At 34.5% G+C, this 72,089-nt stretch overlaps 5 protein-coding genes, 1 non-coding gene and 3 pseudogenes across 8 annotated transcripts; 6 read left to right on the top strand and 3 right to left on the bottom strand.

The window, feature by feature from the left end:
* The first annotated feature begins 14,101 nt into the window (after positions 1-14,101).
* On the top strand, positions 14,102-28,673 carry LOC143537935 (disease resistance protein RPV1-like; annotated as a pseudogene). Its single transcript, XR_013136166.1, has 7 exons — positions 14,102-14,608; positions 25,025-26,126; positions 26,205-26,555; positions 27,069-27,781; positions 27,874-28,423; positions 28,511-28,577; positions 28,655-28,673. The product of XR_013136166.1 is annotated as a disease resistance protein RPV1-like (transcript).
* Positions 28,674-31,802: 3,129 nt separating this feature from the next.
* On the top strand, positions 31,803-36,338 carry LOC143537934 (disease resistance protein RPV1-like; annotated as a pseudogene). Its single transcript, XR_013136165.1, has 6 exons — positions 31,803-32,409; positions 32,718-33,095; positions 34,059-34,774; positions 34,853-35,203; positions 35,329-36,042; positions 36,142-36,338. The product of XR_013136165.1 is annotated as a disease resistance protein RPV1-like (transcript).
* A 2,432-nt stretch (positions 36,339-38,770) lies between these two features.
* LOC143537915 (uncharacterized) lies at positions 38,771-46,795 on the bottom strand. The gene is made up of 5 exons (XM_077031579.1): positions 46,539-46,795; positions 40,203-41,139; positions 40,026-40,121; positions 39,749-39,885; positions 38,771-39,137 (listed from the first exon to the last, which is right to left on the bottom strand). The coding sequence occupies exons 1-5, from the start codon at positions 46,793-46,795 to the stop codon at positions 38,990-38,992; spliced, it is 1,575 nt and encodes a 524-aa protein (XP_076887694.1). The 3' UTR covers positions 38,771-38,989.
* A 1,651-nt stretch (positions 46,796-48,446) lies between these two features.
* On the bottom strand, positions 48,447-49,404 carry LOC143537916 (fatty acid elongase 3-like; annotated as a pseudogene).
* A 985-nt stretch (positions 49,405-50,389) lies between these two features.
* On the top strand, positions 50,390-54,007 carry LOC143537883 (RHOMBOID-like protein 10, chloroplastic). The gene is made up of 9 exons (XM_077031551.1): positions 50,390-50,697; positions 52,267-52,517; positions 52,595-52,649; positions 52,750-52,830; positions 52,917-53,013; positions 53,105-53,172; positions 53,304-53,402; positions 53,502-53,543; positions 53,630-54,007. The coding sequence occupies exons 1-9, from the start codon at positions 50,533-50,535 to the stop codon at positions 53,774-53,776; spliced, it is 1,005 nt and encodes a 334-aa protein (XP_076887666.1). The 5' UTR covers positions 50,390-50,532; the 3' UTR covers positions 53,777-54,007.
* Positions 54,008-54,172: 165 nt separating this feature from the next.
* Positions 54,173-56,608, bottom strand: LOC143537882 (transmembrane emp24 domain-containing protein p24delta3-like). The gene is made up of 4 exons (XM_077031550.1): positions 56,396-56,608; positions 54,962-55,171; positions 54,802-54,878; positions 54,173-54,724 (listed from the first exon to the last, which is right to left on the bottom strand). The coding sequence occupies exons 1-4, from the start codon at positions 56,606-56,608 to the stop codon at positions 54,580-54,582; spliced, it is 645 nt and encodes a 214-aa protein (XP_076887665.1). The 3' UTR covers positions 54,173-54,579.
* A 2,143-nt stretch (positions 56,609-58,751) lies between these two features.
* Positions 58,752-59,201, top strand: LOC143537933 (uncharacterized). The gene has a single exon (XM_077031599.1). The coding sequence runs from the start codon at positions 58,752-58,754 to the stop codon at positions 59,199-59,201; it is 450 nt and encodes a 149-aa protein (XP_076887714.1).
* Positions 59,202-63,325: 4,124 nt separating this feature from the next.
* LOC143537881 (ankyrin repeat domain-containing protein 2B-like) lies at positions 63,326-66,942 on the top strand. Its single transcript, XM_077031549.1, has 8 exons — positions 63,326-63,403; positions 63,495-63,534; positions 64,070-64,215; positions 64,331-64,537; positions 65,256-65,573; positions 65,675-65,767; positions 66,427-66,566; positions 66,643-66,942. The coding sequence occupies exons 1-8, from the start codon at positions 63,392-63,394 to the stop codon at positions 66,740-66,742; spliced, it is 1,056 nt and encodes a 351-aa protein (XP_076887664.1). The 5' UTR covers positions 63,326-63,391; the 3' UTR covers positions 66,743-66,942.
* Positions 66,943-67,334: 392 nt separating this feature from the next.
* Positions 67,335-67,408, top strand: TRNAI-AAU (transfer RNA isoleucine (anticodon AAU)). Its single transcript has one exon. It is a non-coding gene; the product is annotated as a tRNA-Ile (tRNA).
* The last annotated feature ends 4,681 nt before the right edge of the window (positions 67,409-72,089 follow it).

Below are 72,089 nucleotides of genomic sequence, written 5' to 3'. Positions count from 1 at the left end.
CAGTTTGCAATACTCCATCTTAATTATTGAATTAGTTGAACTAATTGAGTAATCTACAAACCAATGAGAACGTAAATTGAAAAACAAAATTTTGATTTTGATTTGAAACAAAATCAATTTTGATTGCAACGTAATTTCACACGCAACGAAATCAAGGAAGAATGTAATCAATGAATTAGATTGGGAATTAAGTTTTGGTTAATTACAAAATTGTCACCGCGTTAAATTGAAATCGACGTCTAATTTTCTCGCACACATAATGTATGATAAGCTATTATTGTACAATAACTCACTCATATATATATATATATATAGAAAATGGTTAAAATAAAAAGACATAGTTTATAGGAAGAGTATGAATAACATAAAATTTAGAGTTAGGAAACTATTTAGCCAAAATCCTAGATCCTAGGAAACTATTTGATAGTTTAAAAACTACCAATCTCAACCACTAGATCATAGATTAAAGGGCTTAGATTTATTTTTACTCTTTATAGAAAACTATTTCTTTTTATTATAACTCACCCCTATATATATATATATATATATATATATAGGGTTAGTATCATTTGAGAACTCCAAAAAAATTAAGAACTTCTAGGAACTCATAAGAAACAAACATTTTTTTAATTTTTTTCATATATTAACATTGTTTGAGATTAGTTTTACCATATTTTATATATAAATTTGTTATTACATATATAAATCACAAGTTTACAAATGTGTAAAATTTATATAATAACAAATTTACATATATGCAAAAAAAAGTTTAGATATGTGTAAAAACTAATTTTCATAAATATAATCGTAAATATAGATATAAAAAGTGATAAAACTACACTCAAAAAATACTAACATACAAAAAAAAGTATAAAAGACGTTAATTTTAAAGGTTCCTTCAAGTTCTTAAATAATTTAAAAGTTCTGTAGTGATATTCATCATATATATAAGGAGAGGATCATGAGAGAACTCCATTTTATGGAGAGAACTAATAATGAAGTATTTTTAATTTTATTAAAAAAAATTAAAATTTTTTTCTTTTATCCTTCTTATATGTTGTTATTCTTCACCACAAAAAAATATAAAAATAAAAAAAAATTAACGAGTAATGCATATATGCAATGCAATACACCAACTTTTTTTATAATGCATATGTGCAATAGTGTGCATTTTGATATTTGAAATAGTTTTGAATAGCATATACATAGTTGTTTGTATTGTATATTTGCAATAGTGTTATATTATATACAAAAAATAAAAAAAAAATCGATATAGTGCATATGTGCATTAGTGTTGTATTACATATATGCGATAATGTGTTATGCATACAATTATTAGTATCGTATTTGCATATATTCAATAGTGTGTATTGGATAATGCAATTGTGTTGTATTATATGCAATAAAACACTATTGTATATATGAAATAGGCATTAGTGCACATATGCACTACAGTACTACACCGACAAGGTTTTTTTTTAGTATCAATATCATATTATTAGAAGGAGTAAAGAAAAAAAATCACAAAATATTTTTTTAAAATAATTAAAAATAATTTTTTAGTAGTTCTCTAGTTCTCTCTTTAAGAGGATTTCTCTCTAGATCTCACCCATATATATATATATATATATATATGGGATCAGGATCATGATAGAACCTTTTTGAAATTGAGAACTATGAGAACCATTTTAGACCCAAAAATAAAAAAAATCATAAAATAAAATAAAACACAAAGATCAAAAAAGTAAAAAAACCAAAATTCTTATTTTATCATCCCGGTTTCATAAAAAAAACTCGGTTTAGCTCAATTATATACACATATGTATAATATATACATATATGTACATTTACATGTTTTTTTTGTACACATGTGTATGATTTAAGATAAATGATGTTGTACTTATGTGTATATTACGTAACTAAAGATCAAATAAAATTATACATGTGTGTATAATACAACGTTTTTTTTAATAAAACCGGAATGAAATATAAGAATTTTGGTTTTTTTACTTTTTTTAAATTTTTATTATTTTTTGTTTTATGATTTTTTTAAATACTTTTTTTAAAGGTGTTTTTAGTGGTCCAAAATGGTTTTCAAAGTTCTCAATTTGTAAAGGGTTCTCTTAGGATCCTTACCCTATATATATATATATATATATATATATATATATATATATATATATATATGTATATATATATATATATGGTATGGTTATTTTGAAATCAAGTAGTTTTTTAGGAAGACTGGGAATAAATCATAGTCATTTGATCATGTTAATCAACATTTGAGATTTAAAATTACCAAAAGCCGTCATAGTTTCCTAAAATTACTCTTTCATCATTATAACCGACATAGTTTTCTAAAATTGTTCTTTCACCATAGGTTTTAATACCACATGTCAAAAATATATTGGTTCTTCTCATTATTATAAAACTCTTTATTTTTATTTGAACCATTTTTCTATGTGTGTGTGTTATACATTTTAATGATTGTAAACGTTAGATAATCAAACATTATTATTATAAGGTATAAAATCACATTGTTGTTTTAATTAACAGAGAAAAAATAACAATTTAAAAAAATATTTTTAACTTATATCATGAAACAAGATGACATATTAATTAAAACTTTATCATCTACTAAAGCCATACGCTGTAAATTATGAAGCGTAAACATGTAAATACTATAACATAAGTTGTTTGTTATAAAACTATTTTTATTGAACTTATAAAACATTTAAGTATACAACATAAAGAATGCTACAAACATGGATATAATAATTATAACTTTAGAGTTAAAACGTTTAATAAAGCAACAATAAAAATCCAAAAATCGTGATTTAAACCACCATTTCAATCCAAACATTCGGTCCAAACGTTCATAAATAATTTCCCAAAATTCAAAATAAAATATAACAAAGTCTCAAATTTTAAAAAAATAACAATGAAGACAATTAATTTCCTTTATTACTCAATAAATGGTGATTATAACGATTTATTTAGAAACCTTCTCCAACTTGAGTTAATGTTCAAAATTAAATTGTTTATTAGGTGGATAATTTATTTATTGAAATTTTATACTTTGCATCATATGTGGATAACCTAGTTAAATGACATGTGAAAAAAATGTTTTGTTTTAATAGTATAGGTAGATAACTTCTTTGGATTATGGTATAAGTCTCTAAAGTTTCCGGTTTGGATTATGTGGTTCTCATTATGTAAAAAGTTTAGTGTCAAACACAAACTCGCGTACCAAACATTATGATAAGTTTGTAAAAATGACCAAAAGATCATTTATTAAAATAATTAAAAGAAGGGAAAAGTAGGCATAAGTGTTTTTAATCCCGGACCGGACCGGCCGGTTCGACCGGTCTGTCCGGGGCCTGGTATATAAGCCGGTCTGGTTCGTGGCATAAACCCGTTTTCTAATAAACCGGCGGGGTTCGTCGGTTTGCGGTCCAACCGGAGCCGGTGAACCCCCCGTTGAGCCGGCAAAACCTTGTTTTTTGTTAAATTAAAATAGTATATGCGCTGAGAATCGAGCATGGGTACAAAACCGAGATGCCAAATTAGTAAATACAATAAATAGCCCAACTAACCAAGGCTGGTAATCTGTTTTATATATGAAACATATATCATACATATTAAAAACCACTGTAAATGGTCATTATTAGAGATTGATTCAAACAATAAACATGAAATATCTACAATAGAAAACAATCATTTCTATAATTCAGTGTCTTGTGTCTAGATTGTTGAACTAGAAACAAACAAAATCAATTACATTAATTACAAAATGCTATATATATATATATGGGATGGTTTAAAAGAGAAATGATTTTACTGTAACATATGCGAGAAATAAATATGAGCAACTAGTTTTGTTTTAAATTTTAAATGTTTAAAGTTAAATAAAGAAAATATCAATAATTCTCTTTCTTCAATTAATATAACTAATAAACCATAGTACTTATCTACTTACTTAATATAACTAATTAAATTATTATAATTGAAAAATATTAACAACTCATTTTTTTATAACTTATTTTTTGTGTCTTGAATTTTTATTCTACACAAGTATAATTTATTCATACATTAAAATTTTTTATATCCAAAACTAATTTCTTCCAACTCAATATATTAATATTGTCACACCCCGACTTAGGGCCTAGGCGTGTGACCACAAGTTGGTACATGTTTTGTAAATATATCAAAGTTTATGGGTTAATTTTAGCGGAATACTTTAGGTTTGAATATAATAATAATTTACATTGAAAATTTACTCGGGAATTAAATACCCGAGTATTGGTTTACAAAATATAGATTTCATAATACAAGGATTTGTTTAACAAAAACGGAGCCATCTTTAACGCGCTTCTATCTTCATAAGACTCCAATCCTTGCTAATGCTACTAATGCTTAATTACCTGCAATGGGTTGAAAAAATACGTCAGCTATATGCTGGTGAACACGTATGACTCCATAAAACATTTTGAATGACATTATAATACAAATATAGTTTTCTCTACAAGCTCAGCAGAAGCATATCTACTTATGGTCTATGTACCACTGCCCTACACACACAATTGTTCCCGAGCCACGTAGTCCTTACCGGGAGACTAGTTATGACCATTAGCCCACGGCCATGTAGCCTTAGAATGATTAGGCTGAACGGTTATGTTTGGATCCAGACACATGTGTATTTGGTCTGAGTTGACTTTATTTTCTACTTTGTATTATAAAGTTTTAGAGATTACTCGATCTCATGTAGACAATTGATTGACTCGTTAAGACAAACACCCGTTCGTCTTATTGAGTATAAATATGTTTTGACTAATATAAAGGTTAACGTATTCACCTGTACCGTCGGTGTTGAAAACCTTGACTGATTGATTGATTGTGAATGATACTTAACCTATACACGAATAGGTTCGTATGAATGATTTGAATGATGTTAAGCTATGATTGAAAGCCTAACCTTGAAATCGTTTACTTTTGATTGGGAATGAAAACACTTGGTTTTATGTGACGTTTGATATAGCATGCTTTGGCCTAATAGGTTCTAACACGTTGGTTAGTTTCTCCAGGTAAGTAAACGGGTCCCTCGGTTGATTGGGATTTGTACGAATTACTTTTCCTTAGGCAAGAAACTTACTACTAGTGCTATCCCCCTTCCAGTTACTACATGCCCGTCAAAATATAATTTTTTTGTTTAACTTTACTTCATCATGAAGTAACGTTTATGAAAACATGATTGTGAATGAATGTTTGTAAAATACGATCAAGGTGGCCATAGCCTCGATTGATAGTCTAAGCTATAATTCAAATAACTTAAACTTAACTCCTACCTTAGATTGAATGCTTAGATTGATAATAATAAAAATGCAGGATCTTGATCTACTCGCTTATATAATTGCTACTCGATTATGACTTCTTTTCTTGCACGAACTTCGAGAAAACAACACACCGGCTTGCTTCGGCAACGGGGCACGCCTTACGAGGTTATGTGTGTGAAAGTGGAGGTGAAATGGGATGAGGAGAGCTCAATACCCGTCACCCCCTTTTATAGGCTGATTCTGGACCCCGTCGCGTACCGCGCCCGGTCCTTTAGGGCTGGTCGCGTACTGCGACGCCGCCTTTTTACACCGCCTTATGCGGTTGTGACACGTGGCCTGTCATATTACGCCACGTGTCGACACGGTGTTCAACACGTGTCCACTGACTCAGCAACCCCATCGCATACCGCGATGGGTTGATGGATACTCCGTCGCGTACCGCGGCGGAACAAGATTTTCAAAATTTGCAGTTTAGCCCCTATACTTATAAAAGTTAGTATTTTAAGCTAAAACCTATAGGGTTTGAGACGTGGTGTTACAAATATCCATCAAAACATACTTACATTATAATGAATAATACCAAAAAACTATTTTACATGTGTTTGCATTAAAAATCAACAAAAAACATACAACCAACACAAAAACGTATAATCTACACTTGTTATAAGAATAAGACAACATATAACCTACACATGAAAAACATATAACCTACACACAAAATTTATCATCAATGGAATGCACACGCACACGAAAACATATAACCTACACACGAAAATTTTATCTTACACAAATACAATTTATTCATACATTAATTTTTTTATTCAAAACCAATTTCTTCAAACTCTGCATATCAATATCCATCAACACGTAGTTACATTGTGATGAATAATACAAAAAACTATCTTACACGTGTTTGCATTAAATGTCAATAAAAAATATACAATCTACACAAAAACATATAGCTTACACTTGTTATAAGAATAAAAAAACATATAGCCTACATACGAAAAACATATAACCTATGCATGTGTAGGATATGTGTATCTTTGTGTAGTTTATATAATTGTTGATGTCGAATTACATATGTAAGTTGTATGCTTTTTATATGTTGTACGCTTTTATCGCTCAAAACAAGTGTATGTTGTATAACTTTGTGTAGGTTGTATATTTATTGTTTACATTTAATGGACATATTTGTATGATATTTTTTATTATTATTTATGACAATAATTTTTATAGGCATACCAATTGAAAAAAAAGTATATATTATGTCTTGATATTTAGTGTTAAAAAACATGCTAATAAATTGAGTGGAAATTATTTTTTTAATATAAAGAATAGTATTATATGAACAACTTGTATTTACGTTGAATAAAATGAAGAATGTGTAAATAAAAAATAAAACTAAAGTAGTGTTTTTATCTTTTTAATTATTATAGTTAAATTAGTTAGATATATTAATTAGAGCAAGATTTATTATGGTTATATTAGTTGTTTTAATTGGAGAGAGAGAGAGAGAGTGTATATTTATTGTTGCATTTACATCTTATTTATTTATTTATAAATATTTAAAACCTAAAATAAAACTAGCGGCTCATATTCATTTCTTTAATTTCTTGCAATAATTTGATTTCTTTCTTGAACTTAAACACACACACACACACAGACACATATATATAAGATAAATATCAAATTCAAATAAATATTCTATGCTAAACATACGACCTAATAATCTCCCATTATTCTCCAATAACACTAATCACCAACACATCTCCATCTTCTTCATCATCCACCACCGAACTTCGATCACTCTACCGCCAACCTTCTCCACCTCTCCTTAAACCAAGGCTCTACTGCTTCGCCATTAGCACTAAGCGATGTTCCATATCTACAACAACAACAAAAAATTTCGGCGAGACTTTAACTCTGATAGTGGCATCGCCGTCGTTTTCCGCTGCAACATACTTGCTCTAGTCGGCGGCGGACGACCACTAGAGCCGATATATCGTTCCGATCGAAAGAAATCCGTACGTCTCCGGCGAGACCGGATTATTGTGATAGTATTAGAGAATACATATGTTTACAAATTCTATATGTTTACAAATTCGCCGATTTGAAGCTTGTTACAACGTAAAACAAGAAATTGTGCGATTTGTCAATCAATTTGTAGTTACAAAGGTGCTTTTAAAGTAAGCTATTTGAGAAAGAAGAAGAAGAAGCAGATTCAATAATTAATCTACTAACAAAATAATTACTCTAGTTGAAATAATTACACTATATAATTTACAAATAAAGTAATTTTATTACTCTATTTGTAAGTTTACAAATAGAGTAATAAAATTACTTTATTTGTAAATTATATAGTGTAATTAAATTGCAATACAAACATGATTTTTACTTATTTATAAAAATATCACGGCCTCCAATTTTATTTTAGTTCACATGCTTCACATGTTTTTTCTATTTGTATGTTAACTACATATATATATATATATATATATATAGGGAAGAGTTATCATAAAAACAAGTAGTTTTTTAGGAAGACTAATAATAAATCATAACTATTGAATTATATCAATCAATAGTTGAGATTTAAAATTATCAAAAACCGTCATAGTTTCTAGAATTACTCGTTCACCATTATAACCGACATAGTTTCCTAAAATTATTCTTTCATCATAGGTTGTAATGTCACATGCCAAAAATCTATTGGTTCTTACCATTCTTATAAAACTCTTTATTTTTATTTGAACCTTTTTCTATATATCATGATCTAACTTAGTACTCCCTCCGTCCCGTTATAAATGTTTAGGTTTGAAAAACACAAAGTTTAAGGTTGAGAATTCTGAAAATAGTCATTTTTAAGAGAGAAATTTTGAAAATAGTCCAAAAAGTTTTGAATTCCCAAAAGAGTCCTCCGAAATCTATCTCCTACGAGAGATTGGGATTCGTGACGTGAGTTTTGGTTGTCCTATCACACACTGATACGTGTCAATTCAAAGACAAAGTTTCAGAGAAATTTGACTTGGTCGATAGTTTTCAAGTCAAAATAGTTTTATGAAAAACCAATGTTTTGGAATGAACTTGTCCGTCACGTGAGGTTTCAAAGTCATCGTTATCCGCGTTTTTTTGAAATTCATCTCCTCATACGTATTTCAAATTAATTTCTTCTACTACGTGAAATTTCAAAAAAGATGGAAAAAAAACAATACTTTTTCAGTTAACATAGTTTTGTTAGATGATTTTCAAAAAAATTTTAAAAAACGATAATTTCCCAACGAATTTAATTTCCTTAGATGATTTTTATAAAAATTTTAAAAATATGGCAAGTGTTAAGAATGTGGTGGGTGGTGGTGGATGATGGCGGTGGGTGTTGGTGGTTGATGATGGCGGTGGGCGGTGGTGGTTGATGATGGCGGTGGGTGGTGGTGATGGCGGTGGATGATGGCGGTGGGTGGTGGTGGTTGATGATGGCGGTGGGTGGTGGTGGATGATGATGGCGGTGGGTGGTGGTGGTTATGATGGCGGTGGGTGGATAAATTTACTTTTTCTAATATCTATTATTTTTATGCAAAAATAGATAAGTTTTATCAAAAAACCATCGAATTAAAATACTTTGTAACAAAATCTATCTTTTATGACAACACGTCTTTTTATGCAAAAATAGACGAAATTCATTTGAAATGCATCCGAGGAGATGCATTTAAAAAAAAACGCGAAAATAATCTTTTTTGAAACCTCACGTGACGGATAACTTTCATTCCAAACCTATGGTTTTCCAGAAGACTATTTTGACTACAAAACTATCGGCCGAGACAGATTTCGCTTAAAGTTTATCTTCAACTTTACACGTGTCCTTTTGTGATTCGTCAACCAAAACTCACGTCACGAATCCCAATCTCACGTGAGAGATAGATTTCAGAGGACTATTTTGGGAATTCAAAACTTTTTGGACTATTTTCAAAATATCTCTCTTAAAAAAAGACTAATTTCAGAATTCTCCCTTATTTTTTTTTCTTATAAAATGACAATAATGCACTTAAAAAGTGGGTCCATTAATATTATTTGTTAATGTTAATTGCGTGTGTTTAAGGGTAAACTTGAAAACTAGCTAATAAATTTTGAAAATGAACACTTATAATGAGACAAATAAAAAAGAAAATATAGACATTTATAAGTTATAATGGAACGAATTAAGTATTATTTAAAACACATGGCCCATTTTGATATTAAGTCTAAAGTGATTTAAAAGGGTTTCCTGACATTTCGGTCAATTCTTGTTTACTTATTATATCGACTTTTCGGTCAATGCTTGTACTTTTATTTGTTGACTTTTCAGTCAATGCCGGTCACACTTTCATACGGTGAGACTTTATTTCCTTGCAGAGTTGCAGCCTTTTATTGAAGTTGAAATAGTTTGTAGGAAACAAAGGGGTTTAGAAGTTTCCAAGGAAAGTTCAAATGTATAAAAATCTAAATATACAAAACAGTAGAGAGTAAAGTGTCAAAGTGATCATTGAGATTTGTTTAATTATGTGATTTTCATTAAAATATTTATTTTTGTGCAAATTCACCATCAAAGTTCCGTACTTCTTGTCAGTTACGTCTAAATTGTTAACTCTGTTTACTTTTATCATTAAGTAAAGGATAAATATGTAATTTCCAATTTGTTTAATATTTTGTTAGTTATTTCAAATAATTATACCCAACCCCACATCATCTTCATAATATCATCGCCTACCCAAACCAGTCACCACACATCCACACCACCACCACTCTGGCCACCCAAAAAATCAGGCCACACCACCACCACACTCCGGCACCCACCACAAATTCAAACTCAGATCAAGCAAGAAAACGAAACCCAATAGAGATACCCTAAACAGTGAATCGCGACCCAAACATGAATTGAGCAACAAATCGATTCTTAAATTTTAGCAAATGAAACTTGGCGACAGTGGTGCTAGAGAAACGAACACGACGGTGTTGTTAGGGGTTGGCCAACGATGATTTGCTCGTTGTAGGGTAAAGAAGAGAGAGGAGGTCACGACGAAGCCCTTTGATGAGAAACCTAGATGGTCCACTGGTAAAAAAAAATAAACCATACGGACGAAAGTCGTAAAAAATGACCAAACCTCAAGAACGATTTTGTCATTTTACTCTATACAAAAAGTTGGGTAAATTACCAAAATAGATAAGTTTGACCCAATATTTTTCTAATAGCCAACATCTCTTTTATTATTGAGTTTTTTTACTAATAAACAAGTGACACGTCAGCGAAGCCGGCTAAGCTTAGCCGCCACTTTATGGACACATAATTTTGTGAAAAGTAAACGGGATCCACCTTTATCGTATAAAAATTCGACACGTGTGTAACATCCTACTTTCGGTTATTATAATAAAAATAAATTTCGTTATTTCATAGTGGGTCGTTATCGGTTTAGATAAATAGAATACGAGTTGGGCCAGTGCTGGGTAAATGAATATGGGTTATGGACTTGGGTTAGGAAATAAAGAAGGAAAGACCATGGGCTTAAGCCCATGATCCATAAATATATAAACCCTTAATATCCATTTAATCCTCATTCACACATATTCCATACACCACCCAAAACACACACTTAAGATTTCTCTCTAATTCTTCCTTATCTCTAGCCGAAATCAAGAAGGAAACCGAGCACCGACCCGAGGTAACGATAGTTTAATATTGTATGAGCTTAACCCGTTAGATAAAGTTGCGAAACGACGAGCCGACACCGTTAAACCGTTTAAATCACGAGATCCGGGTGGAATCGGGTATAAACCCAACCTATGATGAGCTTAGGGATCACCCTAGCTCAGATCTGGATCGAACGGGGCAAAAAACGAGTTAAGAATCGTTTTTCCGGTGACTTTGCGTTTTTCCGGCGGCTTTCCGGCAATGACGGCGCTGGAAAGGCGCCGCCGGAAAAGTAATACGAGGTTAAGGGTATGTCAGGGAATGTTCTGACATTCCCTGACCTAACCCTAGTTCGCTAACGGGAATTTAGCGAATTAAGGGTGATTCGTTAAGTAGATTCGCTGAGGAAAGATAACGAACTAGCCTTAGTTCGTGTCCTGATCCGTTAAGGAAAAGATAACGAATTAACCCCCCCCATTTCGTTATAGCCATTCGTTAAAGGAGATAACGAATTAGAAGGTCCAATTCGTTACTTGAACTGATTCGCTATGTGGACTGGTTCGTACAAGGACGGATTCGTCAGAGGTCCAGTTCGTTAGAGGGTTCAGTTCGTTACAAATGACCAGTTCGCTAAGATACGTCAATTCGTTAAAGACTGAATAACGAACTAGGAAGTTTAATAAAATGACAGAACAGTCCCTGGACGTAGAAAAAGAATGAATTAATTACAATTCATCCCTTGAACTTTTGAGTTAGCAAATTAATTAATGATTCGAAATTATAATGAAAAATGTGTTACGACAGTTAATGGAAATAAAATTTTTCCAAGCTGACCTGGCAGCTCGACCCCAGCCAGGGGCTCTGCCCCTTGGACCCTGCTAGGGGCTGCCGCCCCTAGACCCCGCTGCCAGGGCCGCTGCCCCCGAACCCCCGTTCGTTGTGGGTAGTAGCTAAGAGTAGAAAGATGATATGAGTAGTGATAGTTAATTGATACATGTAAATATTATACAGTTAGCCGTGCACAGCTCAAGAAGGAAATAACGATTAACGGAGAGCGTAACAGGATCCAGGTGAGTTTCTAGCCCCATTTATGTGTTATGTTTTCGGGTCTGTGTGCATACTCAATATGTTTGTTAATACGCTTATCCTAAGAGATAAGTGTATGCCTTATGTGAATAATATGATATGTATGAATGATGGCTTGATGGTACGTGAACGATCTTCGGATATTGCACGTACCGTCAGGTTGTAACGCTATGTATAAGGTAAGTATGATATGTATGCTTATGTGTATGAACGTGATAAAGTTACTAAAAGAAGGAAAGGATGGTTGTATGGTTGTATGGTTACGAAAAGGGTACCGAGCCCTAATAATACTCGAGGTATGATGTATGGTTGTATGGTAACGAAGAGGGAATCGAACCCTACTAATATTCGAGAACTAGGGAACTGAACCCTACTAATATTCGAGGAAAGAGGGTACCGAGCCCTAATAATACTCGAGGAAAGAGGGTACCGAGCCCTAATAATACTCGAGGAAGGAGGGTACCGAGCCCTAATAATACTCGAGGAATGTAGGGTGTAATGCTCTTTATAACGTAAGATATGAAAGCAAGTTAGTACAAAAGAAAGTATGAAAGTATGAAAGTATGATTGAAAGAATATAAGTTTATGTGTATTGTATAATGTATGATTAACTAGAACTCACTCAGCGTAGCTGACTTTTAGTATGCACGCAGGTGAGTAGGATGAGGCAGCTCGCTTGAGGGGACACGTGGCGTTGAATAAGAGACTGGCATCGGAAGACTCAAGACGTTTAAGTTTAATGTTTTGTTTATTTTGAAAGACAAGATGTTGTTTTAAGACAAGAGGTGTTTTGTTATGAAATGTTTTATGAAAGTTTTTATATTCCGCGAATGTTTTAATTAACTCTGATATTTAGAACTGCGTTTGTGAGTAAATCCAACACGAAAGTAGGGCTACCGGTAACGGGGCCTTACAACGTGTCAAAGACGACTAAACTTAGCTTACATCTCTGGTTATTTAGCCGACATCCTTGTTCTTTCTTAGCCGGCTTCAACTCTGCTGGTAGGCTAAAGTTTCACTAAGCCAATTTTTATTTATTTTTTCATTTAGGCGTCTAATTTTAGCCACCAAAATTTAAAATATTCACCAAACCAATTAACTAATTAGCTGGGTTTCTTATTTTTCTCTCTTAGTCATCATGATTTAGCCGACATATTAAATACTTTAACTACCAAATTAAATATTTAGTTGGCTCACATTTTGTTTCACTCTTAGCTGTCTTGATTTTCTCTCTTAGCCGGCTAAGAGGAAAAAAATTGACGGCTAAGAGAAAAAAATAGAAACTGGCTAAATATTTAATTGAGTAGGTAAAAGTATTTAATTTCATGGGCTAAAGTTACACTGGCTAAGAAGACGGCTAAGTGAATAAAAGATAGAAGCCGCTAAGATTTTAATACGGTTGGTAAGTTTGGTAAATATTTTTTTAAATTCTGGCGGCTAAAAGAAAAAAAAAAGACGGCTAAGTGAAGCTTTAACCTACAAGTCGAATTGGAGCCGACTAAGAAGGAAGTTATGAAGCCGGCTAAGTGAATAGACACATATCCCAAAGCCGGCTAAGAGTCAAGGATGCCGGCTAAATAACTAGAGATGTATGCAAAGTTTAGCCGCCTTTGACATGTGTCAAATTTTTATTGGCTAAAGGTGGATCCATTTACTTTTCACATAATTTCGTGTCCATAAAGTGACGGCTAAGCTTAGCAGGCTTCGCTGATGTGTCATTTGTTTATTGGTAAAAAACTTGATGATCAGAGACATATAGGATAAATTAGACACGTTTATTTTAAAAAAAATTGGGTCAAATTGTCTATTTAGGTAATTAGCACAAAGTTAAAACTTTTGTTGGAATATTCGTAGGATCTAAATATATATAGGAAGTTAATCATCCCCTACGTATATTCAACCGTCTGTCATCTGAGCATAGGCTTTCTATATATAAGACCAGCTATTCATTCCCCTTAAGTACCAATAATATTGCCTAATAGCTATGGTACTCTTATATCAAGAGATATCAGCCTCTTCATCCATGGCTACTGGTTTCAGTTATGATGTATTTTTAAGTTTTCGAGGTGAGGACACCCGTACCACTTTTACCGATCACCTCTATGCAGCCCTTACGCAAGCAGGACTCCGCACTTTCAGGGATGACGATGCCATGGACCGGACATCAGATGACGATGCTAGGCTCAGAGCTCAAAAAGGCTATACAGGAGTCTGCAATTTCGATCATCGTCTTCTCAAGAAACTATGCATCTTCCAAGTGGTGTTTGGACGAGGTCTTAACCATCATTCAAGAACAGGAGAGGGTGTCCTCTAAACATGAAGTTGTTCCCGTGTTCTACCACGTAGATCCATCTGATGTCCGGAATCAAACCGGAAGCTTTAAAGAAGCATTTGGTGGGTATGATAAGATAATTGACGCAGAAACAGATCACCAGAAGAAGATTGAATGGGAGGAAAAGGTGAAGGCGTGGAGGGATGCACTTAACAAAGCTGGAAGCTTGACAGGAATGGTGTTAACTGCTAACGGGTATGTGTTTTTCCTCTTATTAAGTCTCTCAAATGAACATGAGTCTGATTGGGTCAGGTTTAATGCCCCAACCCATAATAGGCTGACGTGTCACATTTATAGTAATAAAAAACTAACATATTACAAACTATTAAATATACACTACAAATTCTAATCAATAACTTCGTCTTCAAAGTAATGGTGTAATAATGAAACTAGATAACCACATAACCATTTAACCAAGTAAATAGATAGCATGTCCATGATTTAACAATAGCATGACATCGCAAGATACGAACATATCCATGTTGTAGTATAACAAGACGACAATCAAGATATCAAGACGACGAACTAAACATAGCAAAGACTTGAAACAATTAAATCATATAATAAGAGTGTACTACTCATGAGCAAACTGAGCTAGCTGATAACACATGATGATATACAGGTAGCTACTCCCAGGGCCGTCCCTGAGAATGCATGTGTTTTCATAGGCCTCGTGCGAGAAAAAAAAATGGGCCCTAGTATAAATTCACACACATATATAGAACATACAAAATTGTGAAGTTAAAATCTCAAATACTATCAAATACTTGGATAGCGGCGCAACTTGTTGCTCGCTTACCCATTATCCAGATGTAGTTTGGTTTGTGTTATATATAAAAGGATCAATATTTTCTCATTATGGATTTGCAGTTGTGACCTGTTTATCTTTATCAACATTTCAATTTAAATTTTTTTGGTGGAAGGATAAACCTAATCAAATAATTATAAATTTCAAGACAATTTGAAAACAATACCGATCATAAGTATGAGAAAACGCTCTAGTTTTAATATCAAATAATATACATATTTACTTTAACTATATAAAATAATATACATATTTACTTTAAACTGAACTTTTTTTTGCAACTGAATTGAAACAATTCCAAGTTAAATTATTAAATAAAGAGTATATATATATATATATATATATATATATATAAACAAGTTTTTATCCCCCGTATTACGGGGTTTGTTTAACGATAACATAATGTTGATTTATGAAAAATAAAAAAATAGAGAGGATAAACAAAAAAGAGTCAGTGATGCATTTAATCGAACCCTAAAATAGTTGATATATGTTCGTTCATTGTCATATACTCTTATTTGTTTGGGCCTACAATTTTATATTTGTTTGGGCCTAAACCAATGTTGGTTAGATGCTGGACTGTTGGACCTCATGGCTGGCTGGGCTGCTACTGATTAAAATAATTATAGGCCCTTTCTGGCTTTGGGCCCTGTGTGGCTGCACAGCCTGCACAGGCCCAAAACCGGCCCTGGATACTCATGTATATCAATCAAACGAAATGACGTGACTTGGCACACCAACAATTAGGCATGTTCAAAACGGTTTGGGACTAGGAACCGGAACCGGTTCTTAACCGGTTCCTATATTCAAAACCCCCTTTTAAACCGGTTCCAGGCTCGAACCGGTTAGGGAACCGAACCGGTTCTCCCACCCTCGGACCCCTAACATATCTAACCGGTTCTTACCGGTTCCTAACCCGGTTCCTGTACCGTAACCGGTTCCAACAGGTTACAGTGTAAATTTTTTTTTTTTCGTTTTTCGTTTGCGATTTTGATTCTAAACTACGATTCGTATTTGTATAACATGAAAAATAAAAAAAACAATTAACATAAAAATAAACAATTAACTGATGAAGAAAAGACAACTACTGAAGATGTTTGCCACTGAAGACAACTACTGAAGGTTGCCACTGAAAGTTGCGACTTCTTCCTCGGAATTACTTGTAGAAATGCCTTCTTGTTCGTCGTGCACTCGAACATCAAGTGGTGTTTCATCTTCGAGAGTGGTTACGTGTTGAATACGATCGATTGAGTCCAAGTGATCCTTTAAGCAAATGCACATCTCCACCGACTCCGAATTTAGTCTTGTTCTTCTCACCGATATTACCCTGCCACTAAGAGAAAAAGTGGATTCCGAAGCTACCGTAGAAGCTTGGATGGTTAGTAAATCACGGGCCATGGTGGCAAGAATCGGAAACTCGGTTTCCTTTACCTTCTACCAAGCCAAAACATCAAAAGTGCCATATTTCTCTTCGGATAAACCGGTAGAGTAATCATTTGCTCTATACCTTCCTAGTTCGCTTGAAGGGGTGTTACCCCTTTGTTTTTTAGCAGTTACGTTGCGAACGGTGTTCATAAGGCTAATCATGGGATCTCGTACTCTAGTAGCACTTGAACTTGATGAAGACCCCCCCGACATAGGCATGTGTATGTTTGACCCATATTTATTTAAATAAAAGTCATACATAAATTTAAAATTCAAGTTAAAATCATTTTTTGCCTCTGTTGAAAAGTTTGGATCAACTTCATGCATATCTAAGGCTGAAAAAATTTCGTCTATCACACATTCAACCCCGTAACATTTAACATTGGGTTTAAAGCGGCGGCGCAAGTAAAAACCGGTGGCAATTCAAGAGAGTATTTTTTTAAGTTAAACTTCATCGGTAATATGATGTTTGAAAACATTGGACTTTTATTTTCAAATTCTTTAAGATTGTTAACGATTAAAAATAACTCCGAAAGAACCAAGGGACTTGTCGGATAATACGTTCCCGATAGTTTCGTAGTTGATGTTTTAAAAACTTCAAGAAAAGTCGATAAGTCATTGATAATTTCCCATTTCTCATTTGAAAAGGGGATTGCCAAATCATTCTCGGCAAGACTAGAATGAAACATTTGTAAAGTTTCTCTTTGTTTCAAAGCACTTTGAAACATTATGCAAGTGGAATTCCATCGATGAGGTACATCCCAATTAGCTCCCAAAGCTTTTCTTCCCGTATCTTTACAAAATTTTCTATATTCCATTTGTCTTTTTTTACTTTTCTTAAAAACTTCATGTATCATTAGTCTAAAATCGTTTATAACCGATGTAACCTCATCCGAAGCAAGTCCGTCTTGCACGATTAAATTAATGATATGTGCAACACACCTTGAGTGAAAAAATACACCATTGCAAATCGGCGTATATTTTAATTTTAATTTATCAACCGCCGATGTATTATTCGACGCGTTATCAAATGCCATTGAAAATATTTTATTTTCTAGTTTATAAGTTTTTATAACATAATCTAAAATTTCAAACAAATTATCTCCCGTATGTGGATACTCAAAGAGTTCGAAAGCAATGGTGTGTTTCATCATTTCCCACGATGACGGGTCTACCCAATGAGCGGTGACACAAAGATAAGATTCGGGTAGACCATGTGGAGCCGACCAAACATCACTAGTTAAGTTTATTCCCGTATTTATATTTTTAAAATATGCAATTAGTACCTCTTTGGCCTTCTTCCACAAGTTTAAACAATAACGTTTAAGAGTATGACGACTTACGTGAGTGTATTGTGGCTGAAGCGTATCTCGAATCATGGCGGTTAAGCGAGGGTTGTCGAAGTGGCTAAACGGCAAAGCTTCTTGAATCACAAACTTCGCCATACGATCTTGAACTCGATCAATTTGGTATGTAAATATTCCGCCTTCACTATCCATTTGCGTTTGTTGCGAATCGACGTTCTTTTTCAACGCCTTGCAATAAAGTTTTTCGATGTGTTTCTTCAAATTTGAATTCGAAAGTGGGTTTAAATAAATCCCACAAAACTTGCACCGAGCCTTCAATGAATGGTCACTCAATTCAACCAAATCCCAATTGCACCAAATCTCTTGATTACGATTATGAGGTACAATACGAACGAAACTTGGTTCGGCGTTAGAACCTTGATCAACTGATGATTGTGAGGCAGCCATAACAACAAATATGAATATAGAAGAAGAGAAAACAAGATATTAGAGAACTCAAAACGTTGTAATAGCGTTTTTTTGTATTTTTTTGCGTTCGGGTTTGCGTTTTGAGTGTTGTGATGAACCCATGACACAAAATACCTATTTATACTAGTAGTGGGGTGCTTGGGGGAGCCAAAAAACGGCTATTTTTGACCTCAACGGTCAAAAAACTGCCAAAAAAACGATTTCCAACGGCTATATTCGATCCAACGGCTAGAACCGGTTAGGAACCGGTTCCGGATGGTTCGGTTCAAGAACCGGTTCCGGTTTGGTTCCGGTTCCTACCCGCCCCCACTCAGAAATGCAAGAACCGGTCACGGATCATCGGGTTGAATCAGATAGGGTCCGGTTCCTACAAAAAACGGGTAGGAACCGGTTCGGGTCCGGTTCGGGTCCACCGGCTCGGTTCCAGGAACCGGTTTCGTTGAACATCTCTACCAACAATCATTTCCTAAAATTGAAATTGAACTAGGATCGCTCCATACGCCTCTAAATAGCTATATGTACCACACATGTACTTAAGAGACGTCGTGAACTAATCTCTTAGTCACGGAAAGAGTGCATGTTGTCGATGCCACAACAACATGCTCTGGCATAACAAAAGCTGATTACAAAAAATCTAAATATATAACGTAATTTCAATCAATGTTTTCAGACCTGGCTCGGACGTCGACCCGGACGTCTTACCGGGTCAAAGGTCGGACCAACCCGGAAGGGCGGACCGGTGTTGACCCGGATAACGTCGTTAATAATATAAATAAATATACATATACCATATATAGTGAAAATTTAAATATATATGTATGTAAACAATAATAATACGTTTAAGTTTAATATATAAAATAAATAAATTTAAAAAAAAACAACACAATATAGATAACTAGGTTAGCTACACGTGTAGCACATGGGTTAGAATAAATAAATTTAGTTAAACAATAACATAATGTGACATACAAAAAAATATATTCAACAGATATAAAGATATATTATATGGTATAATAAATTACACACTATACAATATGAAAATAGAAAATTTATAAATCTCTAAATATTTCTTGATACACAATACGTGTAGTTTTATTTGTAATTTTTTGTTTTTTCAAAACTTAGTAGTTTCACATTGTTTCTGATTTTAACTCTAGATAATGCAACAAATAACTAGTCATGAGTTAAAACAAATTGTCTAAAAAACAAACCAAAAATCTACAATGATTGACCTTCGCTTTTGTTAATCTTCATTCCAAACAAAAATTAAGTGAAATTTTCATTCTTTAAAATTAGTACTTTTATCTAAAGGTGTAGGATTTAAAAAAATAAGAAATAAAATTGTGAGTTCCAATATTATTTTCGGATATGATTTCGGCTTCTATAGCACGACTGTCATATTGTATTTTCACATGTAGCTTAATTTCATTGTATAGACCAATTTTCTAGTTAGTATTTTAATCAACATCAGTTTAACATCAGCTTTTAGAACTAACCTATGACTTAACAACCTTATATTTTGAAGTCATTTAAAAAGTCAAGAAACTAATACTTTTTTGTAACGTATCATTTTATGTCTGATAGATACCGTATGAAGAATATAAGGATATACAAAGTTAATTTATCGTCTGATTAATATTGTGCTAACGTTTAACATTTGTATTCCAAAGGTAAGAAGTTGTTTTTATTGCATGAAAAACCAAAACATGTAGTATAGTGTTAATATTTTTGTGAATTTTTAAGATGATGAACTTAACATAAATGATGAGTTGATTAAATAGCAAATTAAAAAAATGTTGTAAATGGCTACTTTTTTAAACCAACCCGTGGATCGAAACCCACTCTAATAATAAATTGTTTTGACTTGAACCATGTTTGATACTTTAACCCGTTAAAGAACTTGTCGTTTAAATTAACATAAACACTGAGAATACTTCAATAATTAATTTGTCTTTTAAGAGTTTGAATGATTAAAAAGTAAAAAAAAATGTATTTAATACGAGAGAGAGGAAGGAAAATTTAAAATACAAAATTATTAATAATAAAGATAAATGTATTTAATATGAGAGAGAGGAGGGAAAATTTTGTAAGAATTAATATGGTGATGTCATGTGACAATAAGAAATTTTTGTTAATTATATAGTATAAATATAGATATATGCATTATTTTCGAAACAAAATATAGAAAATATGTATAGAAACTTTAAAGTATTTAATCAATTTCCAATCTCTTCCTCCAATAATACACATCTACCTTATTTTCTCTCCAACCCTAAAAAAAACCACGGCTACTCTGCCTCTACACAAACACAAAAGCAAAATCAATTGTCCTTTCTTCTTCTTCTTCTTATTCTCATCAGTGTCTTCATAGAACTTTCATCCTTCTTTACCACCGCCTCTTCCCCACGGCAGTCTTCTGATTAGGCTGGCGTTCGGCTTCGACCAATCGCCGGAAAATTGGCCGGAGTTGCCACAAATTGGCTTATTTTGGTCGAAATTAAGGCTAATTATGAACGATTTTGGTCGAAATTTAGGTTTTACCGGTTAACCCGGCGGTTCACCGGTTCCGGACGGACCGCAACCCGTCAAACCCGGCCGGGTTTTTTGAAAACAGGTTTATGGCATGAACCGGACCGGAATGCATAGCGGGTCACGGTCGGACCGGCCGGTCCGGTCGGCTTTCAAAACATTGATTTCAATGCCATAACAATTGCAACCTATATCATATAAGGATTATCGAAAGATGCGATAAGTAGTACAATATAGGTATATTATTCTTGCATGATAATGTATCAACAATGAGTCAAGCAACATGACAGACATATAAAATTCAAGTAAACCAAGTATCATATCAGAGCAAAGCAGAAACGTCAAGATGCACGAAGGCCAAATAGACCTTACAAACCAAAAAAGATTTAAAAGATATTTGTACATCAAGCGATTGACTGATGACTGTATAGCAGCAAACTTCCCATCGAAAATCATGAGAGCATGTATATATATACTAGGTTAGAGCCCGTGTTATACATGGATGCAAAATATAATAAAAGTAAAAAAAAAATATTATATGTAATACATAAATTGAGTTATATTATATAATAATTTTTATTTATGACTTTTATAATAAGTTTTTGATATATTTATACACTATTAATTATAAACTATAATTTGCAAACCAAATCTTGGTGTTTGATTTATTTTAAAAATAAAGTATTCATATCGATATTATTATACATTTTTATGTTTATAAATATGATGTTTAGAACAAAATGTTGTCATATATTAAAAAAAATGTATTTATTTAACGTTGGAAGAATTGGAGACGAAGACTCAAACAGTAATATAAATTGTCAAAACCTTTCAATGGTTAGTAACCCGTGTATCATATGCGCGGAAAATGTATATCAGCATATATAACGATCATGATAATAATAATAATAATAATGAATTGATAGTGTAATATTTATAACAACAAATAATTTTACATTAATTAGAAGGTATTACATTGCTGTTTTTATTAAAACAAATTAACATACAAAGACAAACAAAGTAAAATGACAACATAAAACATATTTTTAACTTAAACCATGTAGCTAAAAAGATATATCAATAAAAACTACATCATAATATATGAAGTCATGTTATAATGCCAAAAAAAACTTTACATCATCCAAGAAGTCGTGTTTATTAAACAATCACCTTTGATTTATAAAGTATAATACTCTTCAAATACTCGTGAGTGATTGTTTAATAAACTTGTATGCTCTAATAATATACTAGTGGGTGGCTCACACTTTGTGACGGGTTCATAAGAATTAAATCTAACATGACTTGCTTTAAACACTTATTATATACGAGTATAATTGTTAGTATTAAATGTGCATTATTATATGTTAATAACAAATAACTTCCCAGAATCCTCTAAGATCATATTATGTAAATATAAGCAAACATACAATATTCCTTTATCTTTCTTTCTTCAAAATCATTTGCATAAAATAAAGATCCATGTGCAACTCCATCAATTAAGTCATTGAATACCGGTGATTGCTCTATCACAATAATAACATTGTTTGCACCATAAAAAACATGCAAATCCAAAGATCGTACGAAGTGATGACTTCATGTATTAGGACTGGGTCATCATGATCATCCGATGACACTGACCTCGCTAAACAGTTGGATAGTTGATCGAATCACGATGTGTTTAATCAATGCTACCAAGCATCGTGAGAAAACCATGTATATCTGAACCCATATATATTTTGGAAAGCCATGTATATCTGAACCCATATATATTTTGGATGTCACTAAACGATGCGCTCCTCAAATATCTCTTGGCATAAAGATAAATTATGCCTAAAACCATAATAGAAATATCTAAATAATAACAATGATACTAGTAATAACAATGTTGTAAAAGTAAGTCTTCAAGGCTGGTACTCTGAGTACTCGCTGCAAGGTATGACGTCGAGGAAAGTTTCTTTAACTCCGCCTAGTTATTAAGAATCGATCAAATGTGGTTAATCTCAGCCAAAATCACATCTAGTCGGTTAACTTGAGGCCAATTTTGACTAAAAATAAAACATATTTTATATTTCTATAATATTATGAAAAATAATATCACCTTTTTTAGGTGATGATTAGCAAATTTTAGAATATTTAGAATAATTTAGTATTTAAAAATGTATTTCTCTTATTTATATTGATATTCACTTATTTTGTTATAAATATTAGTATACTTATGATATTTAACATATATACAATATTCAAAAATTAATTTTCTTTGTATTTACCTTTTCCGAGTACTCTCCAAGTACACCCCGAGTATTCCGAATACACCCATCTCCCAATTGGTCGCATAGGGTCCGACTGACGACTTTTACAATCTTGAGTAATAACAATGATAATTAATAATAGGGGAAGGTTAACGTACAAATAAAATTAGCGTGCTAAACGTGAGAATCAAGTAGAGTAATTATATATACAAGTAGAGTAATTATCATAGAGTAATTACATAATTACTCTATGATAATTACTCTACTTATATATATAATTACTATACTTGATTCTCATGTTTAGCACGTTAATTTTATTTGTATATGATCCAAACCCTTAATAATAATAACAATGATAATTAATATCCATTCCTTATCCGAAACTTGCAATTTCTTGGGACGTTTTTTTTACATCTTCGAATACTCGTCCTATGAATCTTATAAAGCATCATACGCTAGTTGACAAATTACATAATTGCACCTTTGAGTAGGACTAAATCCTAGCTAATGTCTAGCGTCTTTCCTTTGTTGAAAATATGGAAACTCGTGCTCTAAGTCACAAAAAAATCATACAATAGTTGGCAACTCATATAAAAAAGGCGTCGGAACATAACATTGTCATACATAGGCCTTTCAATAAAACAATCTTTTATCAACCGGTCATAAGCCTCCGCGCGCTTGTTCTAGTGATGGCTCATAGGGAGAACTGGGTGGTTGACGACCCCCAACCTAACACTCCGCTATGCCCGATTTTTTTTCTTTCAAAACTATATGTATTTTTATGAAAAACAATATGTGTACTTAATGTTTCAACTCAATTACTTAACAAGTAGTTGCAATGGGTATGACTCCTAACCCAATGGTTGTAGGTTCTAGTCTCATATGAGACTTGTTTAATCTTAGTTGTATACAAAAGTTTTTTTATACAACCCAAATCATTACCATCTCATATTTGACATGTTTAAGCCTATTTTTATACAAAAGTTTTTACACAACCCAAATCGTAACCAAGTATGTCAATTTAAAATTTAAATTGTTTAAACCCAACAAAATACTCATTTTACTTGAGGCCCAAAATATTTTCCGTCTTCTCAGAGCCGACCCTGCTGTGCTTGACTAAAAGTTTTACCCCCACTCGAACAACTTTGTACCACCACCTTGTTCACCTACAAGAAAAATAAATCATTGGGTAGTTGATCCACCTTTTTAATGAAATATGAGTGAATTATGAGACCGTATGGTTGAAAATATGTGAAGGTTTAATCCTCACCGTACTTAGTGTCGATGAAGCCGTGGGGAACATTAGATGGAGCCATATTTAGAGGTGGTGCAACAGGGTTTAGCGAATGGTTGCGAGCCACATCATCATATATGCTTGGCGCCGTTCAAAATTCCACTACGTCACTACTAGAAAAAATATGTTTTTCTACAACTGAATTCAAAAGAAATTTGTTGGAAAATCTAGTTTCTAACAATTTTTCAACAAAAAGTTACGTTGGAAAAACACATGCTTGAAAATCGTTTTCAATCGTTTTTCAACAACTTTTCTTACAAAATTGCTACAAAACATGTGGCTGTAAACTTCCTACAACTTTCCTACAAAAACTATTTTTTTTGTTGGAAATATGTTGGAACTACTTATCGTAGGAAATTTGTAGGAAATTTTTGTGGGAAAATGACTTGTTTTCTAATAGTGCGTCCAGTCTTGCAGTCTTACAGAAAGGAACAAGTGTTGAGAGCGTATATCTAATTAAACAACTGAGAGAGTATTGTTAATACATAAAGCAAATTCAATAAGACACCTAATTGTTGAACTTGGTCTTTGCAGACACGAGGCCAAATTCATAGGCAATATTGTTAGTGTTATAAGAAAGAAACTCAACTACAAGCTCCAGTACATTGATGACAAACTAGTCGGAATAGATGACAATGTTGCTGAGATTGAATTATGGTTACAAGATCCATCGGCTGATGCAGCTATCCTTTTCATTTACGGGATGGGGGGCATTGGAAAAACAACCATATCTAAATGCATCTATAACTCAAATTACCATGTGTATGATGGGGATTGTTTTCTAGGAAATATACAGGAGAAATCAGATCAGCCCGGCGGATTGTTTCGTTTACAAACTCAGCTCCTCTCCACAATATTAAGGAGTAACAAGGAAGATGTTATATGGAATATTGACGAGGGAACCATTAAAGTTACAAACGCCTTATTCAGTAAAAAAGTACTTCTCGTCCTTGATGATGTCTCAACTAGCCAACAAATTACAGCACTACTAGGGCGGCAACAATTTTATCCTGGAAGTAAAGTGATTATAACAACTAGGCACAAATGGTTGTTAGCTGATTTCAAAATACATCCAGAGGTCCGTACTATTGAAAAATTAGGTTACGATGACTCAAATAAGCTCTTTAGTTTGTATGCCTTTCGTAGAGAAAACCCTATTGAACCCTACGTTGCCCATTCCGAACTTGTAGTTGATCGTTGTGGAGGGAATCCTTTGGCTCTTAAAGTATTGGGTACTTTTTTAAATGGAAAGGCCATCAATGTGTGGGAAGATGCAATGCGCAAACTAAAAGCAATTCCTAATCCCAAGATTCAAAAACTTCTACAACTGAGCTATGAGACTCTAGAAGATACAGAAGATCAAAATTTTTTCCTACATATTGCTTGTTTTTTTGTGGGTGAGGATAGAAAGTTCATTGTGAAACTGTTAGCCGAATGTGATCTGCACCCTATAATTGGGATCCAGAATCTAATGGATAGATGTCTACTCTACATTGAAGATGGAAGAGTGATGATGCATCAATTAATAAAGGAGATGGGTCGAGAGGTTGTTCGCCAAGAATCACCAAAGGATCCGGGGAAACGAAGTAGATTGTGGCATTATCAAGATTCCTTTAATGTATTAAAAGATAATGAAGTAAGGAATGCATGCCCTATTTCTTATATCTCTACTTAATTTATTGTATATGCTTACAGTTTTAAATTTCTAAATTAGGGTACAAGGAGGATAGAGGGACTTGCTCTTGATATGCAAAGGATTAAAAGAGTTAATTCAAATTCAATTGTAAAGATGGACAATGGAAGAAAACGTAGTTTTGAAGATTTTAGTGGTGTTAATAAAGAAAACTTCAAGGTGGGAGCAATGGAAAAGATGAAGAATCTAATGCTACTACAACTCGACTACGCAACATTTTCTGGTAGCTACAAGAAGTTGCCCAAAAAGTTACGATTGCTCCGTTGGCATGGGTTTCCGTTAAAATCCATACCAAGTGATGTACCTTTGCAGAAGTTGGTAGTTCTTGACTTGTGTTACAGCAAATTAAAACAAGTCTGGGATGGGTTTAAGGTATACATAATTTTAGTTTCATCTTCTAATTTCCCAGTTGATTACTAATTATGAATGTTATTTTGTCACATGGATCGATATAAAAGTTATTTATGTATCTTGTTTTTCATGTGACACGCCCTGCTTGCGGTGCGCGCATATAATGTATATATATGTGAACCCTCGGGTGGGCAAAAGTGAAATTGCACTAATTTTAACATCATTTTACTAATCTCGTGAAAACAACGTTAAAAATGGCGGAAGGTTAATCAGGCATCATGTGGTGGCGTTGATGGCCGAAAGACAAAGGCACATGCACCAATCAGCCGGTGTCCGGATGGTTGAGTGTTATGTGCCTTATGTCCAAGGCTTGATGCAAAACTACTATCGAGCCGGGGGTCTCACCGGAAGCAGCCTCTCTATTCCTACGGGGTAGAGGTAAGGCTGTCTACATCTTACCCTCCTCAAAGCTATGGTGGGATATACTGAGTACGACAATGATGATGATGATGTTTTTCATGTGACATGTCACAGGTGGTTGGATCCCTTAAAATCCTTAATCTGAGTTATTCTGTGAAGCTTATTAAAACCCCGGATTTTGGTGGGCTTCCTAGCTTGGAGAGTTTGCTCCTTAAAGGATGCTTAAGTTTGACTCAGGTGTGTGAATCCATAGGCAACCTTCAAAGACTGGTCTTGTTAGATGTAAGTGGTTGTAGAAGTTTGAACGGTATTCCATGCTTACCAAGATCCCTTGAATCACTTAAAATGAATGATTGCCCAAAGATATTCCTTGGAGGACCTGGACAAGTTCAATGTTTGGTTCATGTTCTCTTTTGGTTAAAATTAACGTCTCAGCATGCAAGCTGTATGATAATTCTTTCCCAGAGGATTGGAGTAACTTCTTATCATTAAAAATCTTAGATATAAGCAGAAATCATATAACTTCATTACCAGGTTGTGTTAAAACTTTGCCAGCTCTTAAAAGACTCAATGCTGACCATTGTTCATATCTTCAGTCAGTTCTGGATGTCCCAAAATCTGTAACATCCCTATTTATCTATGAGAATATGTCCTTGGAAAGAGTGCAACCATCGCCAAATCCCTTGACCTACATGTCCTTTGATGGTTGCGAAAAACTGTGTGAGGTAGAGGGCTGTTTTAAGTTTGAATCAATAAAAAACGTTGACAAGAAAGTTATAAGATATCTTGGACTAGAAAATGCATATACAGAAGATGAGTCCATCAAGGTTCTCTTACTCAATCTCTTACTCTTTATTGTCTGTGTTTTTCTTTTACCAGCTAATGTAAAGAAAACTAAACTAACAAATGGTTTGTATAGGTATCGTATGAGTTTGGTATATTCAGTACCTTCATTTCAGGGAAAACACTTCCACGTTTTAGGTATAAAGAAATTGGGTCAACGATATCATTTAGAGTCCCTTCACATCCTAACGGTTCAAGAATAAGCGGTCTGAATGTGTGTTTCATGTCTACTTCAAAAAATGGAAGATCTATAATTGAGGACGCTGAAGTGAATAATAAGACCAAGGCCTTGGTATGGATATACACTCCTCTAATAGATTCCATAACATGTAAAAGAGAGGGTGATCGGTATAATTATGTTTGGTCAACTCTTTGGCGGACTGGCAATCTATTGGATGACGGGGACGAAATTGTTGTAAGCATCAACCTCTACAACCACGATAATGTATTAGAGGAGTGTTGTGTGAACCTTTGGTACGATGATGATGAAGAAGAAGAAGAAATGGATGGCACCTATGTTGTCTTATTCAATCGCATTTCATGGACAGACAGAATGCATGCAGAGGTATCAAATTACGTGCATACTGGGAAATCATATTGCTTTGCGGTTTATCATCAACCTTATGGTAAGCTCCTAAATTCTTTAACCATTTATAGCAAAGTTGCCCAGATAACCTTACTAATCCTACGTATATGAAAATGTTTGTTGTTAGGATTAGTATCAATTGTGGATTGGTGGGGACTAAGGGAGCGTTGGATGGACAGAACCATGTATAGAAGGTATGTTTTGTTTCTGTTCCCTTGCATAAATTCTACACAATGATGTTTGTTTACCTTATTTTGTTGTGCAAATTCAGGGGTTCGCTACAGATTTGAAGAATAAAACATTAAGCATTGGCGATTGGTATCTTATCAACCTCGATAACCATCCGATTTAACTTCAATTACCATCGCAGTGATAGCGATAGCTTTTAATTGATACGTATATTCATATATGTAATGTAATTATGGTATCAAGTAAAACAATTATTTTACTGCTTATTGATATTTCTCACTGTTGTTAACATAATGAAGCATTTGTATACAAAACGACTTTGATTTTCTTCCTTTTTTTAATTTGTTCTTGATTTCCATACTGTTTCGAGCTACAATTGCTAATGTGGAAGTTCATCCTTATATAATATCTTCTTAGAGCTCTTCATCTTGCACACCATCTATTCGGTGAAATGTATGTTGTGATGGTTTGTAAAGATTTATTGTTGTAGATGCTCTTAGTTTGTCAAACAACAGGTTAATTTTGATGGGCTAGTTAACTTCTGGAAATATAAATTAGTAAAAATAATCAGGCGGCTATCTTATGTCGGATTTTCTCGGTCTTTTCCACTGAGAATGAATTTTGGTAAAACATGGAACCGAAGACCAACCTAGGCAATGCATTTCGGTCCGGTTGTTGAGTATAGTCTTGGGTTTTTGATTTTATTCGATTACACGAATAATGCCCACCCTTAATATTTATTAAGTTTTTATTCTATATTTAGTTACTAAATTGTGTTTGTTATTTATCCAATTCAGTTATCTTTATACATTATGTTGGAGTTAATTAGAGGGTTATAGATAGTAATCAAGTTTCGATTAATTGTCTTAATTGTTTTTAATACTTTATTAGAGTCCTAGTCAGGTCCGGCCCTATAATCTAATTAAGTACCTAAAGCTAGGGCTTTAGCCCCGGTAATTTTGAGGCCCCATTTAAAAATATAAATAAAACAAATTATATATATAATGTAGATTATTTTAAGTTTAATTTTTTAAAATATGTGTTTGCTGTTGTGTGGTGGCTAGGGCGGTGAGTTGTGATCATGAAGAAGCACGCTTAAATCCCTGGGGCTCTGCATTTTTACCTTTTTGCATCTAATTGCGCATGTAGAGGCATTTTAGGTCCAAAAATTCTCTAACTTCGTTACTTTTCATTTTTCAACTCTTGCTTTCAATACTGATTTAGGATTCTAGGAATGTCTCAATTATTTCCTTCTTGTGTGGTTATCTTTCATTTTTTTCGTCCCATTCTTATGCATTTCTTTATTTTTCTTTCGTTTGATTATGTTCTGTGCAAATTTCTTTCTCATTTGTATTGTAAAGGATATTTTTTTGGGGTTACTTGCGTAATTGTGTATTAGTTAAGATATTTTTGTATCAAAGTTATCGCACAAAACTTAAGATGGAGTTTTTTATGAGCAAATTACTTATATTTCGTGGTTGGGCGTGAAAAAATTGATTTGGATTTTGTTGTATAGCTAAGGATCAATTTTTGGTAACGAATCAAACTAATTTAATAATTTCAAAACTATTAATCAAATAAAGACAATGCAAAAGGCCTCTGATTTTTACTTCGCTTTAGGCCATCTAAATGGTTGGGCCGCCAGTTGATATGTGGCGGCAGCTATTTTTTCTTTCCAATCTAAAACATTAAATGAACTTATGTATTATTGTTTGTAAACTCAGTGTTGGGTTTGAGAATATAAATTGGGCTTATGGAAAAAATGATTATAATGAAGATAAGATGAATGCAAAGAATTTTGGTGATGGCCCACTGTTAAAAATGTGAAGATGGGATGCTTATGGGTGTTGGGCCTTTAAATATTGGTTTAGATCTGAAACCAAAAAGGAAAGTGATGTGATGGTGGGTTTGGGGGGGGGGGGGGGGGGGGGGTATACCTACGTATACAGAAGAAATGCAAAACTAAATACACAGAACTGACGGAAGTAATGAATTCTGCGCGATGATAATGTTGGTTTATTGTAACTCTGTAAGACAACATCTTCAATCATCATGTAATATGGTTATGGAGCGCTTTTAATAAAGTAATTAACTTTTTGTTGTGTTTAGTAAAACATAGGCATAAAAAGTACTTTGGAGTAGGTTCTTCCATCAAATATTATGTTTTTTCCTGGTCCCGACTTCACCTCGACGGTTAGGCCACGATGCCCTTAAAGTCTATATGTGAAAGTTCACCCCAATTCATTCCCTTTTATCTATTAGTATTAGTTTTTTCAATAAAGGGGATTTTGGTCATTTTCACAAACTTAACATATAAAAGTCAGTGTTAGACCTTAAACTTGTTACAAAATGAAAACAATGTAACCCAAAGTCAGAAACTTTCGAAACTTAGACCATAAAGATGTTATCTGAACCAAAACACATGTAACATTTATGTGATCAACTCTAATAAAATTTTAAAAGGTTCCCTCACTTTTCAGTGAATGCTTGTATATTTATTTTCTTGGCCGCACCTTCATATGGTGAGGTTATAATTTCCTTACACCTACTTTCACATGGTTGAAACATGCTGCCGTCGAAATAGTTCGAGAGGGGTAGTAATTAGTTTCTGATGCATTTCCAAGGAAAGTTCAAATACATAGAAAATTAACTCAAGAAATTCCCAACGCATTTCCGAGGAAATGGATTGGATGTTTCGAGCTCATTTCCAAGAAAAAAATTGATAGATTTCAGCACTAAAGTATGTGCCTTCATCAATGTTTTTAAATAATAATTATGCAGTCATCGTATATATATGTGGAGAATGTGATTCAGTGATTCTATCGATCATAAAGTTAGTGTCTTGAGTGGACTTCATTACTTTTTCTTTTTAACGACTATTATATTACAAAAGAAAGGGAAAGCAGAGCTTAATTAACCCTCTTTAAATCCCACAATTGCTTATATACACAAATTACAGTTTCAAGGAAACAATAACAAAAACAATATTATCTTCTCTACATAATTATATTCAACAATCTATGATATGCCCCTCAATGCTACATACCATAATGTAACATAGATATATTAAATCCAGCAGATGCCCATAAGATTCATTCTTAAGATATAATGCCTTTAACATTTTGTTACTTGGGGAATAAATGAACCACTTTCGGTGCTAATTTTCTTCGGCGAATTTCTTTAAATCTCCTTTATGTTTCTTTTCAGTCTCCCACTCACTCCACTCAAAGAGATTTCTTTCCCTGCAAGGTTGAAATCAGGATTGACAAGGTGTTGATCATCGGTTAATATATAGCTAGCGATGGTGCTGTTATCTCAAGAGACATCAGCCTCTTCATCCACGGCTACTGGTTTCAGTTATGATGTTTTTTTAAGTTTTCGAGGTGAAGATACCCGTACCACTTTTACCGATCACCTCTATGAGGCTCTAATGCAAGCTGGAGTCCGCACTTTTAGAGATGATGATGCCATGGACCGAGGAAGACTTCTAGGCCCAGAGCTCAAAAAGGCTATCTGTGAATCGGCAATTTCGATCATCGTCTTCTCAAGAAACTATGCTTCTTCCAAGTGGTGTCTGGACGAGGTCTTAACCATCATCCAAGAGCAGGAGAGGCTTTACTCTAAACATGAAGTTGTTCCCGTGTTCTACAAGGTGGAACCATCTGATGTCCGGAATCAAACAGGAAGCTTTGCAGAAGCATTTGGTGAGTATGATAGGACAACAAATGCAGAAACAGATCCCCAGAAGAAGATTGAATGGAAGGAAAAGGTGAATGCATGGAGTGATGCACTTAAAAAGGCTGGAAGCTTGACGGGAATGGTGTTAACTGCTAACGGGTATGTTTGCTTCCTCATATTAAGTCTGGCAAAGCGGTAGAGTTGTGTCATGAGTCATAACGGGTTCACGTCAGAACATGCGGATAACATATCTATTTTGGTTCGAGTCAAAATTGGTTTTGATCATCTCATTAGGATGATGTTGGATTTAGAAAAATCGATAAAATAACTGAAAGAATATTGTCAGTGTTATAAGAAAAAAACAATTATATTGTTGATATTAAATCGAATTAAACAACTGGAAGAATATTTTTAATACGTAGAGCAAATTTAACAAGACACCTATTGTTGGAACTTGAACTTTGCAGGCACGAGGCCAAATTCATAGGTAATATTGTCAGTGTCATAAGAAGGAAACTCAACTGCAGGCTTTTATACGTTGAGAACAAACTAGTGGGTATAGAGAACAACATTGCTAGGATTGAATCATGGTTACAAGATATATCACCAGATGCAACCATCCTGTTTATTCACGGGATGGGAGGCATCAGAAAAACAACCATATCCAAATGCATCTATAACTCGAACTACCATGAGTATGATGGCAGTTGTTTTCTCGCAAACATTCAGGAGACATCAAATCAGACCAATGGATTGGTACGTTTGCAAAACCAACTCCTCTCCACGATGTTAAGAAGCGATGAAGAAGTTATATGGAATCTTGATGAGGGAACCTGAAGAGGTAGGTCCCAGCAGAGCCCAGTTGGACCCGCAAGACTCACCTTGAAGAGGGACGTCTGCGCAAAGACCAACTGGTTCCGCATGACCCACCATGCTCAGAGAGATGAAGACCTTACGCGCATACACCAGCTGTTCCCGCAGGAAAAGCCTCCCAATGGTGAAGTACCCCGCCTGGTCCCGCAGCTGCGGATACAAGCCATCAGCGGAGGCTACCCGCACTAATAGTAAGGCTACACGCACAAGGCACTAACTCTCAATAATTCAGTAATGTCACCTGAAGAAGGAATGAGCAAGGCGGGAATACTCCCGCCCAAATGAGCCAGTCCGTACGCTTCTGGAGGATCTTTTGTACTATACCTGCCAAGGTATGGACAAAATAGACAAGATCTGACCAAAGCAGCCCATCACAGGGTGACAGCTCACTGACAACAGTATGACGAGGAGCACGCTCTAGTACAAAATGTCACTATCAGCCGCTGCCTACTCACCAACCCTCATCGTGGCACGTACATAGCCTGCAGTTGGTGGAAAAGGAAAAGTACACAGCCGGCCATGTCACTATCAGCCGCTGCCTACCCACCAACCACCAGCACGGCACGTGCGTAGCCCACAGTTGGTAGAAAAGGAATATTATACAGCTGGCTGTACCTGCTTGGAAACCTACCTTCGGCTATAAATACTCCAACACCTTGGAACGGTATCATCATCTTATCTTATACCATCACATATCTTATCTGCTCTAGCTATTTCTCTTAATATACATTTATATTCAGAGCAATCTAGTCTGATTCTCACGCCGGAGGGTGGTCACAAGGAGGTACCCCCCCTTCTCAGTGACGAGCTCACGGTGTCTGTTTTGCAGGTCATCAGAAGAATAACCATCTTTGCCGGACCTAACCCTCGTTGGAAACATCTACTTGGCCCTAAGATTATCCGTAATCTGCCGGGGTAACTTAGTGTTTCTTCAGAACCATTAAGGTTACAAACGCTTTATGCAATAAAAAGGTACTTCTCATCCTAGATGATATCGCAACAAGCCAACAATTAACAGCACTACCCAGGAAGCAAAGTGATCATTACAACAAGGAACAAAGGGTTGTTAACTGAATTTAGAAAGCATCCAAAGGTCTATGCTATCGAAGAATTAGGTCCCGGCGACTCAAATAAGCTCTTTAGCTTGTATGCTTTTCACAGAGATCATCCTATTGAACCCTACATTGCCCATTCAGAACTTGTAGTTGATCGTTGTGGAGGGAATCCTTTGGCTCTTAAAGTATTGGGTTCTTCGCTAAAAGGAAAGACCATCGACCTATGGGAAGATGCAATGCGCAAACTAGAAGCAATTCCTAATCCCGATATTCAGAAAGTTCTACAACTGAGCTATGATACTCTTGAAGACACCACAGATAAAGATTTATCCTTACATATTGCTTGTTTCTTTGTGGGTGGGGATATCGAGTTCATTGTGAAACTGTTATCTGAATGCAATATGTACCCAAGAGTTGGGATCCATAACTTAATGGATCGATGTCTACTCTCCATTGAAGATGGGATTGTGATGATGCATCAATTAATCAAGGAGATGGGTCGAGAGGTTGTTCGCCAAGAATCCCCAAAGAATCCCGGGAAACGAAGTAGATTGTGGCACCATCAAGATTCCTTTAATGTATTGAAAGATAATGAAGTAAGGAATGCATTTCCAGTTTTTTATATACCTACTTAATTTATCATATATGCTTACTTTTTTAAATTTCTTTACTAGGGTACAAGGAGGATAGAGGGACTTGCTCTTGATATGCGAAGGATTAAAGGGATTAATTCAAATTTAATTGTAAAGATGGACAATGGAAGAAAACGTAGTTTTGAAGATTTTAGTGATGTTAATAAAGAAAACTTCAAGGTGGGAGCAATGGAAAAGATGAAGAATCTAATGCTACTACAACTCGACTATGCAACATTTTCCGGAAGTTACAAGAGATTGCCCAAAAAGTTAAGATTTCTCCGTTGGCATGGATTTCCTTTGAAATTCGTACCAAATGATGTACCTTTGCAGAAGTTGGTAGTTCTTGACTTGCGTTATAGCAAATTAAAACAAGTCTGGGATGGGTTCAAGGTAGATATTTTTAGTTTCATCTTTTAATTAACTTAACAGTTGATTACAAACTATGAATGCAATTTTGTCACATGGATCCATATAAAAGTTAATTATAGATCTTGTTTTTATGTGAAATGTCATAGGTGGTTGGATCCTTAAAAATCCTTAACCTCAGTTTCTCTGTGGAGCTTATTAAAACCCCTGATTTTGGTGGACTTCCTAGCTTGGAGAGTTTGCTCCTTGAAGGATGCTTAAGTTTGACTCATGTGTGTGAATCCATAGGCAACCTTCAAAGACTGGTCTTGTTAGATGTAAGTGGTTGTAGAAGTTTGAAAGGTGTTCCATGCTTACCAAGATCTCTTGAATCACTTAAAATGAATGATTGCCCAAAGATATTCCTTGGAGGACCTGGACAAGTACATTGTTTGGATTCATGTTCTCTTTTGGTTAATATTAATGTCTCAGGATGCAATCTGTTTGATAAATCCTTCCCGGTGGATTGGAGTAACCTCTTGTCCTTGAAGACTTTAAATATAAGCAGAAATCATATTACTTCATTACCAGGTTGTGTCAAAAGTCTACCAAGTCTTGAAATACTTGATGCTTGCCAGTGTTCACATCTTCAGTCAGTTCTAGATCTCCCAAAATCCATTACAAACCTTCGCATCAGCCAGAATATGTCCTTGGAAATAGTGCAACTAACATCAAATCGCTTAACCGACGTGTCCGCTCATGAATGCGATAAACTGTGTGAGGTGGAGGGTTGTTTTAAGCATGAATCAATCAAAAAGGTTGATAAGAAAGTTATAAGATATCTTGGGTTAGAAAATGCATATAAAGAAGATGAACACATCAAGGTCCACTTTCTCAATCTTTTGATATTTGTTGTCTATGTTTTTATTTTACCTGCTAATGTTAAGAAAACCAAACTAACAAATGGTTTGTGCTACATACAGGTATCATATGAGTTTGGTATATTCAGTACCTTCGTTTTGTGGAACACTCTTCCACGTTGTATATATAAAAAAAGGGATCACGTATATCATTTAGAGTTCCTTCATATCCTGATGGTTCAAGAATTATAAGTGGTCTGAATGTGTGTTTCATGGCTACTCGCGGTACTTTGGTGACGGTACTACGTATGATGGCGTGACGAAGATGCTATGGCGGAGACACGGAGATTGTGGTAAAGGTGATGGGTCTCGTGGTGGTGATCAATCGTGTGGTGGTTATAAGATGGGTCCGTACATATATCCGAATTATTCTAACAAGCTGGTATAAACCTTTTTAATTATGAAATTTAGTAAAAATATTGAATAGCTAATATTGAGTGCTGGTCAAGTTTTAACTCTTGATTATACATAATATAAATGTTAATATAAGTTGCTATAATATTTATAGCAAAAGCCATGATGAAGACAATGATACAGATTAAATAAAATAGGCGTACGGTATAATACATAACAATTAGTTTGATATCAAACTTACTGTATAATACATAACAATTAGTTTGATATCAAACTTATTGTTTGATATATATAAAATCATGTTTATTATATAAGATATAAGTTCATATAAATACAAGTGGGTTATATATAAGAAGATTATCCCTACGAAATGTGTCAACTGGTTAGTAGGTTATCTTAGTATTTAATGACTCGTAAAATGACTTAAAATATTATTGGTATGTATTCAAGTATATCATCTGAGGACATTTTGTAAAAATAAAAGACTTTACTAATTAACTAGAAGGCTTATACTACGGGTAATATCTAATAGGTGAGTTCTTTGACCTTGCCCCTTTTTAAATATTATTTATGGGCTGAGATACATGCTCGTGTAGTATCTCGTAATAAAATTATGATTTTCTAAGACTTCACATTTTTAATTATTTTAAGTCGAGATACACACAAACTTATATTTATATAAAATTTATAAATGCTTAAAATAATTATTTATATAGACCGTATGCTTTTCAAATCCCTATGGTCTCATCTTCACTTGTTTTAAATGTCTATTTAAAGTTATAGAATGGTTTTAACAAAACTAGCACTGCTACATACAAACATTAATTTTAGAAACGTATAAAAACAAACTGAAATGACTTGGCACGGTCATAAGGAAATTAGATTGAAATGTTTTTATGAGTGGTATTATACCACGGGGCCTACGGGCCGGGAAACTCTATGTAAGACCTTATGGGCATTGGAGGGTGGTTTCGTACCACGGGCCTGCGGGCTAGAAAACCCACATGTAAGACCTTAAGGCTTTGGGGTATTTATGTACCTGTACAGTGTGACATCGAGAGTGAGGAACTCTCTAGTAGCTGGGCTACACTGGAATTGACGAGTAAAGGGTGAGGTTATCGTAGAGCTGGTGACTCTAATAGATAACTGTAACCCAACAACGCTTAGGCGGAGGATACCGTAGAGTGGGTGACTATAATAGGTAACCGAAACCAAACGAGAGGGTTAAGAATCTATAACTGTGACCTTGAAATAAATTTCAGTGCGAAACTTATTTTACATATTAAAGCATTTTATACTTTATTGTTTATTAATTATAAACTTAGAACTCACCGGCGAAAGCTGACTTGTTTTAGTATGTATTTCAGGATAAAGTAGTAAGTGTCGTAGAAGGCATCATGTGGTTATTTGGCACAAGGAACTCTGATAAACATAGCCTCGTTCAAGCTTGTTGTACATTTGTTTCTAAATAAATACGTGAGACTTCCGCTGTGCTTATCAATAAAGAGGCTCTGTTTTTGTGTAAATCCAACTTTTCGTTGAGCCCCGGTTTTGGGGGTCACATGACTCACATTTACCATAACATTTATACTTTATAGTAGTAACGGTTATTTCGTATTGACTGCTTATAACATTGTGAGGACTTGTAAGTATGACGAATCTTTTTAACGATTTATAATGGAGTATGACTGATATTTTTAACGATTTATAATGAAGTATGACAAGTTGACTTATCGGCGAGTTGAGTGGGACAGCGGTTTTTGTGTTTCTCACAATTTCACGGGTTGAAGACGAACCCAATTGTGTGTCTGTTGTTTGTGAACCGGTGATGACAATAAGCGGGTATTTGGTGGTGGCTAGCCTTTCTAGTGACTGTTGTGAGCGACTAGGATGACATGTATTTGTTAGAAGCATACTACGGTGGTGGCTAAGGTTTCAAACGTCTAGTACAGTCAATTTGGTGAGAGGTGGCATGCGGCGAAGCATCCTGTGGCGACGACTAAGGTTTGGATGAGTATTATGTTTCTACTAGGTTTAGGTCCTTTGGGAACAAGTTAGGTGTAATACCAAGTTAAACCACAAAGGATAATTGTAAATTATTTTGTGTATAATGACTAAAAAGAATCCTAGATAAGAGTCTTACAAATGGATGCATTAGAGCATTGTGAATAGACTCTTAACATAATCAATTGGATGATTTTGATTTAAACTTACTAAACTTATATAACCTATTAAAAACTGTTATGTTATAATCGTGACCACAAAGAATACGAGACAAGACGATTGGCTGACACTTCACTAGAAAATCAAATCATATTAGCAAACAACTAACTGATAAAACACATAATGTTCAAAAACATAGTCACTTTTTGTTACAATAAATTCAACTTCAACATCAAAACTATGTTGCATTCTTTTCTCTCTGTGTCCAAAGTAGGATGCTACCTTGTTTTTGGGATAAAATCTGTACAGAAGCTTGCAATGGCTGCTTTTGTTTACAACAAATGAATACAATTTAGAGGACCATTCTCTTTTTCCTTCTGCGTCATCTTCATCATCATCTAAGTCTTAAGTCATCTGTGTTATGACCGTTTTTCTCTCGCCTTTCCTGCTTGACTAAGCTGATGTCGCCTTTGGGGGATCCGCTATTAAGTGCTTCGGTTTCTTCATCAGAATCTACATCTCTCTCTTCTGAATATGCATACCTGTTTCATAGTGTCAGCACATAACCATGTCAAAATAGGTGACTTTTATGTAAGCAATGTTTTCAGAACCTGACCGGACCAATAGGATCACGAACCAGATACATAATCGGTCCGCTTGATTCTGTTAACTTAAGGCTCTATATTTTATTAACGCTTGCAAATCCATACCAAAAGATACATAATTTCATATTTTGATTTAAATTAGTTATATATTTTCAAAGTTTCAAATTATTTATGATGTCATCCGACCTGTGTACTGGTAAGACGACCGTAAGATAATAGGTCTGGTTATGAAAACATTGTGTGCAAGTCAAAATTGGTCACACTGCGCTTGTCTATCTTTTTGAGTTTTGAGAAACTATTATATCAGTATTATTGAAAGTACTCTTCGATTGAAAGTAATCGTATTGTTTCTTAACGATTTAAGACAATGAAAGCAATTGAACACATGTTAAGGACACCAGTTCAACAAACTTGACTCATTTTAACATTTCTTTTTTAGCTACAGCTTACTTTATATCTCACTGTTTAACGATACAGCTCAAATTGACCTATTAAAAATAACTGGGCTATGTTTATCATTTTCCAAATAATAATAACTCTTAACTTACCTTTGAGAACTCTGTGATGGGGTCCACAAATAGCAGATGACACAAAGCAAAGCAAATGCAAGAATATCCCAGAATGAGGTGATAATCCACCCACTCTGCCACCTCTCATTGAAAGGATCCGTTGCTTTGAAATACACCTGCATGAAGAAACCACTTATATTTGAAAACTTTTCATCTTATAAGAAGTTCAATAGTATATACTAAATCTAAAAAGAGCTGAAGTAGCTCCTAGAAGTGTTTAAATGTATATAAATTAAAGCAAATATGAAATGCATACCTCATATCCAATCCAAACAACCGAAAGAACAACTGTGATTAATAAAGCATTTGAAAACTTCCTGTAAGTATCCAACTTAACAGAACTCCTTTTTGCCTGCACAAATCAAACATTGATATTAATATTTAATTCACTGTATTAAGACAGTTGAAATGATGTAATAGATCAAAGCTTAACCTGTAGCTGTGTAAGTGTCTTTGAAAGAGAAGTAAAAATCCACATGATCAAAAATGCATCCAACAATGCATTAGGAAGTACAAGAATAACCCTTGCTCTTCCTGCTATGTCACTTATGGTCCCTACATTCTCAGTAATGTTCAACAACTCGGTTGATAAAAAGTAGGTTACTCCAATAAGCATAACTTTTGTAGTAAGTCCACCAAGTGTAGGACGCACGACACCATAACCCATAGATACACACAATATAAGTAACCGTGAAACAGTTCTCCTTACAGCTCCAACAGTCACAACCCATGTTGTAACTGCAACGGGCCTTACTCCCGTGTTGTTAAAATATGCATAGTCAAAATACCAAAGTATCATTTCAAACAACCCGATAGCAACAACAAAACTTATGCAATGTTGAAGTTGCAAAACATCATCCCAAAACTTCACATATTGTGAAAACCAAGCAATACAAAGCAGTGCGTATGCAATCGACATGATTACATAAAACTTCTTTAGTGGGGCCATTCTTCCAGGTAAGTAACCATCAGGGTTCTTCCATACAGTTTGACCGCTCAAAGTCATCCCTTTGAGGTTTGGATCACATGATATGAAGAACAAATTGTACATCCCTGTTTTCGCGATGTAAGCCTCTGTGGATTTTAACTGCGCAGTTAAAGATTTTCCACGAAAATAGACATTGACAGTGACAGGCCAGTTAGGATCCCTTGCAGAAGGTATTCTAATAACTTCACCTTGCTTACAACCTTCCACTTTAGCTAAATCAGGGGTGCAACAAATGGATCTCTGCCCCCCATAAGGGGACCCGCCAATGTTATCACGGTCAGCAGCCTCGAAAATGATAACTTGTACTAATCCAGTGCGCCGTTCTGTTTTTGAATATTTAGACGCAGCTGCTTCGGTCCTCCTAAATGTGATGTTCTGAAACCTACACATGTTTGCAATTACACAGAAACAGACATTTAAAGGGTTGTAACACATAAAAATGTCTTGTGAGCAAAATAAACAGCTTCTGCCTTTACAAAGTTAAACTCAAGATTAGTGACCTTAATCTATCAGTAACTTAATTTTGTCTTTTAGAGTTTAGACAATATGTCTTTCTATATGGATGTTTTAAAAGTTGAAACTCTCTTCAAATAGTTTGTTACGGACTGAAACCATTGCAAGGTATGGGACTTGTCCCACATTGGTTGTATGGGCAATTGATGTGGGGTTTATAAGCCAAATGGGTTCCCTCACCTATCAGACCAGTCTTTTGGGTTGAGTTCTTCTGTTTGGCTTGTAACATTGGTATTAGAGCTAACCTCGGAGTGGTGGCCCACGGAATGGTGGCCTGGAGGAAGCCAGCCATGACCAACGTGGCCGTGACCAACGAGGACTCGGAGTGGTGGCCTGGAGTGAGCCAGCCGTGACCAACGTGGCCGTGACCAACGAGGATGTTGGCCCTTAAGGAGGGTGCATTGTTACGAACTGAAACCATTGCAAGGTATGGGACTTGTCCCACATCGGTTGTATGGGCAACTGATGTGGGGTTTATAAGCCAAATGGGTTCCCTCATCTATCAGACTAGTCTTTTGGGTTGAGTTCTTCTGTTTGGCTTGTAACATAGTTTATGCTTCTTACCCTACCCATCCACTAACAACACCAAATCATAAGAGATCAATGATCACACGCCTAATTTTCAAAACCTAACACCATTTTCTTTGCACCGATCTAGAAAACAACTAGTAATATTTGAAGGATCTAAAAAATTGGCAACAATGGACTACGAAAGACAATATATCAGCTCATTTTATTGCACTCTCCATCTACACTACCACCGCATAATTTTATACGCCAAACTAGTTAATTTTAAGGGATTTGCATGGTTTAAAAAGGCGTTCCGAGGCGCGCCTCGAGGCTTACGCCTCGGCAGCCTCAGTAGAAAAACGCCTTAGAGGCTTAGCCTCATAAGGATATACTGAAACCTAAGCCTCGACCTTTGTGAGGCGGTTTGAGGCGGTCCGAGGCATCGAGGCGAGGCGGTGAGGCTTAAGCCTCACTAGGGTAGTGTTTGTTATGGGGTAATGAAGAAAGGAATGGAATAACTCATTCATGAGGAATGAAAATAGGGATGTTTGATTAGAGGATGGAAAGCAATTATCCATTCCAAAAGGAATTAAAACACACTTATTTCATTCCTCCCCTCACACCAGTTTTTTTTTTCATTCCGTCTATGGTTACATTTGTTTCTCAATTTTGCCCTCCCTCTTCACTCTTCAATCCACCGTCTCTTTCTTCCATTTCTTTCTCTCAATCCCAACAAATACACAGTACTATCAATTTCACACAATCAATCACCTTCATTTATTCTTTGGCTTTCATCTCATGATTCTCATCAGATGGGCGTTTTCTTCCTCACCTTCATCCCCAAATCTGGATAATCTGAATTCATTCTGGAATTAGAAAAATTATGGAATCAAATCACGCCTGTTGGATGATATCTTGCGAGAAGATTAATCGGGTAGCTAATTGGATTGGAATAGGCGTTTTGCATCAATTTCAGCGAGACGAAGATGAAGACGCCAAACTCCAAAGATCCCACTTTTTCTTATCAAACCTGTCATCTTCGTTGACCCGTCACACCTTGAATCGATAAGCTCCCACCTGTGTAATTTTTTTGTACCCGTGCTTCTATATCAGGGCTTCTATTTTGTTTTGTGTGTATGTGTGTTTGTCATGGTTTTAACTTTGAACTCATGGGACAATAATCATTGTTTTGACAATCAAAGTCTTGAATTATGTTGAGATTAGTGCATATTTTTTTATTTAGTGTGAAAATTGTGGGTTCTGATTATATGGGATTTGCACTAGTTTTCATATATCTTTGTCAATTAACACTCATATGGGTGAATTTATGAATGATCTTAGCTAACAGAGTAACAAACAGGTGTATAACAACGTTTATGATTTTACAGCAGCTATATATAAGAATACAAAATTCATTCTCATTGTAATATGTGATCCATGTCAACCTGATAATGTTAGGAAAATTGATAATCTTTGTAAGGACATTTTTGTCATTTTAAATGAATTGTAATTCATTCCTACATGGTAACCAAATAAAACAGTGGAATGTAATGATCCATTCCATTACCATCTTCATTCCATTCCATTGTCTATTCCATTCCTTCGTCCATTCCATTCTCTCATACCAAACAGACCTTAGAAGTTGTAAAATATGACAAAAATTTTTATTTTTTGGGCTTTTTTTTGTTCAATATGGTATTAATAGAGCTACAAGGCACTTCTCTTCTTCCAACGGCTAATTCCGGCGCCGGAAACCTACCGGAAATTAAGAAGAGTGGCTGCAGGAATAAGTAGAAGCTGCGTGAAGAAGCGTTTTAGCCTTTTAGGTTAATAAATTATCGGTATTTTAAAATTTAACCTTCTATCTAACACAAGTTTACATTTAGTTTCTAAAAGTTGTAAACTTTTACATAAAAAGTGTAAAATTAGTGTGTACCTTAACATTTAGCCCGTTTATCTTCACTGGTTTATATTCGATCCGTAAATTTATAAACTTTTACATAAAATTTATAAAACTAACATTATTTATTTAGATTATATATACATTTTTAATTTTTTTAATATTAAAAGTGTGATTTTTATAGATTATATATATTTTTAAAATTTTTTTAATTATGTTTTGAGGCTTACACCTCGGTCCGCCTCGAGGCTTACGCCTCAAGAGTCTAACATAAAACGCCTCGAGGCTCGTTTCCGCCTTTTTAAACCTTGGGGATTGAAATTCAAATTTTAGTGTGATGTATACTAAAAGTGTGCTAAGCACCAAACCAACATGTAATTTAACATTTAAGACCAAATACAAGACTGAACAATCCCAAATCATAAGAGATAAGAGATCAATGATCATATGACTTATGTTCAAAACCTGACACTAATTACTTTGCACTAGAGGTGGCAAATGGGTTGGGTTGGGTCGAAACGGGTCATGGGTTGGAACGGGTTAGGGTCGAAACGGGTCACTTAAAAAAAGGTTGTTTTGGTTCGGGTCGCAACGGGTTAGGGTCAACAGGTTCGGGTTAGAACGGGTCAAGGTTGGAACGGGTCAAAACGGTTTTGGGTCAAAACTCGTTTAAGTGATTTTTCATTTCGTTTCAGCACGTAATAGCTAGTTTAAGCGATTTTTCAGTTCGTTTCAGCGCGTAACAGCTCATTTAAGCGATTTTTCAGTTCGTTTCAGCGCGTAACAGCTCGTTTAAGCGATTTTTCAGTTCGTTTCAGCGCGTAACAGCTCGTTTAAGCGATTTTTCAGTTCGTTTCAGCGCGTAACAGCTCGTTTCAGCGATTTTTCAGTTCGTTTCAGCGCGTAGCAGCTCGTTTCAGCGATTTTTCAGTTCGTTTCATCACGTAAAAGCTCGTTTAAGCGATTTTTCAGTTCGTTTCAGCGCGTAACAGCTCGTTTAAGCGATTTTTCAGTTCGTTTCAGCGCGTAGCAGCTCGTTTAAGCGATTTTTCAGTTCGTTTCATTGCGTAGCAGCTCGTTTAAGCGATTTTTCAGTTCGTTTCAGCGCGTAACAGCTCGTTTAAGCGATTTTTCAGTTCGTTTCAGCGCGTAGCAGCTCGTTTAAGCGATTTTTCAGTTCGTTTCATTGCGTAGCAGCTCGTTTAAGCGATTTTTCAGTTCGTTTCAGCGTGTAACAGCTCGTGTAAGCGATTTTTCAGTTCGTTTCAGCGCGTAACAGCTCGTGTAAGCGATTTTTCAGTTCGTTTCATTGCGTAGCAGCTCGTTTAAGCGATTTTTCAGTTCGTTTCATCACGTAAAAGCTCGTTTAAGCGATTTGTCAGTTCGTTTCATCGCGTAACAGCTCGTTTATGAGATTTTTCAGTTCGTTTCAGCCCGTAACAGCTCGTTTAAGCGATTTTTCAGTTCGTTTCAGCACGTAACAGCTAGTTTAAGCGATTTTTCTGTTCGTTTCAGCACGTAACAGCTCGTTTAAGCGATTTTTTAGTTCCTTTCATCGCGTAACAGCTCGTTTATGCGATTTTCAGTTCGTTTCAGCCCGTAACAGCTCGTTTAAGCGATTTTTCAGTTCGTTTCAGCACGTAACAGCTTGTTTAAGCGATTTTTCAGTTCCTTTCAGCACGTAACAGCTCGTTTAAGCGATTTTTAGTTCGTTTTAGCACGTAACAGCTTGTTTAAGCGATTTTTCGGTTCATTTCAGCACGTAACAGCTCGTTTAAGCGATTTTTCGGTTCGTTTTAGCATCTAGTAGCTCGTTTAAGCGATTTTTCAACTCATTTCAGCACTTAACAGCTTGCTTTAGCGATTTTTCAGTTCCTTTCATCACTTAACAGCTTGTTTCAGCATGTTTTTGTTTCGTTGTTGTCGACTTTTCAGTTTCGGTTAATTTGTCGATTTTTTTTTGAACGAGGAGAACGGACGAAACGTTTTAGTTTTTTTACATTTTTTGTTTTTGTTTTATTTTTTGAGTTATGATTTTTTTGAATATTTTTTGATGATTTCTATTAAGATCAAAATCCCTCAAAAAAAATTCAATAAAAAATCATAACTCAAAATATAAACGAATAACGAAAAAAGTAAAAAAACCAAAATATTTTCGCCGTTAACCTCGTTCATCAAAAAAAAAAACCCGACAAATTAACCGAAACCGAAATGTCGACGAAAACGAATCAAAAACCTTAATCGACCTGTCTAGTGCGAAAACTCGAAACAAACCGAAACCCAACCCGTCCAGTGCTAAAACTCGTGTCGGCACGAAAACTGAGCCGAGCCGAAACCTAAACCGATATCGTTCCAATCTAAAACTCATTTCAACCCAAACATGTCACTTTTTCTTAAGACACTAACCCACATCAACCCAGTTAAATTTCTCAACCCATTTTGACCCAAAAATAAGAATGTGGAATTTCAAGTGACCTATTTTGACCCATTTAATTAAAACATATGATCCAAATCAACCCATTTGAATTTTAAAACAACCCAAATTGACCCATTTAAAATGATTTGAGTCAAGATTGCCACTCTTACTTTACACTCATCTATAAAACAGATAGTAGTATTTTTATTTAAAGGATCTAAGAAAGGTGCAACCATGGACTGACTACAAAAGACAATTTATTAGCTCATTTTATTAATATAAGAATATTATACTCCCCTGCGCTAATCCTATTTAATACTATTAAGCTAATTAAATTAAAATTCAGTGTAATAATATATGCTAAAAGCACGCTAAAGCTACAAGTAATTAAACAATCAAAATTGAGGCAATGCGACACCAGATCTGGATTGGAAATTATTACCCGATAAAGGAACGGCCGTCATTGACGGTGGCGGAGGGAGAATGGTGAGGGAGCGGAGTAGTGGCGCGAGATGCGGCGAGGCCTTCGCTGCCGCCGGAGACGAGGTAAGCGTTTCCGACTTCTCGGAATGGATCTCGATCGTACACGTGGACGGAGGCGTCGGTGGAGTGAATGAATAATAATAATAATAGTAAGAGTGAGAATAGAGATAGTGGGATGGTATTGAACCGGATATTTGAAATGCGTGCGGGATTCATGGAGAGAGGAAGACGATTTGGTCGGAGGTGTGTGTGTGTGTGTGTGATATGGATTAGTGGGTGGATGGGTTGGAGTGAAAACGAAGCTATAACAGCAATGAGTGTTTGAGTAGACGGTGGTTTGAGAAGGATGTCTCATCTTACATGGGCTAGATTGGGCACTTGACAAGGTTGACCCGAACCCATAACTAATGTTTAGCCTTTTGATTAATTGTTATCTGGTTTTGTAGGATTGCGTATATGAGTTGCGGGGGTGTTTGGCCTAGCTTTTATTTTTAAGCTTATGCTTATATAAAAATTTAGTTTATAGCTTATTTTTATTATTTGATAAGCTCTTTTTAAGTGTTTGGATTAGCTTATATTCTACAAGTTAATTATGTGTCTTAACAAGTTGTTAAATCCACCATTCTTTAATTTGTTAGAGTAATAATTACTAATTCACCACCATTTGAGGACAAATGAGTAATTTACACCCTTAAACAAATAAGCTTTATCAAATAAGCTAAAAAACAATCTTTAAATAAGCTTAAGCTTAAAAAGCTAAGCCAAACACTAAGTTAAGCTTATTTTGTAAAAAAAAAAAAACTTATACATTTGGGATTGATCAAATGTCGCTGCTTTGGCAAACACCCCCTGTATAGCCTTTTGAATAATTGGGGTGAACGTCGCAACATTTCATAAATAGCTTTTGTAGGATTACAATTGTCATAAGAAACCATATGATTACCCAACTACAATCAATCCAAGTTGTTAGTGCTTGGTTTGTTGCTACAAATAATACTTGCCACTAACAATTGAGTCGCAGATGATGCACAATTGTGATTGATCAAATGTCGCTGCTATTGATCAACTCTTGTTGCCGTTAATCGATTGCAAGCCTCATTTAACCATTAATATTGTTTTGTCAGTGTTGATTTGTGTAGAAAGTATGTCACAATTTTACTAAAATGTATCAATAAACTAATAAAGATACTCTCTTTATACATTTGGGAATGGTAGTATCTATACCGTTTACATAACCAAACGAAAATCTATATAAAATACATGAAAGTGTTATATAACAAGAGAAATCAATAGAATATAACTAGAGAAACTAGCTTTATTGAGGTGGTGTTGTCTTGATGGTTACTTCAAAGTGTACCTAATCTAATTGTTTTGGAAAAATTATAGATTAAATATGTATCCAGTGTACCTAATCTAATTGTTTTTAACTGACTTGTTGGAACCCAGTCCGACCTTCCACACGGGAAAACTCTTGATCCGTCATCGCTTGTAGACTAGGAGGAAGAGAGGCATTCATTTGCATTGCTCCTGTTAATACTTGAGCTAGCTAATTGGGCATTAGTTCATAACCTTTTCAAAGCTCTTGTTGGTGCTCAAAAGAGTATCACATTTCACATTTGGTTCAATCAGAAAAGGACCATTTATTACCAGTTAAACGGCCATAACCATTCATTTGAGCTGTTGGGCTATACGTCGAAAGGTCATAAATTTAGTAAATTTACAGCATCAATACCAAAAGAGAAAGCAATAACAAGTGACCAAGTCACAAAAATTTCAGTACCATCAAACATTTTACATTTCCTAAATCATAACCAAACTTTGATGATCGAACTTCAAAGGCGTAAAATAAAAAAACAATCAAAAATTTTATTAATAACTTAATCTCTGGTGTACATTATTTTGTACAACTCTTGTTGTCTAAGTTACAATCACAATCCTTTCGCCTTATTCGTTTTAGCATAATTCTTAAAATGAAAGTTAACAAAAAGAGCCAAAAGAGACGCATTAAAAACGGCATTAAAACACCAACCCCCAAACCCGGAGCAACCTGACCCGGTAAAATGGTAATACAACATCAAACCCGAAACCAAGAAGCTAAACACAAACTGAACAATCTGACAGTTGGTCACCAACACCTTCCACCAGGGCCTCCACCCAAGCGCACACAACAAATAATAAGCGTACATTAGCACATGAACAGACGCATTGGTAACAAGCGCCACAGGCAACAAAGACTGCGAAGTAGACAACCAGACATAGCACATGACCACCACTACAGAGTGATGGTACACGTGGAGGAACGACAGCCGTCGATTACTCCCACTTAATATGATCAAAAGGGTGTCAATGAATTCGATAAGTTTTGATAAGTAAAAGATGTGGGCCCAGAAGAAGACAGGGCCACGTGGAGGGGTGGGATTAGGGAAGCAGAAGATCCAACGGTGGGTGGGTGTTTGGGAGATGGTGGCAAGAGAGCATCCGACGGCCATGATTAAAGAGAGGGTTAAGAGGATGAGGTTGTGGAGGGCTGAGATGAGGCGGAGGGTGGTGGGTGTGATGGTGACGTGGCGGAGGGTGAAGGTGAGTGAGGTAGGTGAAGAGGGTGGTGGTGAGGAAGAGAGGTGAGGCGCCCCATGTGTGTTTGGGCACCCACTCGTAGTTGGTGATGGTTGGGTGGGTGACCAGGTAGTAGTGGAGTTTGGAGTGGAAGGTGTCCATCACGCGCCGCCCTGGGTGATGGATTGGGCGGTGGTGGTTGGTTGAGTGGAAGGAAGAGGATAAGGTGATGTCTTCGATGTTGTTGACGTGTTAACTTATATACCTACTCACCAGTCACCACCATACCGTAGTGATAAATTATTATCTTAATTATAAAAGTTTATTTATATTTTTTTATATAATAATCACAGTTATTTTTTTAAACGGCTAATTTGAATTACTAATGACAACTGGCTTATCGAATTTTCCGAGTACCGGAGACCACCTTAAATTATGGTTATTTGATGATTATCGTTTCTAATAAGTACATATTACTTTGTAGAAATTCGTTAGTTTGTTTTTAGAATTACACAGAAAACTAATTTCTTAAATATGGTAATCAATTACCAAAAACCCACATATTTACTAATTTAGTATGCACCCATTTAATGGGTTTGCATTCTTCTTTATGATTATGAGAATTTATAGGAAGTTGAAATGTGTCTAGCTAAGTGAGTGAAAAATTGATATATAGGGTTAGATGTTTTTTAATGAATGTTGAACATTGTAATGGCTAAAAGTTGTTGTGGAGTTAATAGTTTAAACTGGATATTACTTCTAAATAAAATGTTATCTTTATTTTGATGGAGATTAAATAATTAAGGAAAAACAAAACATTTATATAATAATAAAATAGTTCAAAAAAAAATATATGAATTAGACTAAATGCGACATGAAAGTTTGTAACCTATAAACACTTTTTATAATGACTATAACATTGCATTATCATAATATTATAAACATGATAATACACGTTATTAGAACTTACCTTGAACTCAATTGGTATTTGGTAAGACTCCACTGAGTTAGTTCCGAGACTAGAGGACGTTAGGTTTCAGGTTCAATTTACAATTGTGATAATATTTGAATAAAATTATTTTTGGGTCGACATATGGATACCGAGTGCAAATAATCTTTTTAGGAACAAGCAACAACCGGTTTGAACCTGAGTTTAACCACGATGCTTTATCGCGCACGAATGCATAAAAATTAAAAAGAGTTGATTTTTTATAAATCAATTCAGGTGGAACCATATAAAATTGCCAGAAAAAAAAATAATAAAGAAATCTAGAACCATAAAAAGGAGGTTGAGTGCTGTTAAGAACTCCCCGAGTTTTCACCGTCGTCGGTAGTATAATTTCACCGGAGTATCAAATTCAAACCTGTATTCAGACAACGAAACCTTTTTCACAGCGATGGTTGGATCATTTTCACCACAACCGCCGGAGTTCTCCGTTTCCGGCCAAAAACCTTTCCATCTCATCACCAACGCCGCCGCCCTCCGCCTTGGCCATCTCCTCCGTCACAGTTTCGTCACCCATCGCCACCGATTCCGGTCGATTATCCAGTCACCTTTACAGGCAAACTAACCTCTCTCCTATTCCTATTTGATTAATTAAAGAACTAGTTTACCTAGCTTCATGATTATTAGATGAATTCGTGCTTTCTAGGGTTCCAGATCGATAGAAACTGAAATTTACCTGACACTATATTTTGGCAATTGCTTCAATTATTTAAATCAGTGTTATGCTAATTGAATAATCTCTCACAAATTGATGTAGAATATTTCTCATTGATAATGTAGCTGTTTTTGTTTACTGGTAATGTGATTAATAATTTATTATTCTTATGAGGAATTGGGGATTTTATACTCAACTGAACTAATAAGACTACAAGAGTTATTCTCAGCTGGAATATTCTCCCATTACTTGTTAACTTGAAGCTAGTGGTGTCAGTTTCAAGGAAACTCAAATCGGGTTGAGCTTAAACGAGCTCGAACCCGGGCTCGAGCACGAGATTCACGTATCGAGCTAGAGTTTGCTTGCAAGCCTAAACAAGCTTTTTATTTATATGATGATTCTCATTTAATTTGTTTATATAAATAATAACGATTATTACATATAAAATTATGGTAATAAAATTAAGTAATGTGTATTATATATAAAAATTATATTTATATTTATAAATATACATATAAATAATTATCAAAATATATAAATAAAGTATTTAAATATTTAATAAATAATACATGAGCCGAGCCAAAGCCGAATAATCAAGCTCGAGTTTGAAAGACTACTCATGAGCTTTAGAGATGGAGCTCTAAAAGAGCTTGAGCTCGAGCCCTCTTCAATTATAACTTAGCTGAGCTCGAGCCTTAACGGCCTCGGCTCGGCTTGTTTACACCTCTAGTATTATGGACTAATTTGGGTTGAGTTCCATCCCAAACATGTCAAATTAAAAACAAATTAGCCAAAATGCGAACGGGTTGAAAGTAAGCCAAAGCTAATTTCGAAGCACACAACCTCCAAAATGGTTTTATTCAAAGATTTAAGAGTATTATTATAATATCATTGCTCTTTCATTCACCAATAACAACTTGATTTAACCAGGGCCCATTTAGTGAACCCAAAACTATTAGCACCATGATTTAATATTTTATTCCTTGATTTAATATCATTGTTTTTTTTTTTTTTTGTTTTTTTTTTCTTTTCAAGAAATAGCCCTGCTTGCGGTGCGCACATATGATGTATATATGTGTGAACCCTCGGGTGGGCAAAAGTGAAATTGCACTAATTTTGACGTTATTTTACTAATCTCGTGAAAATAACGTTAAAAGTGACGGACGGTTAATCAGGCATCATGTAGTGGCGTTGATAGCCGAAAGACAAGGGTACATGCACCGATCAGCCGGTGTCCCGATGATTGAGTGCTATGTGCCTTATGTCCAAGGCTTGATGCAAAACTACTATCGAGCCGGGGGTCTCACCGGAAGCAGCCTCTCTATCCTTATGGGGTAGAGGTAAGGCTGTCTACATCTTACCCTCCTCAAACCCTACTATAGCTTTGCTATTGGTGGGATATACTGAGTACGATGATGATGATGTTTTTTTTCAAGAAAATACACCAATATGATGTTTCTTGTGAAATAGATTCCTCATCTTCATGTTCTTCATTTAAATGGAGTGCCTCATGAAGGATCACACCAATTTAAATGGTTTAATCTTGGTCAACTGCCTCATGATGTGTGGGCCACCACTTTCTCTAGATGCTTATTGTTATTTAGTGGAGAAGGAAACAAAGCCAACTTTGGAGACCAAGAAAATGCATACTTAAAGGCTTCCGCAAGAGGCCCGGTTAATAACAGGAGATTGACAAATATGTTACTTGCCATTAATGTATTGTAAGTACATTCCTTTATTACATTTCAGTGTTGGAGATATCAGATAAGTATTAAAATTGATAATTTTTCTTTTTCAGGGTATATATTGCACAAATAGCATCACAAGGGCAGGTGTTAATGTGGGGAGCAAAGGTTAGATCTTTCAAATAATATTTGATTCTTGATTATAGGTGGTTTATATATTTCTATGTTATGAAACTTTTGTAACTTATAGATAAATATTTGCTGTTAGATTAATAGTTTGATTGACAAAGGGCAGCTGTGGAGGCTGGTCACATCTGCCTTTCTACATGCAAATGTTGGACACCTTATGGTCAGGTTTGAGTTTTTCTATCAAGTATTTTATTTTCAATGATATATAATTTTAAATATAACTAAATAAATTTAACCTTTTTTCAGATTAATTGTTATTCTTTAAACTCCATTGGCCCGACCATGGAGCATTTGAGTGGGCCCAGAAGATTCCTTGCGATATATTTTACCTCTGCAGTCACAAGTAATAACCTTAATCTGTTATGTATATATTATTATTGTACATATATATAATTTAACATTATATGTATATATCTGGTGTTTTATAACTATAGGTTCTACAATGAGTTATTGGTTCAGTAAAGCACCAGCAGTTGGCGCTTCTGGGGCAATTTTCGGATTGGTAAGGTTTTAACTGTTAAATCAAAATGTGTGTAAACGTCTATATTATCTTAATGATTATATTTGCAGCCGATATCTTTATTATTATATTTTTTTGCTCTTAATTGTATTACAAGTTTAGTTATGTATCAGGTTGGATCTTTTGCCATTTTTGTGCTGAGACACGACAAGATGGTTAAAGGTGGCGTTGGAGACTTGAATCATGTTGCTCGTGTGATCGCCTTAAATATGGTACAAGTCTTTAAATTTTGTGTTTGAAGATCATATTATTTGATATAATTTGATCTTATAGAATCATCAATTTCTTAATCTGTATTCATCCTCACGCAGGCTATCGGGCTGTTATCACAGGGTATTGACAACTGGGGACATGTGAGTCTTTTATCGCTTTATTGAACACTAACGTAACTATTTGGTTTTTTCTTATTAACAAATATAATTATTGACTGGATTCACAGCTTGGAGGGTTAATAGGCGGGGTTGCTACATCGTGGCTTATTGAGCCTGCATGGGAGTTGAAGTCAACAACTCGTCTTGGAAGAAAAGTACTTGTTGATAAAGCACCTATATTCTCTCTTCCAGGCACGAAACGAGCATCTCAGTAATTAATCAAGACATATCATTTTGGCACATTATTTGCACGTACAGAGTACAAACTATCTTTATGTATTTATCCAATTAAACAACGGTATAGTTCATCTTTACGGATCGTGTTGGGAGTTTTATTCATGTACTAAGTATTAACTTGATGTTTTTATATAGTCCAATGCAAGGATGTTGCGTTCATAGTTCATACTAAACAAAAGATCCGACTTTTATGTCAATTCAGCCTGTCTTTTTCCTGCGGCTTAATTATTTTTGTTATTGTTTTAAGAAATGAAGTAAAAACCTATCAATCCGCTTTTGTTTGTTTGGTGTAGCCTATTTTTGTATTTTTCTTAAACATCATTAGTTTGTATTAAATGTTTTGAAATGATAAAAAGAGTTCATGGATATAATACATATTAGTAACTACATATTCCAAAAATAAATAATAAAGGTTGAACAACAAGTTCGGTATGCACAACTAGTTTCAGGTTCCAAATTTTTCGTATCGTTAAACTGGCCAATTGTCATTATGAAGTGAACGATAGCTGACTTGCTTTGGTTTAGGTGGTTTCAATTGTTTATTAACATCCTACCGGCTAACAAAACAAAGATTATGAATCTACAGTATCCATTTTAAGAGGAAACAAAGATCATGAGTCTACAATGTAGGTGTTAGTATGTGGGCGGACGACCAGAACATGATAAAATCAAGAACTGTTACTATTATACATTGAAAGAAGTAAAAGAAGGATTCTGATGGTATAAAAAATCTTTGATTTATCATATAATTGACAAAAGAAAAACAAGTTAATCCTGATTTCTAGATTAGTTTCTTCTTTTGGAAGAAGCGAGTCAAGTACCAAAGTTGTGCAACAGAAGCAGCAATGCAAATGCCTAATGACAATATACTGTACAATGCCACTCTATAATTTGTTGTTTCACTCACATCTCTTATTTCTGCCTCTCTGCATAATCAAACCACAATTTATCATTACAGTTTACAAAAAAAGAACCGATTAAATTATTAATAAAAAACAGGAACCTGCTCTTGAGGTAGAGAAGGTTATCATGAATGGCCTCCACAGCTGCTTCAAGCTTTCTTAACTCAAGCTCAACTCCCTATCAAGCAACTCGAGCTTTATGCGATTACAAATATGCAAACTAATATTACAAAAGACTACAAATGTGTTTATATTTCTGACCTCAATTTTTTCTTTTCTTGCAACGGACTCCCAATCTTTAGCTGCAATTCCAGTTCTCCAGTCAATGTTAACACTTAGCGCACCACCTTGATTAGGGTCATCTGCCCAGAAACACACCAGATACTGCCCGGCCTCACTCGTAGTAAATGCAAATTGACCATGAGTTGCGTTTTCCTTTTGGTGAAGGATGCTTCCGTAAGGTGACGTCACCTGAAAGTGTAACACATATCACCATTTATACAACTAAAGCAAGCTTGAAATATTGTTATGGATCAAATAATCAAGGCATATTTAGCCTGTTTGATTGAAAAAAAGTAGGAAAAGCTCATAAGTAAATCAAAGTCAAGTCTTGTCTTGTTTGAAATACCCTTGTATTATCAAGTTCATACTTCATATCATATAGCCCAACCAAATTGTATGACATATTGACATGATTCATAAGACTGATACTGTATTCTTTGAATTTAAAAGTATCACGTCCGTCGCTAAAATCAAGTTTAATCATGTTGCAAAAGTATAACATTTACCGGGTAGTGTAGTTGGAGTACCAATTCATAAAGTCAGACAAGCTACCCCTCTAAACAAACAATTGCATATTTTCCTATACCATGCTTGAAAGCATTGTGCATTGTGCGTTAAAAACTTGTATTTTGGGGAAATATGTAATTGTTTAAGTTTAGAGGGGATATATGCAATTGTTTCATTTTTAATTAATAAATTTCTAATAAGCCACCAATATTGGATATATGCATGATTACAAAATCTAAACACCTTCAATGGTTTTTAATTATAGGTAACTTAACAATATAATGTGATTCACTAAGGGGAAAATCGAAGGGAGTTTAGCCTAGTGATATCAAGATGTGTATACAATAATTCGAGTTCCATGGTGAACATAAATATAGATTTGGGAGTAAGATTGGTGAGCGTGTGAGTTAGCTCTTTCAAAAAGAAGCAACATAAGGCCATAGTTTGACCACTAGATTTGTTGGGAAAAAGTATATCTATATGCGAGAGGCCAAATCTCTAAAGACTATACTGACTTAAGTCATGCTTAAACGTTTGTGTTTTTGGTTACTCCTGCATATTCTTCAGGGGTGTTTTAACAATTAAAGGTGTATACAACAAGTGCTTGCGCTTCACGCCTTCACCTATGACCTATCCCACGGAGTTGAGGCCACTCCTCAAATAAGTCCATGACAAGACAAAACCAATGACCCATAACCGACAATTTGAAATGTAAAACTACAACAAATCAGTCTTAAGAATCATGTCATGCAATTCTGATTTGGCCATTATTATTTCCAAATTTGTCAAGACTCGTAATAGCAGCGTATGAAACTCTTTAATTACGAATATTGGATGATTTCATAAAGTTAAATAAATGCATGCACACCACCAAGAAAAACATGATATAACAAATTAATTACGTACCTTGGTGGTGATGGAGGGAGTGGGGTGAATATGAACGTCGGATATGACAACGTAATCAGCCAAAACGACAACGTTGTTATGGATTTCTTCGGTGACACATTTCCTTCCGGATTTGGGTAGATTCAACCAAATGCAATCACCATTTTGGACAAAGATTATTAACATCAACAACAGGATCACCTGCAGCAACACTGCCCTAGTTTTCTTCGCCATTGTTTGTACGTGTTAATTCGTTTCTTTCACAAGTGTTCGAGGTTTGGATCTTTCGGAAGTTTTGGTGCGCCTTTTCTGCCTTATCATAATACTACGTGTTATTAATATATTTATTTTTTATAAAAAAAATGTAAAATTAACAAGTTTGGAATAATCAAAATGACACGATTTTCATAATAATTTCCACCACTATATCGTTATTTATCAAGTATCATAAAAAAAAATTTACGGCTGCTTACCAACTAGTATAGTTGGTCCTAAAAAACGCATCAAGTCACCTCTTGTGACTTCTGTGAGGGTACTTTGTTTTTTTTTTTTGGTTGGAATAGGTTTGTTTACAAAACAAAAAGTGGTTTCCGGTGATTGATTTTATTTTAAGTAATTTTAAGTAAGTTGTCATGTCATTTTGGATAGTAGATTAAAGTGACACCTCAACAACATTTTCAAATTACGGTTCACATCTTTCAAGTTGTTAATGCCATTTCCAAGTAGGCGTCCATATCATCCAAGGTGTGAGATGGCAAATGGAAGCATCTATCTCAAATAGAGAGTTACGAATGAGTCGAAAGATTTGTAAAACATGTACGTTAATATAAAAAAACTCTACTAATTAATAATAATAATAATAATAACAAATAACAATAAAATTATGATTAAGAATCATAAATTAATGATAATATACGTAATAACAAAATTAGTAAGTTAATAATAACTAGGTAATAAATCCGCCGCATTGCGGCGTCAAGACACGAGTTCAGTTGAAATTTATTAAGTTCGTTACAACATCAAGACTAAATAAAAAGTAAGTTTCTAAACGCCCAAAGAGAGTATACAGACACATATAACTTATAATTAAAGTGACACGAAATTGGTTTCCATCAATTAGGTTCGTGCCGGTATATGCATTATACACTAAAAATAAACTAATAGACACTCAAAATAGTATTGAAACTCGTATAGCATTTGATACACAAAACAACATATTTAAAACGACATTTATTCGGTCGATAATAAATGGACATTGTAGTGGCGAGTCGACCCCAAAATTCGGGTCGTATCGGCTACGTTTGTACGGTACCGAAACTAAACCGAAATACTAATTTCGTCAAGTTAACATATATAGAAAGCATGGGCGTTGCGGCGGCGAGTTGGCATGAATTCTTTCGATATCAGTTAGGTTCGTTGCAGATATGGAACTAAACCTAAAAATAATTATCATATTTTAAACCAAAAAAACATACTTTTATACATAAATAGATAATCAAACAACACATAAAACATAAAAAAAATAACTAAAAAAAACTTGCAGCCAAGGGACTCGATTAAGAGAAAGAAGCATAAATATAACAATTAAACAATACTTAAACGATAATATAAATCAAACAACACATAAAAAGAATAGCTAAAAAAACTTGTCGTCAAGGGACTCGATTAAGAGGAAAAAAAGAAAGAAAAAAAGCATTAATATAATAATAAAATAATACTTGAAAGATAACTCTCTAAACTAAAAAATTGAAAGTTGATGATACCAAGGGAAGTCGAACTCAACGCCAAGCATTACAAGAGTAGTTAGCAAATGTTGATCAATCTATCAATCCAAAGCACGAACTTGGTTTATTCACTAAAATTTACTCTATAAATGATCAAACTCTTATTCCTATAAAGTAAAAAAGCTCAATTGTGGCACCGACAATTGAATATTCATCTAGTATATAATAATAATAATAATAATAATAATAATCCTAATCTATCTATTGTATACATCCATTTATTTATACTAAACATGCTTCATACTATGATGATGAAGATGCAAGTCTTTACCGTTGTAACAAAATATAAAGTCTAAAAAGTACGTTTGGTGGCGGCGCAGCTTGTTGCCCGCCTACCTGCTATATTGATGTAATATCTATGTTTCATCAGTAGAAATAAATAAAATTTTTCAAGATAAAAAAAAAAAAAAAAAAAAAAAAAAAAAAAAAAAAATTTCAACAAAAGTATTGATTATACACTACTTTAAATAAATATAAAATACAACATCGACCAATAATTCATTTCAAGATAGCTATAGCCCACACACTTTCCTTCTTTTAACTCCACTCACCAAACCAAAAGAACCACTGTTCGATCCTCGATCAGATCCACCATGGAAGCTTTGATCAACCAGTTCACATACCTCTCAGACCAATCTCTCAACGACAAAAGCTTCGACCCATCCACCATCCAAGACCTCATGAGACTCTTCGACCTTGAATCATACAAAGCATGGGCTGCAATGGAACTAGAGTTCGACAACCAAGTCCAAGAAGCCGAGGATTCGATGAACGAAGCCGAAGATGAGCTAAATTCTGCAATGGAAGAGGCTATGGAGGAATTCAGAAGGTTTGAGGAGGAGATGGAGCGTGAATGTGAGAAAGAGATGCAAGGATTGTTGTCGATAAGCGAAAGCGCGAGGAGGCTTGGGAAGACCATGGAGAAGGCGGCGAATATTGCGTCTAATAAGTATGTTGAGGCTGCGTTGAATTCGGCTACTGCCTCGATGAGATCGGCCATGAAGAAGGTTTCGAATAAGGGGAAGAAGGTTCATCCGTCTTGAATGTATCTGATGATCGTTGTAACTTGTAAGCGGATTACTGAATCGAGTATTTGTGGTTTATGTTCTTGTCAATGTATGTTATTTTAAGAAATTGTTGATGATGATAAATTGATAATGCAAATTGTACAACTTATTATATGAGTTATTGATGCTATGCGGCAGCGTTCGATGAGTGATCAATAAGGTATTGAGCTCAGAAGATTGTGACTAGTCACGGTGATTTGTTACTTATTTATCTGGTATAGATTAGTTAAGGGCAATTGTTACTTTTTTATCTGGTATAGACGAGTTAAGAGCAATTGGTTATCAATATTATTAGACTTGAAACAATTATTAATCAGTGGATTGCAATGCAATAAGAAATTGTTATGACAATGTTATGAAGTTGTACACAAAGTTATATAGATAATAAGTCTAGGTCGAAATGTGAAGTTAGTATTAACAATGTATGTTCATTGACAAATGTGCAAGTTCTTAACAATCCGAGCCTATATATATTTTTGAAAATTGTTTAAGGAGGGTTGAGGTAAGAATGATATTGTTACAAGTTTATCACATCTCTGTTTTCTGAATACTTGTCAATTGTCACACTTGTTGTATGATGCTTATGATTCATGGGGTGTACGGGTTAATAAGTTATGTTGTATTTAAGAAATTGAATGGTAGAATTAGAACTCAATGGTATGTACAAGAATATTAAAAACAAGATAAAAAATACAGGATGAACCCTAAAACACCGAAGAAGATTAGAGACTACATTGTTGATAACCAATTAAGTTTCTTCCGTCTTGGTCTCTTGGAGCTTTAGCAGAGACGATGAATGAATAAATAGTTAAGGGGAATTGCACTTCAAACGAAGACAACACATTGCAAGTCCAAAAGAAGTAAGGCAAAAGGCCCATTTTCAAGATAATAAAGAGAGAGAAATTAGAAAAAGGAATATTAAATTGGATGAAACAATTTTAACATTGTACATGGTTAATGGAGCAATAACTTTTGCTAATGCACCATTGGTGTTTGTTTGCCCGACCATGATCCTTTTAAACTTGAATGGTACATGAAATGATCTAGATGATACTTACTAAAAACAAAGAAAGCTAGTGGAAGAAAATGAATTAGAGAGATTTTTTTTTTTTAAAAAAAAATCTATCTAATTTTTAAAATTACTATTTTTTTTTTAAAAAAAAGGGTTACATGTAACGAATTAAGCATGCTTTTAGTTTGTGTATGCGTGGTTGTGCATTACAGATTACAATGGGAGTTTTGGTGGTGGGGGTTTGGGTTGACGTGGTGAATGGTGGGTTGGGATGGTGGTGCACAGTGAGTTAGTGGTGTAGTGTTAAATGACGGTGTAAAGTGTGGACACAATGAGTTTTATAAAAATAGATGAATTCTGTGTAAAAGGAGGGTCGAAGGTTGTTCACGACTATGAACAATAACTACTACGTAAGATGACGTTAATGTATTTTTTTCTTTGATATATTATACAGTACTACATGCCTCCTTCCCACCTTTGAATAAGTAGTCCCTCAAGCTTCCATCGTTTTCCCACCACAATTACTCACTCTCTTCCTTCGGCCTTTGATATTAACAAACATTTTGAGAGTGTGAGGGTTTTATCTTAGTTTCACAAGTGAAGAAACACGGATCTAATTCATGAATGGGATTGAATCTATATTTTAACCGGGCATGGGTTAATAGGAAAATTGGGTTGAAGTGAATAGAACCAAGCTAGATCCAGATCAAATTTTGCAAAACATAACCGGCGTGAGCTCGTTACGGGAATGACATGATGAGGGGTCTTCCCGTAACCACCCTCCAGCGTGAGAATAAGTATTGTTAATCTAAAGAGAGAAAATACAAAGTGATTGATGTAATATGGAAAGTGTGAATGAATACCTCATGATGATAAGTTATGTATCATAGCCGGTGGTGGGCAAAGATGATTGATGGAGTTGCCACTATCTGAAAGATGTTTTATTCTATCTGAATGGACACGTGGCCGCTTTTGATAGAAGGTGACAACTAGCCATGTGCATGAGCATAATAGAATGATGAAGAAACACGGATCTAATCCCTAAGGAGTTAGATCCATGTGTCCATAGGATACGAGTTAAACAATTACCAAACTAACGATATAAGCCCAATCTCTCAAGTCCAATGACAGAAACCTGCAAAACAACCACCGTGAACTCGTTATGGGAAGGACAAGAGGGAAGGGGTCTTCCCATAACCACCCTCCGATGTGAGAATAAGTACCGTTCTAAAAGGGAGAAAGGTACTTAAACTATTTGGAGTAAACCGTGGGGAGTGAATGAATACCTTGTGAAGATTACGAAGGTATTTATAGCCGAAGGGTAAGGGAATATTATTGGTCCAACTGTGCTTTTCCAGAAGATGTTTTCATAACAACCTGGACACGTGTCCGCATATGACATGACGGGCTAATTGGCCATGTGCACGGTTATAACAACCTTGCCAGCTATTCTCCTCTAATTGGTTGTTGCATCATGTTCTTCCCAAGGAAAGATCCTTGTAAATCTTCTAGAAGGAAGTTATTTAATTACATATGTCCCTCTGACGTCACTCTCTAGTCACCTTCGTGCGTGGGGGTAACACCTTGCGGGTGACTTCTGAGGACGTCTGGGTTGCCCCATAGATAGTCTCTGGATTTTACTCTTATTCTTCCTTTGACTTAAGTCATGCGGGTGATTAGAATGCTCCACGGGTGACTTTTGAGGGAGTCCTCTTCTACCCGCGAATAATGTTTACGGGTATTTGAGTCTTTTTGCCACCATACCTCTATAAATGCCCAGCTGGCTTCCCCTAATTGGACGTGCTATCACGTGCTCTCCACAAGAAGGTAAACTTCGCTATCAAGGAAAATTTTCCCCAATCTTCTAGAAGGGGTTAGTTGTAGCTGGCTTTCTTTCGTATAAGTGAAGTTACATGTTTTACTCCTCCGCGTGCGAGAGGCTTTCGCATCTACGAGTAACTTTTGTTCTTCACTAGAAGGGTACTTTGGACTTCTGTTTTTGATATGTGATTCCCACATATATTGTGGATGATCCACATGTGATTTTTTTGAGTATCTTAAGTAACCCGCGAATGTTATTTCATTGGTCTTTAAATTTATTCACTATCCTACCTCTATAACTATATAACAAGATTCGTCTTCACTAAAAAAAAACTATTTTTACTTATAAAATGATGAAACTGGTAGACAAATCAAACAACCGATTATCCCATAATAACTTGAGGTTTAATTTATTAATCTTTACTATATATAATACACCAAATAAGGGCAAATTAAGACACTAGATTTTAAGGGATTTACAACACCCAGAACATTATGTACATCTCTAAGTAAGGATACACTTGTCTTTTATACCCATAAAACTCATTTGATTTTTATCAAAATAATTACAAGTATGGTACCTTGACTTTAATTAAATTTTGTTAATTAAGAAAATAGTTACAACTTTGATCTCTCATAATTACCCACTTTTTACTCAACTTTAATTTTTTTTTTGGTTTTCTTCATATATGCCTTACAAAAATAAGATTAAAATTTTTTCGAACATACCTATTTAAACGTGTTTATTTTTGTTGACGTTTCAGTATAAATTTTTATCAAAACAGATGAACGGTTTAAAATGTACAAGTCATTACTACATGAAATTATGCATGAATATACAAATTTCTAAATGATAAAATTTACAATCTCATGTTTCATTTAATTACATATAAACAAACTTATCACAATTTAAAGTTTAAGGAATACTTACAACTTTGACAACTTATTATTATCTAAATATTACTCAACTTAAAAAAAATTTCTTCCATGTGTTTTATAAATATATGATTAAAAGAACATAAATTATATAAATATCAAAATAATCAAGACGGATTTGAGGTTGAGCTCGGATTGAAGTTTGAGTCGAGGTCGAGCTAGACTTGGCTTGCTAACAACCTTTACGTATTGTTTCCCGCTGCATCGCGCGGGCAACTGACCGGTAATAATTTAATAAGTGTAGAAAGAAAAGAAAATTGTGATTGGGCCTATTGAGCCCGTGAGGATCCATGTGAAGGGACTGACTGATGTGGCCCACGTTTTCATCTTTACCAACTCAACATTTGTCGATCTCATCACTTTCACTTTCACTTTCACTTTCACTTCATTCGACGACATGTCTTCTAAGGTATAATAACCTCTCCGTATATTTTTGGAATCTGATGATTGTTTGATTATTGAATCTTCATCTATTATTATTATTATTGAATTTTTGTTAGGTGAATGAGCAGAAAGATGTTTCTGCCAAACCTGACACCGGTATGTGTTTTTATAAACTATGCTAACTATTATGTTAATGTCATGATTGCATGCCTTTAGTTGTGAAGATGATCTTCTTAATTTTTATTATATAAAGAATACTTGATGGGAGTATGTTAATTTGTTGAATTGAATTGCATTTCTGATTAAATTGTTTTTTCCTTTAAATAACCACCAGTACTAGTACTATCGACTGACTTAACATATTTGGCTGAATTATTAGGCATGATGTGCATCCCATAGGGTTTTTATGTTGCTTTAGTTTCGATTGACACTTGATTGTAAATTTCTAAAGATTTGAACTTTAAATTAAAACAGACATAAATATTAAGTTTCTGTGAACTATGAATGAAAAATTAAAAAGTGATCACTTATGTTTTTCTGAAATTGCATCCGTGATTCCATCTGTCATAAATGAGGTGCAATTTTTGTGCGGTTAATTATGCTAAGCATATGAACATTTATAAAATGTTCATTGATCTCATAATTTATGTACTCTCAAAAACGTCTGTTTAAATGTGTTTTTCCCGTGCAGAAGAAAAAACCAATCCATCCGTGAAGAAAACTTCCCCGGGATCAAGCTCTTCAGATGCACAACCCGCACCTGCTATGCCCTTCATGCCTGGAACTGCGTTTCCCGGAAATCCTTTTGACATGTCATCTATGGCTGGCCTACTTAATGTATAATACTATGAGTTAAAATATTTTATTTTGATTATGATTATATCAGAAAATTAGCTTGTAATCAAATTATAAGAATCTTGTGTGCGGTTTTTTAATCAATGGTGATTTACAGGATCCAAGCATTAAGGAATTAGCAGAGCAGATATCAAAAGATCCATCATTCAACAAGATGGCAGAGCAACTCCAGCAGACTTTTCATGGCGGTGATCACGGTGTCCCTCAGTTTGATACACAGCAATATTTTTCCACCATGCAGCAGGTTATGCAAAACCCTCAATTCATGTCCATGGCCGAGAGTCTCGGTAATGTCATGATGCAGGTATTATTATTGTTGTGATTATAGTAATTTACTTGGACGATCCCTGCGGTTTGGCCTAAATTATAGATTTTCTTTCTATGGTTCAAAAAAGTACAAAAATAGTCAACGACCACCTAGTTTGCTTTCAAAAACTGGTTTTGTGTCAGGTGAAATTACTATTTTGACCTTTTATTAATTACACTTTAACCCCTAGACTGTTTTATGCTTAAAAATTACAATAATATTAATAATAAACATGGGTTAAACTGTAATTTTTAAAAGAGTAAAATACTAAAGGGTTAAAGTGTAATTCGTATTGCAAGCGTGCCAAACGTTCAACGAATCGTTTGGCAGGAAATTTGTTTGCGTTGTTCGTTTCATAAATAACTGAACATGAAGAAAGAATTCCGTTCGATTAATTAAATCAACGAACATGAACAGCGGTCCCGTTTGCTCAATTGTGATTGTGAACACGAACAAGGTCTCGCTTGATTCGGTTCGGTTTGTTTACAGCCCGAAATGTGATTAATAAGAAATGGCAAAATAGTAATTTTACGCGGGACCATTTATGAAAGTAATCTAGGTGGTTGGGGACGATATCCGTAATTTTTGTACCATAGACACGAAATCCATAATTTGGGCCAAACCACAAGCACCATTCGTGTAATTTACTCTTATTTTTATTTAGTCATCTTTAAACTTAAATTAGATTATTAGAATAATTTCTTTTTTTGTGCAGGATCCATCAATGTCTCGGACGCTTGAGAGTTTATCTAATCCCGCTCGAAAGGATCAGCTTGAAGAACAAATGGCACGTATCAAAGAAGATCCATCTTTGAAACCTATTTTAGAAGAGATAGAATCTGGTGGTCCAACAGCTATGATGAAGTATTGGAATGATCAAGATGTTTTAAAGAAACTCGGTGAAGCCATGGGTCTTGCGGCTATTGAAGATGCTACTGCTTCCACTCGGAATCCAGTTGCAGATGAAGCTGAAGAAGATACAAATGAGCAAGAATCTATTGTTCATCAGACGGCTAGCGGTGGTGACCTAGAGGTACCGATGCATTGCAAACAATTACCCTTTTGTTATATCCATAACAAATGATGTTCATGCTAATTATTTAGTGTTGGTTTTATAAATTTGTAAATATTTAGGGTTTGAAGAAGGCGTTAGAGTCCGGTGCTGATAAAGATGAAGAAGATTCAGAAGGAAGGACCGCATTACATTTTGCTTGTGGATATGGTGAGGTAAGATATGATTGTATCATGCAATTAAAGTTTTCTTAATATCTAGTCATATTAATTAGTATATTACAAAAACTACATCATTACAATATTAATATAATTTATTTGTCTAAATCTGCTTAGAAGGTTGTATGCATTGAAAAAATTACACTGAATACATTTCATTTCTAACTAAAACTACAAGATAAAAAAAAAACGTTACATACAATGGTTAAATTACACAAAGTTTGTCACATGTATATGATGTAACCGAAAAATAAAGTCATGATATGCTCAAATAGATACCGGCACGTGTTTTACATCGATCGATAACCATAAAAATGAATAATGATATCGGGACCGATGTTCGGTCGGTATCGGTTCCGTACTGGTATCAATATACTATATACCAAAAAGTATTGTACCTGATATAGTATACAATACCAAAAGATACTTTGTTTTGAATAAAACTTCGTTTTCAGTTAAGTTACTCATATTGCTAGAGAAAAACCTGCACATTTAGTTTTTAAAATTAACGAGCACAAGTTATTAGAGAAAAATCAAAGGATGAATGAAATTAAAACAAATAAGCATGAGGTGTCAAAATTTGAATGGTATTAACACTATTCATCTGGTTACATTTTAATATTTTAGCAATAATGAAAATTTTTGATTAATTGTAGGTGAAATGCGCTCAAGTTCTCCTTGAGGCCGGGGCGAAGGTGGATGCATTAGACAAAAACAAGAACACCGCCCTTCATTATGCAGCAGGTTATGGAAGTAAAGAATGTGTTGAGCTCCTGCTTGATAATGGTGCAGCCGTGTAAGTATACATCGGTTACTAAATTATATATTATATTTTTGTTTTTGTGATTTGAGTTTAAGTTTTATTGGTTTAGTACTTTGCAAAACATGGATGGAAAAACGCCTATCGATGTTGCCAAACTGAATAACCAGAGTGATGTCCTGAAGTTGCTCGAGAAGGTTGCTTTTCTGTGAGCCGGGCGGGTTGAATGTACACTTGCAGAGTAGTGTGTTTGTGTTGAAGATGTGAGATTGATATGCTGGGTTTTTTATTTACTGCCTTTTGATGTGTTTAGTGAAGTTACATAATTGACTTTTTGGTCAACTTTGTGTGTACTTGGAAGTTATTATTCCATATGTTATGTTAATCTGGTAAGTTAACAGCTTAAAGTGAATTAGCTTCATCTTGTTTTTGCAAAATAAATTTTGTATTTTTCATTAATATTTATATATTCATAAATTTAATATTTGTGCAAAGGCTATTCCATTGAATAAGTAGATAGATTTTAAGTTGAGGTGTTATTTCCCAACCATTTTATATCAGCCTAAATTTATAGAACTGAAAATGTACTTAAAAGGTAGATGTGCTTTTAAGTTTTTTTTTTTCAAATGCTAACATGAAATGTTATATATTTTTGGATATATCCAACAGGAAAAACGACCAAATCTAAACATAAAATAGGCCCAAGCCCCATAGTTGTATAAAATTGTCTAAATGTTCAAAATATTAAAATTATAAATTTAATAAGAAGTATATTAAAGTTGTATAATAAATTCTAAACATGAAGGTCTATTAGCTCAGCTGGTTAGAGCGTCGTGCTAATAACGCGAAGGTCGTAGTTTCGAGACTTGCATGGGCCATTGGTAATGCTTTTAATAATTTTTTTGTAGATGTGTTTTCTGATTTTTTATAAATAAACTTGTAAAAGCACTACCGTGGGCTCAATTTTTTTGAGGAATTATTAATTACAATAAAGTGTTAAGTGTTATTTTAGTACTTGTGGTTTGCTTCATTACGTAACTTTAGTATCTTTTTTGAATTTATTGCAAATGACTACTCACTTTTCTAAAAACATATTTTCTTAATGAAGCTTTAAATCAAGATTATACACTTCCAAATAAATCGCGGAGGCGACAAGAAACACCGGCCCAAACGTCGCCGCTGTTTCTAACAGATCTAGGTGAAAACTTTTCCGGCAAGAGAGAGAGAGGAAATCAATGTCTGTTGCGTTTTTCCGGCAGAGCATCCTTCCATATCTGCTATCTGTGTGGTCGATGGCCCGCCCGCTAATATGGAAGTGGTGTGAAATCGATGGCCCCTAATTTGATGTTCCAAACTTACCGTCTTCCCCGGCAAGGAAGAAAATACCGACAACCACCTCTCTTTATCTCTCTCAACAACCATGACACCACCAGGAAAACGATAGATCTGAAATGGTGGTGGTGGCCAGCAATACACTACTGCACTACTAAATTTTTTATCTTATTTGAGCAATCAGGCAATATGGCTGAACAAGGGCCATCGATTCCTGTGGAACAAACCACAATTCAGCCATATTTTGAATGAAATTGCTCCATTGCTTGAAGATTCGACGATCAATGAAGCAGGGAGTTTGAAGAATCGATGAACGATTGATGGGCAGGTGTTAGGATTTGGGCATTTAGGGTTATGAAAGCACAAAGGTGAAGTCATTTAATATAAACGAAAAAAATAAATAAAATAACAAAGTTACGAAATTACCCCTGACTTAACGCACAAAAATAAACGAGGTTAGAAAAAAGTACTAAAATAAGCAAGTTTTAGAAAAATGAGGTAGTCAGTTGCAATAAATTCAAAAAAGGTACTAAAGTTGCGTAATGAAATAAACCACAGGTACTAAAATGACACTTAACTCTACAGTAAAAGACAAACTTTGTATATAAACATCACATATTAAATTTTTATTCAAAAACAATTTATAAAAGATGTAGCTTAGGACTTTGGGGGGTTACAGGTCATACAATTTTTGTTTTTTATTGCTGAGATTTTCGTAATGGTATTTCAAATTAAATTAATTAAATCCATTAAATCTAGTTAAAACAAAAGAGTAAAATTCAAGGGATTTTATCTATTTTTAAGACAATCCAACCACATGCTCTCTAATGCTACACACTCATATATCCACCAAGAAACTTGAATTCTTACCACTTTAAAATTGACAAAAAATTTCCAACATCTTAGTACTCCCAGGCCTAATGCTATCCAGCCTTGTGGTATTTGAAGAATTATATAGACTTGAAAACTAGCTTCATATAAAATGTCGCGTGGACTCGAAAACAACTTACAAAGATGTGATTGTGTGCCGGGTCGTTCACGAACATATGGTTTAAATGTATAAATAGCAAACATAGGGTTTAAATGAGCCGGGTCGTTCACGAACCATTGGAGGCTAACTTGCTAAAAACTTACATTGAGCTGAGTTGAGCTTAGATGAGATTGAACCTTAGCTTATATTATAGCTCCAATGATAAAAGAGTCAAACCCAAGTTTCATATAATGAGTGTGAGTAGTCATGCAGGCTGCGAGTCTAATCAAACCTAATAATTTTAATGTATATCACAAATATTATATACCTAATTAGGTCAATTACAAATAAAATTCTAATAATATAAGTACGAAATATATATTCCTTACATATACAAAAGCATATTAATATAAACACATAAATATTGGTTGAATCAAATACAAATGAAATTAACGTTGAATAATGAGAATCAAGTAGAGTAATTATGTAATTACGTCATAGAGTAGTTACATAATTACTCTATGAGGTAATTATATAACCACTCTACTTGTATATATAATTACTCTACTTATTTCTCACAATTAGCACATTAATTTCATTTGTACGTTAACTTTCCTCCACATAAATATATATAGTCATATATGTGTGAAACCCAAAAAAACAAAAAAAGAAATATACTAGTATTAAACAATAAAAATATTATTACAGAAAACGTTTCGTTATGTTATGTATTGGTTTCAACATGTAATTTTATAGTTTAAATTGATTATTGATGCTTACGGTTGTGTAAGCATTTTTAGTCAAGAGAACAAATCGCAAAAACCAATATTGTTATAAACACCAATTACGGTCTAGTTCCATTTCTATATATATAAAATAATAATATATTGCTTTCAAAGGCTGTATGCACTTATCATAACTTTCAATTTACCGTTGTAATTTATAACAATAGAATGATGTAACAAACACAACAAACAAGGTCATGGTGGACCATCTCTAGTTTTGAAGGCCGATAACTAATGTGCACGCACAATGAAAAGGTTTCACAACCAATTAACATACAAAAATGGTAGATCTAGATAAAAATTTCAGAAGTAACCTCAATTATTGTTATTTAAGGATATCCTAATTATGCAAACAATTTATAGTTTATGGTTTTTGAAGGTTTGAATGGGTGCAAATGATAGTTGATGACTAATTTTGAAAACAATCTAGTGTATTAAAGTTGTAGATGGAAAAAAGATATATAGAGACAGATTCAAACCCGGGTGGCAACATTATTCCAACTTTTCCACAATGCTAGATAACCACTCCACCAAGTCCCAATAATCAATTCATATAGCAGAGTATAATATGCATGCTGGTTTTATAACAATGCTAAAAACCATAAATATTTGTATTTCGCCAACAAAGTTGAGGGGTAACCCTGACTACCCCTATGACCTCACTAGATCCACCCCTGCAAACATACCAACACCAGGAGTATAGTCTATCATAATAAAATGTCGATGCTTGTGTAGTGATCAAAAAATAGATAATCGATCTATCAAGTGTAGAACACAAACACAATAGTTGCATATATTTAACGCAATGTTATCTCCCATTGGGAATAATCAATTCCTTCTCAGCATCTTAAGAGTTAGTGAAAACATATGCTATGGCTACGGATTTCTTCTCACGACCAAGGAGATATTTCTCATTCACATTTCTTCTCATGACCAAGTATTAGTGAATAACACATGAAACTTTTATTTATGGCATTTTTTTAAATAATATATATTAATACTAATAAAGTTATATAATGTTTTGAAATGTTACCCTTAGCTGTGAGTTGGGTTGGATTGGTTGTGGAATTAAATGGGTATGCTGACAATTGCTTTAGTCTGATATCTATCATTAACGCATCATTGCCCTTTCTATATCGTGGGGCCCTGTGTCATATCAACCACTGACATCTTACCACGTACACGACATCATAAATGCCGCTGAATATTGTCTTTTCTATACCTGCATTTACTTCTATCACGTGCTCACCAGCCCCCACCATAACAAACATATATAACACCATCTTTTCTTTTTTAAACTTTATTTAGATTATTAGATGTTCAAATACAATACAAACATTAATTATTGTAATGTTTTTCAAAAGAAATATATATATATTTTCTATCTTTTTTTAATGACCAACAAAGCTCGGTTATTCAGATATACTCTTTGATAAAATGTACTCACGTCTGAAGAAACTCATCGTCGAATACCAACTATGGACATTTTGCTTGCACACGACATTGTCATTAATGATACTTGAACCGGGGATACCACTAGAACATTGCTTCTTTGGTATGTATTTCCCACCTACACTTCATATATGTTCTTACACAAAAAAATAAAACAAAACAAATTCTAAAACAAAATATAAAAAAAACATGTCAATATTGATGTATCCGACATTTGAAAAAGGAGTTAAAGAAAGTAAAGTTGCACCTAAATTGGACGTTGGTGTGATTAGGTATTAATCATGTTGGATCAATGATTTTAGGTTGAGGGATTAAATTTGGTGAATCTTTAAATTTGTGATTTTAATAATTACTCAAATAATAATGAGACTCGATAGTTTATGACTCTTAACATTAAAAAAAGCAACTTTTAATGCCCAATGATATACAGTATTTCTAGTCAATGTTTCACAGATGAGTCCTTTGTTTTATCCTTTACACCCCTATCATGTATTACACATTTAATTATGTAAATGATCCTATAGTTTCTCAAAAGTAAAAGGTTGATCCTAATTTTCAATTGTTTAGTAACAGTTATTTAAAATATCTAACACTAACGTATGCTTATTTTTAACACGAAAAGACCCCATACAAATAGCACACGAGGGTATTTTAGGTATTTTTAACATTACTATTATTTATTTTTTTTAAGTAATTAAAAAATAATACAAATTAAATTAATAGGCATTTATTATACTAATTTATTTAAAATTTTATCTCACAAATCTCTTGACCAATCACCATCTCTTTCAATAAATGTTAAATAACACAAGGTAAAAAAACATTTATTATACTGTTTCAATCTCTTTACGAAACATACAAATAAACAATCCTTTGAAAGAATGCACGATAATGTGTGTATCTTCAGGAATTAAATTCTTGGTAGTAAATCGATGTGCTATGATTCCATTAACCACAATACATTTATTTTTTCAATTTTGTTGATTGAGAGAACTACAAATTTTTTATTTTCATTTTTAC

The sequence above is a fragment of the Bidens hawaiensis genome, unplaced genomic scaffold (assembly GCF_021521415.1).
Source record: "Bidens hawaiensis isolate Kalapana, Puna unplaced genomic scaffold, B.hawaiensis_p1.1 tig00011436_1, whole genome shotgun sequence".
In the NCBI taxonomy this organism is placed as follows: Eukaryota; Viridiplantae; Streptophyta; class Magnoliopsida; order Asterales; family Asteraceae; genus Bidens; species Bidens hawaiensis.
Note: the sequence above shows the minus strand (reverse complement) of the source record. Positions and strands in the feature narration are given on the sequence as shown.

Excerpts from the sequence above, each read along its gene's own strand:
- LOC143537882 (XM_077031550.1), bottom strand. The coding sequence starts at position 56,608 with ATGGCGAAGAAAACTAGGGCAGTGTTGCTGCAGGTGATCCTGTTGTTG. Across the intron at positions 55,172-56,395 it reads CTCCCTCCATCACCACCAAG|GTGACGTCACCTTACGGAAG; the intron begins GTACGTAATTAA and ends TTACACTTTCAG. Across the intron at positions 54,879-54,961 it reads CAAGAAAAGAAAAAATTGAG|GGAGTTGAGCTTGAGTTAAG; the intron begins GTCAGAAATATA and ends GTTGCTTGATAG.
- LOC143537883 (XM_077031551.1), top strand. The coding sequence starts at position 50,533 with ATGGTTGGATCATTTTCACCACAACCGCCGGAGTTCTCCGTTTCCGGC. Across the intron at positions 52,650-52,749 it reads TGTTAATGTGGGGAGCAAAG|ATTAATAGTTTGATTGACAA; the intron begins GTTAGATCTTTC and ends ATTTGCTGTTAG. Across the intron at positions 53,014-53,104 it reads TTTTACCTCTGCAGTCACAA|GTTCTACAATGAGTTATTGG; the intron begins GTAATAACCTTA and ends TTATAACTATAG.
- LOC143537881 (XM_077031549.1), top strand. Across the intron at positions 64,538-65,255 it reads TCGGTAATGTCATGATGCAG|GATCCATCAATGTCTCGGAC; the intron begins GTATTATTATTG and ends TTTTTTGTGCAG. Across the intron at positions 66,567-66,642 it reads CTTGATAATGGTGCAGCCGT|TACTTTGCAAAACATGGATG; the intron begins GTAAGTATACAT and ends TTATTGGTTTAG.
- LOC143537933 (XM_077031599.1), top strand. The coding sequence starts at position 58,752 with ATGGAAGCTTTGATCAACCAGTTCACATACCTCTCAGACCAATCTCTC.
- LOC143537915 (XM_077031579.1), bottom strand. The coding sequence starts at position 46,795 with ATGAATCCCGCACGCATTTCAAATATCCGGTTCAATACCATCCCACTA. Across the intron at positions 41,140-46,538 it reads GACGGCCGTTCCTTTATCGG|GTTTCAGAACATCACATTTA; the intron begins GTAATAATTTCC and ends AAACATGTGTAG. Across the intron at positions 39,886-40,025 it reads TTGTTTGGATTGGATATGAG|GTGTATTTCAAAGCAACGGA; the intron begins GTATGCATTTCA and ends TTCTTCATGCAG.